The 72,089-nt window shown below is 45.0% G+C and overlaps 1 protein-coding gene across 1 annotated transcript; it reads left to right on the forward strand.

The window, feature by feature from the left end:
- The first annotated feature begins 29,249 nt into the window (after positions 1–29,249).
- Positions 29,250–57,931, forward strand: LOC141147825 (uncharacterized). Its single transcript, XM_073634994.1, has 7 exons — positions 29,250–29,383; positions 35,178–35,240; positions 36,550–36,650; positions 39,775–39,924; positions 42,659–42,813; positions 51,564–51,755; positions 57,603–57,931. The coding sequence occupies exons 1-6, from the start codon at positions 29,381–29,383 to the stop codon at positions 51,707–51,709; spliced, it is 618 nt and encodes a 205-aa protein (XP_073491095.1). The 5' UTR covers positions 29,250–29,380; the 3' UTR covers positions 51,710–51,755; positions 57,603–57,931.
- Positions 57,932–72,089: the final 14,158 nt, after the last annotated feature.

Below are 72,089 nucleotides of genomic sequence, written 5' to 3' on the forward strand. Positions count from 1 at the left end.
CATAAATAAGTCCAATATTAACCAATCAGTGCCAGTTCCATAAACAATCCAGTGTCAACATTGACTTTTAGTCCATAGAAGTGTCCATAAATAATGCTGGGCTCCATTATTACTTATTATTGCTTTCACAAACCACTCCAAACGCGCGATGTGCTCTTCCCACCACCATGCGTCTATACACTCACCAGACCACCAAGACCCCAAGGGGTCTGTATCGCTTAATGGGTTTCCTTCAATGGTGACGGGTTTGAGAATGTATGTTCCTAGGGGGATGCCGTTAGTTCCTCTGCAGAGTATCAAAAAGCCACAAAAGAAACCGTCATTGCGCATTATGTGTAGCAAAGCTAAAATCTTTAGGTTAAAAACAAAATGGTTGGTAGCACTCGCATTTTATGGCGCCCTCAATACCGGCACCTAGTTTATCTAGTGATCAAACACTGCAATGTGCTCCGCCACCCGTTCTCGCAGTCCGGGCCGGCATCAGAACCTGCGTGAGCTATCCCACTGGGAAGCTGTCAAAGGCAACAGCCAATCATAGGGTTGGCAGTATTGCCCACCCTGCAGATACACATATACACACCACTTGCATACGTGCGGCTGAGGGGCAGGAGATGCCTCCGTCACCTATGATTGGCTGTTGGCTTTGACAACTTCCTGGCGGGCATAGGCGTGTGCCATAGGCGTGCGCACAGGGTGTGCCAGGTGTGCCTGGGCACACCCTAATTGCCTTGTGTGGTGCATATTCCCTCCCTGTTTAGACCACTGATATTTCATCCCCCAAAAAAATGTTACAAAAGAAAATAATTTTTTGGAAAAGAAAATAAACAAAATTACACTGTCCACTGCCCTACTGACACCATCAGTACATATACACATGCATATGTATTTGAGCTTTGGGGTGCACACCCTAATGCAGTTTGTACCTGGGCACACCCTAATCCCCCTGTGTGGTGCAGATCCCCCCCCCCCTGTTTAGACCCCTAATATTTCACCAAAGACCCCTAACGGGGCTTCTAAAAAAACTGGAATAAAATAATTAAAACAAAAAAACTACTGACACCATCCACTGCCCTACTGACACTGTCCATTGCTTTACTGACACTGTCAGTATATATTGTATACACTTGCACACACACCCATATGTGTCTGAGCTTTGGGGCGCACACCCTAATGCAATAAGCTGCGTAACTAGGCCGGAAGGATAGCTCAGGCAGGTTCAGATTCGTGTTCAAACACATTTGATCTTATCACTACTCCACCCCCCCGAATAAAAAGCTCCCACTCAACCTGTAATCATTTTCAGTTCATAGATTTCCCCCAGGAGTACTTTTTTAATGCCACTAGATGTCCTCGGTCTTATGATCAGCAACATTAAATCCACTTCCCCAGAACCAGAGCCAGCCTGTGACTGGACAGTGACAGGAGAAGCAGCACAGTGATGAGCTGATCTCCCCGTCGCTCTGATCTCTCCTCCTATCAGCATAGGTGTGCACAGCCTATTGCATTAGGGTGTGCACCTTTAAGCTCAAACACATGCATGTGTATATACATTGACGGTGTCAATAGAGCAGTGGACGGTGTCAGTCGTTTTTAATTTTTTTTATTTTATTACTTTTTAGAATTGTATTTTTTTATTATTTTTTTAGAATTTAGTTTTTTTTTGTTATTTAAAATATATATATATAAGCCCCGTTAGGGGGCTTTGCTGAAATATCAGGGGTTTAAACAGCAGGAATCTGTGCCACACAAGGCGATTAGGGTGTGCCCAGGCACACTTGGCACACCCTGTGCGCACGCCTATGCCTATCAGCATGTTTCTTGTCAGCAGATTAACCACTTCAACCCTGGAAGGTTTTAACCCTCCATTTTTTGCGATACGGCACTGCGTTACTTTAACTGACAAGCGCGTGGTCGTGCGGCGCTGTGCCCAAATAAAATTGATGTTCTTTTTTTCCCCACAAATAGAGCCTTTCTTTTGGTGGTATTTGATCCCCTCGGTGGTTTTTATTTTTTTATTATTATTATTTTTTTTTCACACTCAAAGTTTATTGAAAGCCTATATAGCATGCAAGTGACTTATAACCATCATCAATTTATACATAAAGAAATCTATGTCGGCGCACAGTTTTTTTTTTTTTTGCGCTATAAACAAAAAAAGACCATTTTGAAAAAAAACCAAAAAAAAAATATTTTTTACTTTCTGCTACAAAACATACCCAATAAAAAAAGGTAAAAAATCAAATTTCTTCATCAATTTAGGTCAATATGTATTCTTCTACATATCTTTGGTAAAAAAAAAATCCCAATAAGCGTATATTGATAGGTTTGCGCAAAAGTTATCACGTCTACAAACTATGGGATAGTTTTATGGAATTTGTATTTATCTTTTACTAGTAAAGGCGGCGATCAGCAATTTTGTGGACAAATCAGACGCGAAGTGACAATTTTGACACTTTCTGGGGACCAGTGACACCAATACAGTAATCAGTGCTAAAAAAATATGCACTGTCACTGTACTAATCACACTGACTGGGAAGGGGTTAACATCAGGGGGCAATCAAAGGATTAAATATGTTCCCTATGAGTGCTTTCTAACTGTGGGGAAGGTGCTTTCAATAAAGGAAAACAGGGATTTGTGTTTCTGCTTAGCAGAAACACGAGATCTCCATTTTCCTCTCTGACAGAACGGCGATCTCCCTTGTTTACATAGGCAGACCGGCATTCTGCCTCTCCTCAAAATGATTGTGACCAGAGTTCATTGCGTCCCCCTGACCCACTGATTGGCTTCTGCTGTGTCCAATCACAGCGGAAGCGGGGCTCCGGTGGAGCTCGCGCATGCCCTGGAGCCAAAGAAAATAATCACGTACAGGTACGTGATTTTGCAGTTAAGGGCCACCCTACTGCAGTATATTTACGTGGGTCGGTCCTTAAGCGGTTAACCAATTGACTCCTTGCGCTGCTTCTTCCTCTCACTCTTCAGCTCTGCTGTACAGAGACTGCAAGGGGCCAATACCAGGTCACATTCAGGAACTGCTTGTATTTAAAAAATAAATCTAATGATATATTAACCACTTGCCGACCGCTGCACGCCGATATACGTCGGCACGATGGCAGCGGTGGGCAAATGGGCGTACTTGTACGTCCCCTTTAATTGGTGGGGTTAGCGGGTGCGTGCACCCAGCGCGTACAGCGTGTCCGTGCCCATGGGTCTCGCGGAATCGATGTCCGCCGATCCCCCGGCGATCGCGCCACGGAGCCGCAGAACGGGGAAGTGCCTATGTAAAAACAAGGCATTTCTCTGTTCTGCCTTGTGACATGACACAGATCACTGCTCCCTGTCATCAGGAGCAGTGATCGCTGTCATGTGAGTTGTAGCCCATCCCCCCCCCCCACAGTTAGAATCTCTCCCTAGGACACACTTAACCCCTTGATCGCCCCCTAGTGTTTAACCCCTTCCCTGCCAGTGTCATTTATACAGTAATCAGTGCATTTTTATAGCAATGATCGCTGTATAAATGACAATGGTCCCAAAAATGTGTCAAAAGTGTCCGATGTGTCCGCCATAATGTCGCAGTCACAATAAAAATCACAGATCGCCGCCATTACTAATATAAAAAAAAATAATAATAAAAATGCCATAAAACTATTCCCTATTTTGTAGACGCTATAACTTTTGCGCATTTTATTGCGATTTTTTTTTTTACCAAAAATATGTAGAAGAATACGTATTGGCCGAGACTGAGGCAAAAAAATTTTTTTTATATATTTTTGGGGGATATTTATTATAACAAAAAGTAAAAAATATTAAGATTTTTTCAAAATCGTCGCTCTTGTTTTGTTTATAGCGCAAAAAATAAAAATCACAGAGGTGATCATATACCACCAAAAGAAAGCTCTATTTGTGGGGAAAAAAAGGACGTCAATTTTGTTAGGGTGCAACGTTGCACGACCGCGCAATTGTCAGTTAAAGCGACGCAGTGCCGAATCGCAAAAAGTGCTCTTGTCAGGAAGGGGGTAAAATCTTCCTTCATTAAGTGGTTAATGATTGCAGAGCTGCGTTGGTTTGTGTCCTTTATATCTGCCGTGGAGTTCAGCTGTAAATGTCCTGTCAGTCAAAGCTCATTTTTTACGTAATGTGGACAGGTCACGTCCTGTGATTGTGACCACTAAAGTTCAATTTCAGAGGCTCCTGGTAACCCAAAGCTGTGGGTGCCTCTGACTCAGCGGCGCACTGAGGACACATTACAATGTGTGACTCTGGAGTGGTTGTATTCAGGTACCTGGGCACTCAGATCATAAATCTCCAAACTGCAAACACACAACTGTCCAGTTGCGGATCTGGCCCTGACTCGGAGGACGATTAATGTGTTTACTGAGGGGACTTGTTCATACAAGTAAATAGCGGCCTTAAGTACCAGACTATTTAGAGGTTCCTGCATTACGGGTACACTGCGTACCGCCAGAAGGTCCCTTAGTCATTCTAGACTTCGCCGCAAATCAATTCAGTTAAAGCTAATTTTCTGTGAAATGAAATAAATGGATGGGCAGGCCTTTAAAAAAAAAAAAAAAAAATCTCGACCCATTGATTTGCAACGTGGTTGCAGTTGAACATTTGCACTACATAACCTACCCACCGCTTTTTGGTACAAGGAACGCTATGCTGTCGTGCCAGTGAGCATCTATATGTAATAAAATGCCTTAAGAAAAAGGAAAATTTGGTACATTTCTCAGTTTTAAAATAACTTCCAAACCCAATAATTTTCCCAGGACAATAATAATCACAGGAAATGAGGAACAAAGGGCAAATATTTAAAGTTCGATAGATAGATAGATAGATAGATAGATAGATAGATAGATAGATAGATAGATAGATAGATAGATAGATAGATAGATTGTGGCCCCTACCCTGTCGAGTATCTAAAGAGATAAAATCTATACACTTACCTATTCCGTGACCCATGTGTTGCAGCTCCCTCAATCTCCCTTTGGCATTCAACACTTTCGGGAATGTTGGGTTTCTGTAAGAGAAGTCCGGTTAAAAGACGCGCATGGGCGCATAGGCGCGGGCACACCAGAATGTGCACAAAGAATAACTTGTACTGGCGCATGCCATTTTCACTTAGGGGTGTACTCGAAGAGGTACTGAGATCCTGTACCTCTTCGGTGGCCCATGTGTTGCAGCTCCCTCAGTCTCTCTTTGACATTCAACACTTTCGGAAATGTTGGGTTCCTGTTCTGCCACCATGAGATAGTAAGATAGATAGCTAGATGGATAAATATATAGACTTGATGGCCCGTGTCTTGCAGCTCCTCAATCTCTTTGACATTCAACACTTTTGGCAGTGTTGGGTTTCATCAGCATGAGATAGATAGATAGATAGATAGATAGATAGATAGATAGATAGATAGATAGATAGATAGATAGATAGATAGATAGATAGATAGATTTGTGCCCCCTACCCTGTCAGATATCTAAATAAATCAAACCAGTACATTCACCTCTTAGGTGGAACATTTATTGGAGCCACCCCAATCTTTTTGACATTCAACATTTTGGGTAGTGTTGGGTTCTTGGTCCATCACCATGTGAGATAGATATATAGACAGCTAGATAAATAGATAGATTAATCAATAATAAAAATGACTTGAGGAAGGAACCACGTTCTGTCACAGCGCTTTGGCAAGCTTGTAGGAAGGAGTTAACTTACTCCCAGTGAAGAGTACACCCCTCTATGGAAAACGCATCAGGTGTCCTGGGCTCCCATGTTTCATGGGACCCAGGTGTTTAACTGGACTGACGAAGCCCTAACCCGGAACCATGGAAGAAAGTATTATTAAAAAAAATGTAATTCCAGTATATATACTATAGTTGGTGGACACTATAACTTTTATGCAAATCAATTAATATACACTTATTGGGATTTTGTTTTCTTAAAAACATGTAGAAGAATACATTGTGGCCAAAATATATGAAGAAATGCAATTTATTTTTTTAAATTTTTTTATTGGATATGTTTTATAGCAGAATAGAAGTATAAAATAGTAGTATATAGTAGAAGTAAAAAAATATAGTTTTTTTTTTTCAAAATGTTCTGCCTTTTTCATTTTTTATTGTAAAAAATAAAAAACCCAGTGGTGGTCAAGTACCAGCAAAATAAAGCTCTATTTGTGTGAAAAAAATTATATAAAATTTTTTTTGGGTACATGACCTCACAATCGCTAGTTAAAGTAAAGCAGTGCTGAATAGCAAAAAAAAGACCTAGTCATGAAGGGGGTAAAATCTTCAGGAGCTGAGCTGGTTAATAATAATAATTGGGGTTGCATCGATACCACTTTTTTAAGACCAAGTACAAGTACCGATACGTTTTTCAAGTACTCGCCGATACCGATTACCGATACTTTTTTAATGTCATGTGACAGTGGCATTGATAGGGGGCACCGATGGGGTGTGGACTGTGTCAGTAGTTTTTTTTTTTTTTATGTATTAGATTTTTAGAATTGATATATTTTTTGGCATCACTTTTACAATGCTTTCTTTTTTGGGCGGGGGGGGGGGGGGGGCAGGGAAGTGGATAGTGTCAGTGTTTGTATGTTTTGTTTTTTTTACTATTTTTACAATTTTACTTTTAAATATTTATGACAGTTTTTCCTTTTTTTTTTTTTAATTATTTTTTTCTATCTACCCTGTTGGGGGGGGGGCTTTGGAGAGATATCAGGGGTCTAAACAGACCCCTGATATCTCCCCTTTGAGACAGTGAAAGGGACTGAGGACAGAGATTCCCCAGCCCCTTTCTCAGCAGCCTCAGCTGCACTGAAGGTGAATGGACAGGAGATAGAGTCTCCTCCCCATTCATAAACTGAAGCATCGTAAACACAGATTATGATGCTCAGTTATGAATGGACAGTCAGTCCATATATATTTATCGGCTCCTTCCTCCGCTCTCCATCCTGACAGATCTGGGGCAGGGGGGACCAGAGGAGGACATGGAGGGGGAGCGGAGAAGGAGCTGAGTAGGACTTGGAGGGAATGCGGAGAAGGAGGTAGGGTTTGCCACCATTTTATGGATGCGTGCAATTGTAGGGTTTGACATGTTGGGTATCTATTTACCCGGCACAACCTCAACCTTTTATATTTTACCAAAAAATGGGTAATTTATTGTGTTTGTGTGTCCTAAAATTAGCTTTAGTGTATTTTTTACTTTTTTAAAATTTGCCCTAATATCGTGTAACATAAAAAATTGGAACCACTACCATGGTATTCACTAGGTTGTCCACTTTCAGAAAATATGTGATGTTTTGGGTGTTTTACGCAATCTTCAGGACTAAAATCTTTTAAACAAGTGAGCAAAAAAAGATGCAAAAATAACTCAGCAGCAGCAAAAGGATTAAACTCTATAAACATAAAAAATAAAACCAATGAAATATAAAATGGTTTATACAGAAGTAGGCGTGTGTTTTACATTTGATGAAATATCTAAATTCTTATTCTGGTATTGTATATTGAGAGGTCCGCCTCTGTATGTTCTTCTTATCTTAGGCAGATACTTCCCAGAACACAACGGGACTCCTCCGCAGCTCATGGCCTTCTGCCCTCTCTGACTTGTTTGAAACTTGTTAAGTACTTCCTTTATTTGTTATTTTATTATATTTTGGCCGCGTTGTTTATATTCTGCGGCCTAGTTGGCTCCTTTCCATCTCCTAACTGTCAGGAAAACTCATGGATTTCATGTGGTGGTGGGAGTGCATTGCCCTCACAGCGGCGGACAATTATCTGGTGTAAGAAGAAACAGAGAAAAGGGGCGGCATCGTCGTCGCCTCGGGTGAAAGCGTACAATGACACTTTGTAACCGCCCGCTTTAGTAACACCTGCTTTAGAGAGGGTGAATCTCCCTAACGGGGGGCATAGACAGCAATAAAAACCTGACCAGGTGTTCTAATCCCTCTCTACTCTATTAAAAATGTGTTTTGCCTTTAGTTATACTTTAAAGTTGAAATCGACCTACACAAAAAAATGAAATTGGGTCCCCGGAGCTGTTAGCCACAATGTGCTAGTCATAGGCGTGCGCACAGGGTGTGCCGGGGGTGCCTAGGCACACCCTAATCACCCTGTGTGATGCAGATTCCCCCCTGCCGAACCCCCGTGGCAGCTGAGGCTACAGAGAAAGGGACTGGAGAATCTCTGTCCTCAGTTCCTTTCTCTGCTATTTCACCAAAGTCTCTCAATGGGACTCCTAACAAATCGAGAAAAAATATATATATATATTAAAAATAACAAAAAAAAAATATTGTAAAAAATTTTAAAAAATGATTAAAAATAATATTACTGTATACAAAAATAATTTTTAAAAAATTGTAAAAAAAATAAAAAAAATATTAAAAATAATATTGTACAAAACGAATTTTAAAAAATATTAAAAATAATGTCATACAAAAATAATTTTAACGAATATTGTAAAAAAAAAAAAAAAAATAGTAATTAAAAAAAAAACTGACACCATCCACTGCTCTACTGACACCACCCACTGCTCTACTGTGCATGTGTGTTTGAACTTTGGGGTGCACACCCTAATGCAATAGGCTGCGCACACCTATGGTGCTAGTATGTGCTAGTATGGCTAGGCATCCCCTCCAGCACTGTGCTGTCAATGCTCCTTGGCGGTCACAGGCACTGCCATCTTCTCCCAGCCTTCCTTCCAGGTCCGGACTCTAGTTTGTTTAAATTTAGACTTCCAGCAGACGGCTTTCTTGTAGAAGTGATGCACAGCCGGCCAGTCACTCCTATATGTAATGTAAGGTGTTACCCCACACCCCACATCTGACACCAACCCCACTCCTTAAAAATCCCCACCATGTGCCCCTGGACTTCCTGGGACCTCAATGCCGGGTGTCAAGATGGAAAGTGGTGGTTTAATGAAACGCTAAGCTCTGAACACGCACACGTTCATAGCTGTCAAACCCTGGTGGCTCTGGTAGAGCACAATGGCAAAGTGCAAAGCTGCCATCAGGGGTTCTTAACCACTTCAATACCGGGCATTCCCCCCCCCCCCCTCCTGCCTAGGCCAATTTTTAGTTTTCAGCGCTGTCACACTTTGAATGACAATTGCGCGGTCATGCAACACTGTACCTAAATGCATTTTTTATCATTTTTTCCTCACAAATAGAGCTTTATTTTGGTGGTATTTCATCATCTCTGCGGTTTTTATTTTTTGCGCTATAAACAAAAGAAGAGCGACAAGTTTGAAAAAAAAACACAATATTTTTTACTTTTTGCTATAATAAATATCCCAATTTAAAAAAAAACAATTTTTTTCCTCAGTTTAGGCCGATATGTATTCTTCTACATATTTTTGGTAAAAAAAATCGCAATAAGCGTATATTGATTGGTTTGCGCATGAGTTATAGGGGGTTATTTACGAAAGGCAAATCCACTTTGCACTACAAGTGTACTGCAAGTGCACTTGGAAGTGCAGTCGCTGTAAATATGAGGGGTACATCTAAAACGAGGGGAAGCTCTGCTGATTTTCTCTTTCAATCATTTTTATTGAAAAATGTAAAGAATAACATGTACAAGTTGCACAACACATACATTTTGAAATTAAGTGGGAGAAAAGGAAAAGAATGGGGGGGGGGGGGAAACATATTTCAGCCTATATGGTCTACAGGACTCCTATGAACATTCCATATTATGCATTATTTCTTTTCACTATATGAGGTGGGTGTGTCTATTCGTCTGTACCCACTTGGTCAGACGTCTCCAACTTACATGTGTATCCAGACTAAATACCAAACATAGTACATTTGGATATATGTTTTACTTATTATACTTATTCATCATTTCAAGCATTTATTTCCCACCTCTCTGTATTGTGTGGAGAGGAGGTGTGCCACCGGGACCCGAACGCCCACCCCAATTGGGGTCTTTACTGTGGACAGGGGCTCCACGCCCCCCCCCCCCCTTATCACTCACATTTCAGATTTTTCGTATCTGTCACTATGACAACAATCTTAGGTAGGAGGTCCTGCATAGAGTATTAAAGAATTCGGGCAGTAAAGGGAACGGATAGGAATAATAAAGAGAAAAGTGGAAGAGAGAGAGAAGAGTAAGGGAGAAGTTCGGGTTGAGTGTACCCCTAGGGATCCCTCTAAGGATCCATTAATTTTCAAAACCTGTTGACAAATAGGACAACCATGGTTCCCAAATCCTGTCGAAAGCCCTCTGTTTATCTAAAAGAATTGCCGAGAGGCGTTCATTAATCATGATCCACGTCAATTTTGCTTTAACCATTTCAAAAGGGATCAGGGGCTTTCTCCAGGCTCCCGCCACCGCTATTCTGGATGCTGTAAATATAAAGGATATGAGTTTCCTGGTATGACCAGGTATTACTTCTACTTGATCCCCCAGTAGTGCTTGTTGTGGAGATTTGGTAAGGTTAACTTGGGTCAGTGAGTATATGAAGTTATAAATGCGTATCCAAAATCGTTTGACCTTGGGGCAGGTCCACCAATTGTGGTACATTGTACCTTCTTTGCCACATCCTCTGAAACACAAAGGAGAGGCATCAGCGATATATGTCGCAATTCTCGCCGGGACCATGTACCACCTTAATATAACTTTATAGTTCGCTTCTATCAGGGAGGTGTTAATATAGCCTTTTGAAGCCATCTGTGCCATTTTATACCATTTATCAGTTTCCATCGCTACCTCCAAATCTTGTTCCCACCTTAGCATATAGGGTAATTTCCCCGTTTTGGAAGTCAGAATGCTATAAATTAGTGATATGTGGCCTTTGTGTTTATCATAAGACTTGCATAGGTATTCCATTGGGGTGGAAGACAGAATGTCAGTCTTACGCTGTAGAGTATGCAGGAAGTGAACTATCTGGAGGTAACGATAAGACTCTGTGTTGGGTAGTTGATACCTTTCTATTAGTGCTTGTTTCGGTAATACACCTTTATGGTCACACATGTCAGCTATGTGTATCAGTCCCTTATTAGTCCACCATGATAGGCTTTGGGGATTAAGACCCGGGGTGAAATCTGGGTTTCCCACCAAGGGGGCCATGGGAGAATGGCTCTGCTGATTTTATCATCCAATCATGTGCAATGCAATGCAATGCTATTTTTTATTTTCCTTGCATGTCCCCCTCGGATTTACACTGACTGCACTTCCAAATGCACTTGCAGTGCACTTGTAGTGCAAAGTGGATTTGCCTTCCGTAAATAACCCTCATAGTGTCAATAAAATAGGGGATAGTTTTATGGCATTTTTATTATTTATTTATTTTTTTTACTAGTAATGGCAACGATCTGCGATTTTTATCGTGACTGTGACATTGCGGCGGACACATCGGACACTTTTGACACCATTTTGGGACCATTCACATTTATACAGCGATCAGTGCTATACTGTATAAATGTCACTGGCAGGGAAGGGGTTAACACTAGGAGGCGATCAAGGGGTTAAATGTGTTTCCTAGGGAGTGATTCTAACTGTAGGGGGAGGGGACTCACAAGGGGAGGAGGCCGATCGGTGTTACTCTGTACTGGGAACGCCCTGTTTACACACACAGATCCACGGTCCTGCTCTGTTATCGGGCAATCGCAGATGCCCGGCGGACATCGTGGCCGCCGGGCACGTGCATCGGCTCCCGAGTGACGCGGCGGGCGCGCGCGCACCCCCCCCCAGACGTCCGGGAAGCCCAGGACGTCATATGATGCCCGCCCAGGATTGGAGATCCCTCCTGCGGACGTCATATGAATATGGGCGGGGTGTGAAGTGGTTAAAGAAGGCCTGTCACCTCCACTATACTGTCACTAGGGGGGCTTGCAAGCCCACTTTCGATAGCAATAAAGTTAAAGAGGAGCTCCAGGCTCCTTCAGAAAAAAGTAAAAGTCAGCAGCTACAAATACTGTAGCTGCTGACTTCTTTTAATATTGGGGGACTTACCTGTCCATGAATCCAGTCCTCACCCGAACCAATTCTTCGGTTGGCTATCAGGTGCTGGCGCCACCATCCTGATGGAGGGAAACTGGCAGTGAAGCCTTTTGGCTTCACAGGCGGTTCCCTACTGCACATGCATGAAGTGCGCTGCGCTTTGTGAATGGGCCGCAGTCTTCGGGATCTGTGATGTGTCCCAGAGGGCTGCAGGGGAAGGAGAGGGGGGGGGGGGGGACTTTCGTCTCAGTTAGTAGTGGTAAACTGAGCCAGAAGTGGGAGTGGGTAGCTGTTAAAACCTACTCTCCCCCTCAAAAGGTGCCAAATGTGGCAGTGGAAGGGGGGGAGGCAAACAAGCAGAGCTTCCCCTTTTGGGTGGAGTTCTGCTTTAAGTAAAAAAAAACGTTAAAAAAGTATAATAAAAAAAAAAAAAAATGTAAAGCCCCCCATACACATATATATATACAGTATAAACACAAACATGCACATGTTGGGTGCACACACATACAAAACCAACAATTGCATGATACATATCAGGTATCGCCACACATCCCATTGTGAAAGCCATAGTTTAATTTTAACCTCAGACCTAAGACTTTTAAAGTCATGTCGCCTATGGATAATGATGATGATATTGTGTTTGTGTGCACTAAGATTTCTTTTTTACTTGGGGTTGTAAGTGCGTTTTGATGTTAAAAATGTACATTTTAGTTTGTGTGTACAAAAAAAAAAGAAACAGGCTCTGGCATGATGATGATGATTGCTAAAGTGTAAAAAAATTCCATTACCCTATAATTAGTCCATGACCACAATAATAATTCAAATAATGATTTTGTTATTACGAAAACAAACTCCCATTGGGTCAAAACATCAGATGTCAGCCACAAATCCCACTAATAAATTCTGGTTGTAGTAAAGTAAATAGATATATCAGCTAATCTTAGTAAGTGAATAAATATTCACCCTCCAAGATATTTCAGATCTGGACATGTACTAGTATAATGCTGCAACAAGGGATCATATACAGTGCTTAGCACAATGGACAGATCATCACATATGTTTGTATATTGTTATTATTATTATTATTATTATTATTATTATTATACAGGATTTATATAGCACCAACAGTTTGCGCAGCGCTTTACAACATCGGGGAAGACAGTACAATTACAATACAATACAGGAGGGATCAGAGGGCCCTGCTCGTTAGAGCTTACAGTCTAGAAGTTATATTGTTTATTCCCAATATGTACCCCCTGATTACCAGTGTTCCTATGTTAATGGTGTCTGTAATCCACAGCAACCCTCATTTTTATCAGCGGTAAACGCATCCTGCATATCTCAGTAAAGTGCAAAGATAACTATGGAACACCTCCCTCCAATGGTATGGAGATGAGGAAAGGGGAAACTGTTCTGTAGTCCTACTGACCGAGTCACTGATGTGAGCAATCATAGGAGATTGTATCCTAAGAAGATTGCTGCGTGCGGCTGGACTACAGTGATCAGGACATGCCTAAGGTCACTGGCACAGGCAGCCTATATGTCAGCAATAGGTTCGTAGGGGGAAGTGAATAGCACATGCTTCATTCCTTTCTGCAGGATATGTATAAGGACCAGCAATCTCCACCCTACTTCCTATCCATGGACACACAATGGGCCAGAGATCTACCACCCTACTCCCCATCCATGAACATACATGGGGGGCAGAGATGTACCACCCTACTCCCCATCCATGAACATACATGGGGGGCAGAGATCTACCACCCTACTCCCCATCCATGAACATACATGGAGGGCAGAGATCTACAACCCTACTCCCCATCCATGAACATACATGGAGGGCAGAGATCTACCACCCTACTCCCCATCCATGAACATACATGGGGGGCAGAGATGTACCACCCTACTCCCCATCCATGAACATACATGGGGGGCAGAGATCTACCACCCTACTCCCCATCCATGAACATACATGGAGGGCAGAGATCTACAACCCTACTCCCCATCCATGAACATACATGGAGGGCAGAGATCTACCACCCTACTCCCCATCCATGAACATACATGGAGGGCAGAGATCTACCACCCTACTCCCCATCCATAAACATACATGGGGGGGCAGAGATCTACCACCCTACTCCCCATCCATGAACATACATGGGGGGCAGAGATCTACCACCCTACTCCCCATCCATTAACATACATGGGGGGGCAGAGATCTACCACCCTACTCCCCATCCATGAACATACATGGGGGGCAGAGATCTACCACCCTACTCCCCATCCATGAACATACATGGGGGGCAGAGATGTACCACCCTACTCCCCATCCATGAACATACATGGGGGGCAAAGATGTACCACCCTACTCCCCATCCATGAACATACATAGGGGTCAGAGATCTACTACTCTACTCCCCTTCCATGGATGTACAGTGGGACAGTGATCTCCACCTTACTCTTCATATGTGGACACACATGGGGACAGAGATCCAGCACCCTACTTCCCATCTATTGACACACAAGAAAACAGTAATCTCCACCCTACTCCCTACTCCCTAGCCATGGACACACAAGGGGTTGGGGGGGGGGGGGGCAGTGATCCATCACCCTATTCTCAACCATGGACATACAGGGGAACAGTGATCTCCACCCTACTCCCCATCTGTGGACACAAAAGAACAACCATGTTATTCATCCGTTGAGACAATGGGGTACAGTGATCTCCACTCTACTTCCTATCAGCACAAAGGGCCTCAGATATCTACCACCCTACTTCACATCCAGTGACAAAGAGGAGGGGGGGAAGCAGAGATCTACCACCTTACCCCTCATCTATGGACACACCAAGAGACTGTGATCAAGACACACCTCATTGCTTCCTGCTGGGCATGTATAGGGACCAGTGGTCTACCACCCAAAGACACAATGGGGTACGGTCATCTCCTTCCTACACCCTCCCTATCCAAGGATACACTGGGGGACTGTGATAAGAGGATACTTAATTTCTCCCTGCAGGGTATGTATAGGGGTCCAGTAAGCTACCATCTTGTTCTCCATCCATAGACACAATAAGGTACAGTGATCTCCACCCTACTCCCCATCCATTGACATACAGGGGGGCAGAGATCTACCATCCTACTCCCCATCCATGGGGTATCACTCCGTATATGTGTATTCCACCAACAGAGCACTGTGGTTATCTGTATTGCAATTCCCGTGCGTTATCACTGCAACCGCATCCATTATACTATTTTAGTCATGCACTCACATTTCCTGTTTTAACATTTTCAAATAAAATTATTGATATTTTACTTACTACTATTTACTTTTGTAGTCCATGCCCAGTAAAGTCCCACTAGAGGAGTTCCTTTTGTAGCTTGCCCCATCCATAGACATACAGCAGGACAGTGACCTTCACCCTACTTAACCATCCATGGACAGACATGGGAACAGAGATCCACCACCCTACTTCCCATACATTTGGACAATGGGGTACAGTGATCTCCACTCTACTCCCTATCCAGGGGCACAAGGAGAGGCAGAAATCTACCACCTTACCTCTCATCTATGGACACACCGAGATACAGTGATCAAGACACACCTCATTGCTTCCTGCTGGGTATGTATAGGGGGCCTGTGATCTATCACCCTACTTCCCATTCATAGACACGGTGGGGTACAGCGATCTCCATCCTACTCCCCATCCAGGAACACACTGGGGGACTATGATCAGAAGATCCTTAACTTCTCTCTGCAGGGTAAGCACAGGGGTCCAGTGATCTACCACATTATTCTCCATCAATGGACACAATGACGTACAGTGATCTCCACCCTACTCCCCATCCATTGACATACAGGGACCATCCATCGATAAATGGGGGGGGTGCAGAGATCTACCACTTTACCCACCATCCATGGATGCGCCAGGAGAAAGTTATCAGGACACACTTCATAGCTCCATGCAGGGTATGTAGAGGGAACCAGTGATCTACCACCCTATTCTCCACCCATAGACACACAGGGGGGCAATCATTAGGACCTATCCTTTATACCCCTTCAACTTTTAGTGTAATTTGGACACACCCACCATTCAACACAATAAACTACACTCCCTGCAATTATCCCTGCCCCCACTTCACCCCCTACTTTGCCATCATTTTCAAGAATATTTTTCAAACGTTCCCAGTTATGGTTGTCATCCTTGGCCAGGAAGTGTGTTACTGGCAGGATTACAAGGAGAAAAAAAAAAAGAAAAAAGAAGAAAATAGAAACAAGAAAACGAATGCAGCCACCACGTCCAAGGACACCTTAAAACAGGGGTCTCCAAAATATGGCTGTCCAGTTGTTCAGGAACTACAATTCCCATCATGCCTAATCATGTCTGTGAATGTCAAAGTTTTACAATGCCTCATGTGAAGTGTAGTTCCGCAACAGCTGGAGGGCCATAATTTGGAGATCCCTGCCTTAAAGCAACCTCCTTTTGTTTGTTTCCCAGAAGTGATGCCAGACTGGATTGGTTCCTTGGCTATTACTCTGAATGCCAGGATTGCTGCATGCAAGTGATGAAGCGGTCACGTGACTGCAAAGAAATTTCCCCAACTTTTTTTGCAGAGCAGTCACTTGACTGCTGCTTTGATGCTGGTACTAATGTCAACCCAGCAAAGGACTAAGGGCTAGGGGCAATGGGCGCCATTTTGGGAAAGCCTGTTTGTAATGTAGACACGGGATTCCCGTGGGATTTTAGTGGCCATTTTGGGAGCAGATGTGCTTTAGATAGTAGAATCTGTGCCATAAGGGGGCCTTGTAATTGGAGTGAAGTAAGGGATAGTGTCACTTACTTATTAAGTGTTCTTCCATAGCAAGACCACTTTGTTATCTCACATATATATTATTCTTATTATAACCAAATTTACCACCCTAACTCCTCCCACAGCTTTTACACTACATAGACAGTAATATACCGAAACGTGCGGATTGTTCCCGATTGGTGTGCTATTACTTTGTGGAACGTTTCGCCGTATGGTTCACGAAATATCGTCGTTTTTGCGGCGAAATTGGTCCCATAGGAAATGAATGGCGGAATGTTCAAAACTAGAGTGGGAGGTGACAAAAGCTGACAACCCCATGATCACCCAAAACATTATGACCCCCCCATGATCAGTCAAAACATTATGACCCCCCCCATGATCACCCAAAACATTATGACCCCTCCATGATCACCCAAAACATTATGACCCCCTCCATGATCAGCCAAAACATTATGACCGCCCCATGATCCGCCAAATAATTTATGACCACCCCATGATCAGCCAAAACATTATGACCACCCCATGAAAAAAAAAATAAATCATATTTGAAAAAAATAAAAAAATTTTGGAAAAAAAAATCATTTAAAAAAAAAAATGTAAAAAAAGATCATTTAAAAAAAAATAATTTTTGAAAAAAAAAATCTTTTTTGAAAAAAAATAAATCATTTTTGAAAAAAATGTTCAGCTCTTTCAGCTAATGATGAGACTTCAACTTTTTTACTACTATTTATACTTTTTAAAATATTAAGCTTTTTAACACTTTTCACAGTTACTCCAGCCACTCCAACCACACAACAGTTACTCAAGCCACTCCACCCAGTCACTCCGCCCACTCCAGTTGTAGAGGCAAGAACACTTTCACAATTTCCCCAGAAATTGTAGCTTTTCTAGTTAGTATTGAGGTTACTTTCGCCCCTCTGCTGTGAATGCAATGTTGTACTGCGTTGTGTAACCAGCTACCCCATCCAACGCACGCCTGTCCTGCTCCCATCACTACGAGAAAAATCTAAATCTTGCTGCCGCCTCTTATTCTGATAAACCTGTTATTTTTGGATTCCTATAAGTGGAAATCTGTGACCGAACACCCAAAAAAACAACTGAGATTAACGGAGAACTTTGAGCTGAAGGAAAGCGTTCTCAGACCAATTTGGCTTTGCAGTGAACTCTTGTATCCAAAAACTATTTCGCTCTGCTGTTTTATTTTTGTTAAAGGGGAACTTCACTCAAGAAGTCAAGTCACGCTCATTCTCCCATTCCCAACAGCCTGTAATTGAGTTTCAGGGTTTTTTTTTTTTTAATGGGGGAGCAAGTACCATCTATTATTTTTTTATAAGTTCATATTTTAACCCCTTCCAGATCCAGCATCCCAAAAACAGGGTCTTTACACCAAGGGGGGCAGAATCCTTGTGACCACTGTCATTGGCTGTCACAAGGTTCAAAAGATAAGTCCCGTCGGCTCCCGATCATTAGTAGAGTCTAATGCCGCGTACACCTGGGCGGACTTTTCGACCAGACTGGTCCGTCGGTGACGAATCCATCGGACAATCTGTGTGGGCTTCATCGGACCTGCAGCGGACTTTTTTGGTCGAAGATCAGACGGAATTTAAATTTGGAACATGTTTCAAATCTTTCCGACGGACTCGAGTCCAGTCGAAAAAATCCGCTCCTCTGTATGCTAGTCCGACGGATTAAAACCGACGCTAGGGCAGCTATTGGCTACTGGCTATCAACTTCCTTCTTTTAGTCCGGTCGTACGTCATCACGTACGACTCTGTCAGACTTTGGTGTGATCGCGTGTAGGCAAGTCCGTTCGTTTGAAAGTCCGTCGAAAGTCCATCAAAAGTCCATCGAAAGTCCGTCGGAAGTCCGTCGGAAAGACCGTTGGACCTTTGATGCCGAAAAGTCCGCCCGTGTGTACAGGGCATAGGAGCTGTCTTTGACATCTCGGTCACTGCACGGGGAGCACAGAAACCTCTAACAGCCTCATGAATGCATATGTGCAGCGTGTAGTCCATAGGGTTCAATATTGAGTTGGCCCGCCCTTTGCAGCTTTAACAGCTTCAACTCTTCTGGGAAGGCTGTCCACAAGGTTTAGGAGTGTGTCAATGGGAATGTTTGACCATTCTTCCAGAAGCGCATTTGTGAGGTCAGGCACTGATATAAATGAGAAGGCCTGGCTCGCAGTCTCCGCTCTAATTCATCCCATCTATCGGGTTGAGGTCAGGGCTCTGTGCAGGCCATTCACGTTCCTCCACCCCAAACTCGCTCATCCATGTCTTTATGGACCTTGCTTTGTGCACTGTTGTGCAGTCATGTTGGAAGGCCTGACTCGCAGTCTCTTCTCTAATGCGCCCTCGCCGCAATAAAATGACCTCTAAATAAATAAAGGTTAGTGCTTTTTAGCCGATTTTAGGGATGTCGCCATCGCCGTGGATACACTTGTTCGCTGGTGGTAGCTAGTTTCCCACCGTTCTCGCCTCAACTCCTCTCCCATGCATCAGCTTTTCAAGTATGTCTTGTTTGCAGTAGACAACTGGTATGCTTCTACCTGAACAGGACGCAACAGGAAACCACCAGTTTGAGGGTGGAGGTACTTGACTGGCCTGCACAGAGTCCTGACCTCAACCCAACAGAACACCTTTAGGGTGAATTCGAGTGGAAACTGCAAGCCAGACCTTCTTGCCCAACATCAGTGCTTGGCCATATAAGTGCGCGTCTTGAAGAACGGTCAAACATCCCCATAGACACACCCCAAACTCTTGTGGACAGCCTTCCCAGAAGTCCCGAGGGTAGAAACAACACTCTGTGTTTGAGGTAAATAGATCAAAAAAGCCCTGGAACCGTAGCTCACACATTAACTCCCCCCCCCCTTCCCCCCAGCCTAGGCCAGCCACTAACTGAACTAAAATTTCTGTAGGCAACCTACCTGCATGCTGATGCTACATACAGCTTATACAGTGCTGACTGCGGCCACAGCAATACGTAAAGGAAATAGTTTGTCTGGTCCAGCTTGGCACAAATTAACTGTTTAAAACTGTACAGCACATTGATGATGTCACTGCTACATTTACAAGGTAATATCTGGGTTTTCAAAGACATTTGGTGCACAAAAAGCGGATTGAGGAATATATTTAACCATTTCCCGCCATATAGCAATATTACGTGCGCAAAGAGGTTGTGTTACCCTGACCGGACGTCAAAACGTGATCAGGATAACAAGCTGGCGCGTGCCGATCGGTGGTGCGGCGTGTCAGTCTGACACACCTCAACACTGATCTCGGTAAAGAGCCTCTGACGGAGGCTCTTTACCATGTGATCAGCTGTGTCCAATCACGGCTGATCACGATTTAAATAGGAAAAGCCGTGAATTGGCTTTTCCTCACTTGTGTCTGACAGACGCCAGTAGAGGAGAGCTGATCGGCGGCTCTTCTGACGGGGGGGGGGTCTGCGCTGATTGATTAGCAGTGCAGCCCCCCCTGAGGATGTCCACCCAGGACCACCAGGGATGCCCACCACTGATGACCACCAAGTATGCCACCCATGGCCACAGTTATGCCAATCAGTGGCCACATATGATGCCAATCATTGCCCACATATGATTCCAATCAGTGCCCATCAGCAATGCCTGCCAGTGCCTCCATATCAGTGATGCCCATCAGTGCCATCTATCAGTGTCTATCAGTGACACCCATCAGTGTCCATCAGTGCCACCTATCAGTCAGTGCCCATCAGTGCCACCTATAAGTACCCATCAGTACAGCCCACATATGATGTGCTCACATATGATGCCAATCAGTGCCCATCAGCAATGCCTGCCAGTGCCTCCATATCAGAGATGCCCATAAGTGCCGTCTATCAGTGCCACCCATCAGTGTCCATCAGTGCCACCTATCAGTCACTGCTCATCAGTGCCACCCATAAGTACCCATCAGTACAGCCTTTCAGTGCCCATCAGTGTCGCCTATGAGTGCCCATCTGTGCCGACTATAAGTGCCCATCAGTGCTGCCTATCAGTGCCCATCAGTGCCACCTCATCAGTGCCACCTCATTGGTGCCACATCATCAGTGCAGCCTCATCGGTGCCCATCAGTGAAGGAGAAAACGTACTTTTTTACAAAATTTTGTAACAGAAACAAAGAAAAGTGTTTTTTTTTTACAAAATTTTCGGTCTTTTTTTATTTGTTTAGCAAAAAATAAAAACCACAGAGGCGATCAAATACCACCAAAAGAAAGCTGTATTTGTGGGAACAAAATGATAAAAAAGTTGTTTGGGTGCAGTGTAGCATGACCGCGCAATTGTCATTTAAATAGCGGCAGCGCTGAAAGCTGAAAATTGACTTGGGCAGGAACGGGGGGAACGTGCCAGGTATGGAAATGGTAAAATAAATATAAATATGTAATTCTAATTGAAATTAAAAGTTTTCGGGCCCCAAGTTTGCAACTTTAAAGTAACACAAAAACTAAAAAAAAAAAAAAAAAGTTCAGCTTTAGAGTTGCTGTGTTCCAAAAAAAAAAAAATTTCTGCAGCCATTTTCTTTGTAACACGTTAGCTGACAGACCTACCACACACATCGGGGACGTATAATGGCCCATCAGTGTCCCCCGTGCTTATTATCCATCACTAAACCCCCTCCCCCCCCATACATACTCTATTCCTTTATAAGGCTCTGAATGCCAGAACAGGTCCGGGAAGCACATGCCGTCCCCTCCGATAAGCCGGAGGTCCAGACGGAGGGGGAATGCTATTTTTCTCGATAACAAATGAATCTTTCATCTCAATGTAAATCACGTCCGTCTGACATATCGCAGCGGTCCCCTTCAGATGGACCCAACCGGGCGCCCCCCCCGGCTCTCCCACCGCGCCTCGCCTTCTCAGGGGCCAGACTAAATGATTCTTATTTTTATCTTTGACGGGAACCTCGGTGTTCCGATTAGGTTCAATTTGTACATTAATTGTCTGGAAAAATGTTGAAACGTCAAAATGGTTCATTCCGCGGCCGGTCCTGGCTCAAGTTTTTTGGTAAAATGCCTTTAAACTTCGATCGGTCCCATGTTCTCCCACCGCGCTCGCCTTCTAGAGGGAAAACTCAATTATTCATATTTTTTGCTATTTATAGGAATGAGAACTCGGAGAAATATTTGTATTTTTATCCCTATCATGCAAAGAACAATCTGTAAATGGCGATTTACGACATAACTGCGGCCAAAGAGAAAATGAGTTCACATACTTGACCCGTTCAAGGATAGACGGTCGCACAATGGAGGTGAATGATCGGCAATGGAGGGGAAGGGTGGCTACACCATCATTACCGGCCAATGAGGAGTTCACTGTCTTCCTCTATCTGTAGATTTTATCGTGGCCATACATGTTAGGAATAATCGATCTATAGTTGACAACCTGTTCAATCAATATGCCACACTTCGGGAAGTGAGTTTCAATCGATAGTAAACAGGAACTTCAAACGGTATTAACCACTTGCCTACTGGGCACTTTTACCCCCTTCCTGCCCAGGCCAATTTTTTAACTTTCACACTTTGATAGACAATTGCGCGGTCAAATAGACAAATAGAGATTTCTTTTGGTGGCATTTAATCACCGCTGGGTTTTTCATTTTTTGCTAAACAAACAGAAAAAAGACCGAAAATTTTGAAAAGAAAAACCAAAAAACGTTTTCATAGTTTGTTATAAAATCTTGCAAACAGGTAATTTTTCTCCTTCACTGATGTGCGCTGATGAGGCTGCAATGATGGGCAATGATGGTCATTGATAATTACAGATAGGCTGCACTGATTAGGCGGCACTGGCAGGCACTGGTGAGGAGGCACTGATGGGCATTGATGGGCACTGATGAGGCAGCACTGGTAGGCACTAATGAGGAGACACTGATAGGTGGCACTGATGGGCACTGGCGGGCGGCACTGATAGGTGACACTGATGATGAGGCACTGATGGACTCTGATTGTCAGCACTGATGGGCACTTATTGGCAGCACTGGTGGGCACAGATTGGCAGCATTGGTGGGCACAGATTGGCAGCACTGGTGGGCACTGTTGGGACTGCCCTGATTATCAGTGTACAAGTAAATGTCGCAGAGCTGGAAAGTTATGCGCACCCGTGCCCTGTGGAACTTCCAGTCCCAGCACAACCTCACCTAGGTGAAAGGGACTGCGGCCTACCCCCCCCCCCCCCAAACTGTTAAGGCCCTGAAATCAGAACAGAGGTTCTGACTACCTACAAGACTGCCACTGACACTGGATGCAACAATGACAAAATGCTACGACAGAAACAAAATGGCAGAAACGTTAAGCCCGAAATGCTATGACAGAAAAACACTATGACAGAAATGCTATGACAGAAAAATGCTATGAAAGAAAAAAAAACAAAAAACGCTATGACGGAACACGCTATGACGGAACACGATATGACGGAACACGATATGACAGAACACACTAAGACAAAACACGCTGTGGGAGAACGCTGTGACAGAACACTGTGCAAGAAATGATATGACAGAATCGCATGAATCGCAAACTGACCGTGACAGTGGAGCTAAGACACCAACCAGTCCCCCCTTTCACTGTTCCTCCCAGCCTGAAGACATCTGGCCATCAGATTCATTATTGCAGATACCGCCCCCTCCCCCCCCCCTCGTGATCTATGCTGCAAGGTAACTTTAACTTCCACCATGCGTCTCCCCTCCCTTGGACCTCCAGCAACGGACAACACCCCTCTGAAACCTTATTGTACTGTCACTAATCAAATGTAAATAAGTGTAAATTACAATTCCAGCAGGAAGCATATACCAACATAATCTGACAGCTGTGACTAGGGTTGTCCCGATACCACTTTTTTAGGACCGAGTACAAGTACCGATACTTTTTTTCCAAGTACTCGCCGATACCGATTACCGATACTTTTTTTTTAATGTCACGTGACAGTGTGAGAAGGAGAGGGGGACAGCGGAACGAAGGGGGACAACGGAGGGGGACAGAGGAGAGGAGGGGGACAACGGAGGGGGACAGAGGAACGGAGGGGGAAAGAGGAACAGAGGGGGACAGCGGAGGGGGACAGCGGAACGGAGGGGGAAAGAGGAACGGAGGGGGACAACGGAGGGGGAAAGAGGAACGGAGGGGGACAGAGAAGGAGAGGGGGACAACGGAGGGGGACAGAGGAACCGAGGGGGACAACGGAGGGGGAAAGAGGAACGGAGGGGGACAACGGAGGGGGAAAGAGGAACGGAGGGGGACAACGGAGGGGGAAAGAGGAACGGAGGGGGATAACGGAGGGGGAAAGAGGAACGGAGGGGGACAGCGGAGGGGGACAGCGGAATGGAGGGGGAAAGAGGAACGGAGGGGGACAACAGAGGGGGAAAGAGGAACGGAGGGGGACAGAGAAGGAGAGGGGGACAACGTAGGGGGACAGAGGAACCGAGGGGGACAACGGAGGGGGAAAGAGGAACGGAGGGGGACAGCGGAGGGGGACAGAGGAACGGAGGGGGCATGGAGGATGAGGTGACAGTCAGCGGTGATCGCGTGTGGGGGAGTTACAAGCACCGATCACCGCTGTATGTCACTAAGCAGCTGAAAGCCGCGGGGAGAGAAGCTTGTAACTCCCCCACGCGCCGATCACCGCTGACTATACAGGTATCGGTGGAAGCATCGGGAGCATTTACAAGTACTTGGGCAAATGCTCGATATCTAGTACCTAGATCTAGTATCTAGTACCAATACTAGTATCGGTATCGGGACAACCCTAGCTGTGACCAAAAGGTACTAAGACTTTGTTCAGGTTCATTGTAATAAATAAGTCTTTGACCATTCACCCAGAGAAGAGACGGGACTCTCAGTTCTTCCTTTGTATCATGTGGCTATTGTGCTGGGTGAGCAACCCGGAGTATGAACTCCGATTACTGGAATGTGACACATGCTGTAATGTCATGCTGCTCTGAGATAGACCAAAATAGGGGTCCATTCATGGCCGGTGCTACCACTAGGCAAACTAGGGTGCACTGCTGCCTTGGGACCCCCGGCCACTGGTGTTCCTAATCTCTTCTCTCTGCAGCAAGAAACTAAGTCCCAGCATCAGCAGGCAGCCTCCACTCCGTTCGCACATAGTGTCAGAGGCGCAGCGACGGAGGAGGACTGTGTCCTATCCCAACTCCCGAATGAATGGAAGCAAGCAAACATTTATTGATGGGTACTGGTGAGGCTGCATTGATGGGTATTGGTGAGGCTGCATTTGATGGGCGCTGGTGAGGCTGCATTTGATGGGCGCTGGTGAGGCTGCATTTGATGGGTGCTGGTGAGGCTGCATGTGATGGGCGCTTCATTAAAAAGGTGGGGTATATATGGGCAGGGCAAAGGAGGTGGAGTCAGGGGTGGAGCCAGGGGGGCGGCAAAATGAGGTTTCGCCTAGGATGTCAAAAATCCTTGCACCAGCCCTGGGTCTACTTTTTCTATCTATTTTTTATAACATCTTTAAGTATTGTAAGGTCTTTCATCAACAAAAAAAAAAGGGTAGGCCACATCTTGTTGTGGATGGGAGCCCAGAAATCCTACAGTGCCAGAGTCCCTTCATAGCAATTACATGAATGAGAAGTTCTCAACAGAGGGACCCCCCTGACTCTCCCCCTCCCCCGACCATTACATGACAACCATGTACGAAGCGCCACAAGACTCCTGCAGCTGACCGCGCTACCGCTCTGCAAAAAAAACGGAAGTGACGCGGCCACCCTGTGCACCCCAAAATGACGTCGGCTGGAACCATGAAGACGAGCCGATGCAGGATCTGACAGAGGAGGAGGGATATATACCCCCCAGACTCCTCCTACAAACGCAGGCTAGCCTCCGGCCAGCCTTCTCATATGTGGTATTTATCTCACGTATTTACCGAATGTGCAGTAAATACCTCATATATTTAACAAATTTGCTGTATTTACCTAAGAGTGCTTACACACTGAAAGCGCCGGGCCGTTAGCAGTAAAGCGTCGCTCGTTTTAGTGGCGCTATACCGCTGTTTAAGCAAAAAAGAGGGTGCGGTGCTTCCGAAGCGCTGCGCATTCATTGTAATGGCCAGGGACGTTTTGGGAGCGCTGTTCCCGCCCTGAAGATGCTGCTTGCAGGACTTTTCTGAACATCCCGCAAACACACCGCCCGGGTGTGAAAGCACCCATTGTAATGAATGGGAGGCCGTTTTCTGGCGCTTTACAGGCTCTATTTGTAGCGCTAAAATGCCTGAAAACTGCCTCAATGTGAACAGGGTCTAAAATATTTATGGAATTTGCAGGATTTACCTCACGTATTTCCTGAATTTGTGCTGTTTACCTCATGTATTTACCGAATATGCAGTATATACCGCATATATTTATCAAATTTGATGTATTTACTTAAAGTAGTTTTGGAATTTGCAGGGCTTACCTCACATATTTACTGAATTTGTGCTATTTAACCACTTAAGGACCAAGCCTCTTTTTTAGATGTGTTGTTAAAACAGTTTTTGTTGCTAGAAAATTACTTAGAACCCCCAAACATTATACATTTTTTTTTTCTAACACCCTAGAGAATAAAATGGCGGTCATTGCAATACTTTCTGTCACACCATATTTGCGCAGCGGTCTTACAAGCGCACTTTTTTGGAAAAAATACACTTTTTTAACCGCTTGGCATCCAGAGGACGTCATATGACGTCCTCGACTTTCGGGGCTTATATCTGAATGATGTCTGAGGCTACAGACATCATTCAGATACCGGCATTTTCAGCCGGCAATTCCGTACACCATAGGAACGATCATAGCAGCTGTTCCGCCGCTTGATCGTTCTTACGGGCGGCGGGAGGGGACGTCCCCCCCCTCCCGCCGCCCTCCGGTGCTTCTACCGACTCACCTCAGCGATCGGTGAGTCGGATAGCGGATCCGCCGGCGCCGGATGTTCACCATAGAGATTTCCGGCGGACCAGATGGTCGCCGGAGTCTCTATGATCGTTCGGAGGCCGGGCGTGACGTCATAACATCTGCATTCAAAAAAACGGCGCCGCTTCGATTGTGAAGCGGCGATCGTTTTATTTTTTTTTTTTATTTTAGGCTTCCCAGACTAGAGGTGAGATGTGGGGTCTTATTGACCCCATATTTCACTGTATGGAGGACTGATTGTGTCATATTCCTATTACAAGGGATGTTTACATTCCTTGTAATAGGAATAAAAGTGATCAAAAAAAAAAATTTTTAAAGTGTAAAAATAAAAATTTTTAAGTAAAATTAACAATAAAAAAAAAAAAAAAATGTTTTAAAGCGCCCCTGTCCCCGTGAGCTCGCACGCAGAAGCGAACGCATACGTAAGTCCCGCCCACATATGAAAACGGTGTTCAAACCACACATGTGAGGTATCGCCGCGAACGTTAGAGCGAGAGCAATAATTTTGGCCCTAGACCTCCTCTGTAACTCAAAACATGTAACCAGTAAAAAATTTTAAAGCGTCGCCTATGGGGATTTTTAAGTACCAAAGTTTGGCGCCATTCCACGAGCGTGTGCAATTTTGAAGCGTGACATGTTAGGTATCTATTTACTCGGCGTAACTTCATCTTTCACACAATGCAAAAAAATTTGGCTAACTTTGCTGTTTTGTTTTTTTTTAAAGCATGAAACGCGTTTGAAAAATTGCTGCGCAAATACCGTGCAAGATAAAAAGTTGCAATGACCGCCATTGTATTCTCTAGGGTCTTTGCTAAAAAAAAATATATAATGTTTGGGGGTTCTATGTAATTTTATAGCAAAGAAATGATGATTTTTGACATGTAGGAGCGAAGTGTCAGAAATGGCCCGGATGCGAAGTGGTTAATTAAAAAAATAAGACAACAGTAAAGTTAGCCCAATTTTTTTTATATATTGTGAAAGATAATGTTAAGCTGAGTAAATTGATACCGAATGTGTCACGCTTCAAAATTGCGCCCGCTCGTGGAATGGCGACAAACTTTTACCCATAAAAATCTCCATAGGCGACGTTTAAAAAAATTCTTCAGGTTGAATGTTTTGAGTTACAGAGGAGGTCTAGGGCTAGAATTATTGCTCTCGCTCTACCGATCGCGGCGATACCTCACATGTGTGGTTTGAACACCGTTTTCATATGCGGCCGCTATTCACGTATGCGTTCGCTTTTGTACGCGAGCTTGGCGGGACAGGGGTGTTTAAAAAATTTGTTTTTCTTATTTATTTTACCTTTTATTTTTTATTTTTACACTGTTTAAGAAGAAAATAAAAATTGTGACACTTTTATTCATATTACAAGGGATGTAAACATCCCTTGTAATAGAAAAAAAGCATGACAGGACCTCCTAAATATGAGATCTGGAGGGTCAAAAAGACCTCAGATCTCATTTACACTAAAATGCAAAAAAAAAAAAAAAAATGTCATTTAAAAAAAGAATTAAAAAAAATGTCCCTTTAAGAGCTATGGGCGGAAGTGACGGTTTGACGTTGCTTCCTCCCTGCAATGTCATGGAGACGGGTGGGGGGCCATCTTCCCTTCACTCGTCTCCATGCCCAGCTAGTGAAAGCATCCCATCGCCTCCGCCGCTGCCAACGGCTCCGGCAAGCAGCGGAGGTGGGGGCCCTCTCCCGCCGCCGATAAAAGTGATCTTGCGGCGAATCTGCCGCAGAGACCACTTTTATCTTGAAACGGACCGCCCGCCGAACAAGAGCAGCTAGCTGCTGCCATAACAACGATAGACTCCTTCAAAGTCAGGACGTATATCGGCGTGCGGCGGTCCGGAAGTGGTTAACTCAAATATTTACTGAATTGGTAGTATTTACCTCACGTATTTACTGAATTTGTAGTATTTACCTCACGTATTTACTGAATTTGTGCTATTTAACTCACGTATTTACTGAATTTGTAGTATTTACCTCACGTATTTACTGAATTTGTAGTATTTACCTCACGTATTTACTGAATTTGTAGTATTTACCTCAAGTATTTACTGAATTTGTAGTATTTACCTCACGTATTTACTGAATTTGTAGTATTTACCTCACGTATTTACTGAATTTGTAGTATTTACCTCACGTATTTACTGAATTTGTAGTATTTACCTCAAGTATTTACTGAATTTGTAGGATTTACTTCACGTATTTACCAAATGTGCGACATATACCTTATGTATTTACCAAATTTGCGCTAAAATGCCTGAAAACTGCCTCAGTGTGAAAGGGGTCTAAAGTATTTATGAAATTTGCAGGATTTAGCTCACATATTTGCTGAATTTGTAGCATTTCCCTCACATATCATGTGCACATAAAAATGCTGTTTTTTTTTTTTTTTTTCCCTTGCACGTGATTGGCTATTCTTTGCAAAATGAAGCTTCATCTCATTTACTTAGCTCTGGATCAACTGCACTTGCAACGTGCGCAGTCTGTTTGCATTAAAATATCACAAAACCCCCGTCTTTCATGCTCCCTGTGCACTCTGACATCACTTCCTGTCCTCCATGTCTCCTCTGCCCTTACTGCGGTGTTAAAGTGTGGGCGGAAGTGACACTGGAGTGTTTCCGGGGGAGGAGGGGGGTGTGTTCGGCGCTCTATTTGACTTTCTGTATGGGATGTGTTGTGTCTCCGGTCTGTCCTGATCACATCTCCTCCTGTGTATGGTGAGTGCTCTGTCGTCTTTTCATCTCCTCCGGATGTTCTCCATTGGGAGTCGTCTTTATAGTGTTCAGATGATCGCTGTTTTTTTTTTTGTTCTCCCTGTTTATCCACACCGTCACTTTTTGTTTTGGTTTTTCTTTCCTCTGAGCTCATTTAGGCCCCTTTCACACTTGTGCAGCTTGCCCTGCAAAGTCGCATGACAAGTCGTGTACCCCGTGATTTCCAATGAGTACCGTTCATATCTGTGCGACTTCAAAGTAGTCCCTGCACTATTTTTTTGCGATTATTTTCTTTTCTTTTTTTCCAGGTGCGACTTGCATAGACATCTGTGTATAAAGTCGCAACGTTACATCGCATCACAACAATGCAGGTGCTGCAAAAGGACAAAAACCACCAGGCATGCAAAAATGCTTGTCCGCTGCCTTTGCAGCTTGGAGGGGGGGGGGGGGGGTGCTAAAAACGCGGCGCAACCGCTTGTTTTTAATGCCCTCCAACTACAAGCCTAAGCCCCGTTCACACCAAATCCGACTTTGAAATCGTGCGACCTGGGATTTCAGGTGGGAAGTCGCACGATTTCAAAGTCGGATTCGGTGTGAACAGGGCTTAGGCTTGTAGTTGGAGGGCATTAAAAACAAGCGGTTGCGCCGCGTTTTTAGCACCCCCCCCCCCTCCTCCAAGCTGCAAAGGCAGCGGACAAGCATTTTTGCATGCCTGGTGGTTTTGGTCCTTCTGCAGCACCTGCATTGTTGTGATGTGATGTAACATTGCAGCATGCTGAAGGTGCACACCGCAGTGTACAGCAACACGCCATGCGAAAGTGGGAGCAATGGTGCCCCATCATTGGTGTCAGTGGGAGGAATAGTGCCTCATCATTGGTGTCAGTGGGAGGAATAGTGCCCCATCATTGGTGTTAGTGGGAGGAATGGTGCCCCATCATTGGTGTCAGTGGGAGGAATGGTGCCCCATCATTGGTGTCAGTGGGAGGAATAGTGCCCCATCATTGGTGTCAGTGGGAGGAATAGTGTCCCATCATTGGTGTCAGTGGGAGGAATAGTGCCCCATCATTGGTGTTAGTGGGAGGAATGGTGCCCCATCATTGGTATCAGTGGGAGGAATAGTGCCCCATCATTGGTGTCAGTGGGAGGAATAGTGCCCCATCATTGGTGTCAGTGGGAGGAATAGTGCCCCATCATTGGTATCAGTGGGAGGAATAGTGCCCCATCATTGGTGTCAGTGGGAGCAATGGTGCCCCATCATTGTTGTCAGTGGGAGGAATAGTGCCCCATCATTGTTGTCAGTGGGAGGAATAGTGCCCCATCATTGGTATTAGTGGGAGGAATAGTTAGAAGAACACTTTCACCTTGTTCTGGTGACAACTGTAACATTTTAGATTTAAAATGTTCTGTTTTGGATGCGGGTCCATTGAAGTCTATAACATGCAAAACGCTGCATATTGCAGGGAAAAGAGTCCCCGACCCTTTCCAAAAACGCAGAGACACAAAAATGCATTGATGTGAACATGTTCCATAGGAACCCATATTTTCAAAAATTTCCTGCATTTCTGCAAAATGCATCAAAAAATGCATTAGTGTCAATAGAGCCTTAAGGATGGTATTGATAAATCTGTCATATATATATAATGAAATCAGGTGTGTAAATCTCGGTTCACACTAATATATCTCCCAGTGCGACTTTTATGTGACTTATTACACTCTACGGCACTCATGTCACAACAAAGTTGCATCAAAGTAGTGCAGGGGCACTTTTTTTTTTATATAGATGCTGCAACATTAGGCCCATAGATTGGGATGGGCGCCATTGAAATAAATGGGTTTCGGCTTGTCAACCAACCTGTTCCAATCTATGCGACCAATGTCACAGCATCTGTACAAAAATATAAGTCCCTGCGCTACTTTGTTGTGACTTTCTTGCAGCAAGTCGCACTAATGTGAACCAAGTCTAAAGGTTAGGATTACAGAGTGTCCATAACATGAGAAGGTTGGCTCTATTGTAACACAGCGGATACAAACTATGCGATGATTATAGCGGGTATAGAAAAGAATCCCCCTCCCCCTTTAAAATAATAACGTTGTTGCTTTGTAGCCTGAAATGAGGACAGACACATTTTTTGTTTTGTCCAGCTGTCTTTATGTATAACATCCAAGTGAAAGATATAACACCAACATGTCAGAAAAACAAAATACAAAAATAATAATAATTCAAAAACAGAATCACTGAGTTGGAAAAAGGATCACCCCCCCTGTGTCAGTATTTTGTTGAACCACCTTTTGCTTTAATTCCGGCCTATAGTCTGTTGGGATTTGTCTCTACTAACTTTTACACATCTAGACTTTGTGATATTTGCCCGCTCTTATATGCAGAACTGCTCAAGTTCAGCTACATTTGATGGTGACCGTTTGTGGACTGCAGTCTTCAAGTCATTCCACAGATTTTCAATGGGGTTTAAGTCTGGGCTCTGACTAGACCATGTAAGGACATTCTCCTTTTTACCCTCCAACCCCTGTGTGCTCATTGTTGCTGTGTGCTTTGGGTCATTCTCATGTTGGAAGGTAATCCTTCTTCCCATTGACAACTTTCTGGCAGGGGGCAGCAGATTTTCCTCAAGAATTTGATGGTATTTTGCCCCACCCATTTTTCCTTCTATCCTGACAAGTGCTCCAGTCCCTGCTGCAAAGGAAACCCCATAGCAGGATATTACCCCCCCATGACAGAATATTACCCCCCCATGACAGAATATTATCCCCCCATAACAGGATATTATTACCACCCCCATAACAGGATATTACCCCCACCCCCCATAACAGGATATTACCCCCACCCCCCATAAAAGGATATTACCCCCACCCCCCATAAAAGGATATTACCCCCACCCCCCATAAAAGGATATTACCCCCACCCCCCATAAAAGGATATTACCCCCACCCCCCATAAAAGGATATTACCCCCACCCCCCATAAAAGGATATTACCCCCACCCCCCATAAAAGGATATTACCCCCTCCATGCTTTACTGTAGGAATGGTGTTATTTTGATGGTGAGCTGTATTGGATTTCCGCCAGACATATCGTTTGGTGTTGAGGCCAAATAATTAAATTTTAGTCTGATCCGACCACAACACCTTTTTCCACGTGACCTCAGAATCTTCAAGGTGAGTTTTAAAGTGGTCAGATGAGACAAAAATGTCATTATTTGCACGTAATTGACAGTGTCAGTAGGTCAGAGGTCGATGTCAGTAGCAGGGGCAGCCCGTCTATTAGGGGCGCCCGGGCGCTGCCCCCTCTATCCACGTCACCCCCTTAATGAATAATGGATAGATTCATGCATAGCTTGAGTCTATCCATGGCCGCCACAGCCACCCCCTATTCATGCGTCCGGCCCCTTGCCGGACACCTGAATTACAGCAGCGGGTATATTTTTTTTGAAGCACCTGATTTAGAGCCAGAGGCTCCAATAAGTTTCAAAATGGGGTGGGCTCAGGACGCAGAGCATTGCGCCATGAGCCCACCCAGGTGTTACAACAGCGAATGAATATTTGCTGTTGTAACACACTGATCCTCAATCCGGCCAATCAGGAGCAGGTCTGAGACCCGTTTTTCCGATTGGCCGAAAAGAGAAGACTCCTGATTGGCCTCCGAGAAGGAGGAAGGAAACGGAAGCCGCCGTGATGCCCGTGGAGAGCAGAGGAAGGGAAAGCTGTCTCCTCCGCCGAGCAATTGAAGCCCTGCAAAGATGGGGTGAGTGCACCAGATCCGCCGACCGATGGACGGGGGTGTTACTGTTTGCCGCCCCCCCCCCACAAAAAATCACCACGTGCCGCCACTGGTCAGTAGGGAAGTGGGCAATGTCAGTAGGGCAGAGTTTGATGTCAGTAGAGAAGTGGGCAGTGTCAGTGGTTTTATTTTTTTTAATATCACTTTTTTACAATTATTACTTTTTACATATTTTTTTTTTCCTTTTTAATTATTACTTTTTTACAGAATTTTTTTTTTTTTTTTTACAATTTTTTTTTTTTTTTTAAGGAGCCTCATTGGGGAGGGCTGAAATATCAGTGGTCTAAACAGACCCCTGATGTCTTATTGTTCAGATAAAGGGACTGAGGCCAGAGATTCGCAGTCTCTCTGCAGCCTAGCCCATGCTGTGTGCAGGCCTATGCTCACTGGTTTCCTCCCACACTCCTAAGACCTACTGGTAGGTAATTGGCTCCAGTCTGCATTGGCCCCCATTATGTGTATCTATAAATGTGACCTTAGATTGTAAGCTCCTTTTGGGTAAGGACTGATGACTACAATATACACTCCTGGCCACTTTATTAGGTACACCTGTTCAATTGCTTGGTAACACAAATTGCTAATCAGCCAATCGCATGGCAGCAGCTCAATGCATTTAAGCATCTAGACGTGGTGAAGACGACTTGCTGAAGTTCAAACAGAGCATCAGAATGGGGAAGAAAGGGAATTTAAGTGACTTTGAACGTGGCATGGTTTTTTGGCGTCAGACGGGCTGCTCTGAGTATTTCAAAAACTGCCGATCTACTGGGATTTCCACACACAACCATCTCTCGGGGTTTACAGAGAATGGTGGGAAAAAGAGAAAATATCCAGTGAGCGGCAGTTGTGTGGAGGAAAATGCCTTGTTGATGTCAGAAGAATGGGCAGACTGGTTCCAGATGATAGAAAGGCAACAGTAACTCAAATAACCTCTCGTTACACCCAAGGTATACAGAATATCATCTCTGAACGCACAACACTTCAAACTTTGAAGCAGATGGGCTACAGCAGCAGAAGACCACACCGGGTGCCACTCCTGTCAGCTAAGAACAGGAAACTGAGGCTACAATTGGCACAGGATCACCAAAATTTGGACAATAGAAGATTGGAAAAACGTTGCCTGGTCTGATGAGTCTCGATTTCAGCTGCGACATTCACATGGTGGGGTCGGAATTTGGCGTAAACAACATGAAAGCATGGATCCATCCCGCCTTGTATCACCGGTTCAGGCTGGTGGTGGTGTAATGGTGGGGGGGATATTTTCTTGGCACACTTTGGGCCCCTTAGTACCAATTGTTTAAACCCCACGGCCTACCTGAGTATTGTTGCTGACCATGTCCATCCCTTTATGACTACAGTGTCCCCATCTTCTGATGGCTCCTTCCAGCAGGATAATGCACCATGTCACAAAGATCCAATCATCTCACCACTGGACAATGAGGTCCCTGTCCTCCAATGGCCTCCACACTCACCACATCTCATCCAATAGAGCACCTTTGGGATGAGGTGGAACGGGAGATTCGCATCATGGATGTGCAGCTGACAAATCTGCAGCAACTGTGTGATGTTATCAGGTCACTATGGAGAAAAATCTCTGAGGAATGTTTCCAACACCTTGTTGTATTTAGTCCACCAAGAATGAAGGCAAAAGGGGGTCCAACCCGGTGCTAGGAAGGTGTACCTAATAAAGTGGCCGGTGAGTGTATACGCTCGCCGGTTTCCTGCCACACTCCAAAGACCTGCTGGTAGGTAACTAGCTCCTGTCTAAATTGGCCCCTAGTATGTGTATGCTCTGAAAGATTTACCCCCCTTCGTGAGCAGGCCATTTTTTGAGATACGGCACTGCGTTACTTTAACTGACAATTGCGCGGTCGTGCGAGGCTGTACCAAAATTAAAATTTTTATAATATTTATGTAAAAGCACTGCGTAAATTGAAAGCGCTTTTATAAGTACCTGTAATATATAAATAAATAAAATACCCCCCCCCCCCCGTCTCTTCTATTACAGATGGATCCAGCAGAGCAGCTTTTGCCAACCAATGAAGACAATCTCAGTGTGGGAGATCTGGAGGTATTTATTTCACGTCTCTCTGGAGTTCAGCTTTGAAGAGGAGCTCCGGGCTCCTTCCGAAAACAAAAATAAATACAAGTCAGCAGCTACAAATACTGTACCTGCTGACTTTTTTTTTTTACCATTTCAGCTCCGAAAGATTTACTTCCCTTCAGGCCATTTTTTTGCGATACGGCGCTACGTTTCTTTAACTGACAATTGCGCAGTCATGTGACGCTGTACCCAAATACAATTTTTGTCCCCCCCCCCCCCTCCCCCACAAATAGAGCTTTCTTTTGGTGGTGTTTTGATGCGCTTTTTATTTTTTGCGCTATAAACAAAAGAAAAAAACTACAATTTTGAAAATAAACATCTTTTTTAATTTCTGCTATAAAACACATTAAATTAATAAAATACATTTCTTCATCAATTTAGGCCAATATGTATTCTGCTACATGTTTTGGTTAAAAAAAAAAAAAAAAATCCCAATAAATGTATATTAATTGGTTTGTGCAAAAGTTATAGCGTCTACAAACTATGAGATATTTTTTAATATAATTTTTTTTTGTTTGTTTTTACTAGTAATGGCGACAATCAGAGATTTTATAGCGGGACCTGCGATATTGCGGAGGACAAATCGGACACTGACACTTTTGACACTTTTTTTGGGGGTGACCAGTGACACTAATACAGTGATCAGTGCTAAAAATATACACTGTCACTGTACTAATGACACTGGCTGGGAAGGGGTTAACAGGGGCGATCAAATGGTTAACTGTGTGCCTATGTTGTGCTTACTAGCTGTGGGGGAGGTGCTTTGAATAGGGCAAGGCAAAGATCTGTGTTCCTGCTTAGCAGAACTACAGGATCAATGCCTTACCTTCTGACAGAACGACAATCTGCCTTGTTTACATAGGCAGATCGCCGTTTGGCTTGCGCCCTGTGTAAGTGGCGGGTGCCAGTGGATGTCGAGTCCGCGGTATTAGCTGCTGGGCTCCCGCTGTGTAGAATCACAGCGGGAGTGTATCGCCGGCGACACGCGCCCCCCCCCCCCAGACCCGGAAGTGTCAGGTCACGTACTAGGTACGTGATCTGGCGCAGAGGAAAGGCCCTGCCGCAGCAAATGTGCGGTGGGCGGCCATTAACTGGTTAATATAATTACACTTGCCTGTCCAGGGATCCAGAGATGTCTTCCCTCGAGCTGATTCTTCAATCCGCTTCGGGTGCAGGCGCCGGCATCTCTAGTAAGGGAAACAGGAAGTGAAATACAAATATCAATTTTATCATTTTAAAACGTCTCGTGAAACATTTTTTGATTTGCTCTCTGCAGAAAATTGTTCGCCGATTGACAGAGGAGGTAGAGCGGCACAGAGAGGAGCTAACCAAACAAAAGGGAGAACTTCAGGACCTCCACACAGAAGAGACTGAGAGGTATCCTATAGGACAATGTCTAAATAAAATGGTGATCGTTGCAATATTTTATGTCACACGGTATTTGCGCAGCGGTCTTTCAAACGCAATTTTTGGGGAAAAAAAAAGACACTTTCGTGAATTAAAAAAAACAAAATTAAACCGTAAAGTTAGCCCAATTTTTTTGTATAATGTGAAAGATGATGTTACGCCGAGTAAAGAGATACCCAACATGTCATGCTTTTGAGATTGCGCACACTCGTGGAATGGCGACAAACTACGGTATCTAAAAATCTCCATAGGCGGCACTTTAAAAAAAAATGTAACGGTTACCAGGTTAGAGTAATGCCCCGTACACACGATCGGACTTTCCGACAGATGTTGGCTCAAACTTGTCTTGCATACACGCAGTCACAAAAATCTTGTCGGAAATTCCGAACGTCAAGAACGCGGTGACGTACAACACGTACGACGAACCCGAGAAAAAGGAAGTTCAATAAGCCAGTGCGGCACTTCTGCTTGATTCCGAGCATGCGTGGAGCTTTGTGCGTCGGAATTGTGTACACACGATCGGAATTTACGGATTTTGTTGTCGGAAAATTTGAGATCCAGATCTCAAATTTTGTGTGGCGGAAATTCCGATGGAAAATGTCCGATGGAGCTTACACACGGTCGGAATTTCCGACGACAAGCTCCCATCGAACATTTTCCCTCGGAAAGTCCGACCGTGTGTACGGGGCATAACAGAGGAGGTGCTAGAATTATTGTTCTCGCTTTAACGATCGTGGCGATACCTCACATGTGTAATTTGAAAACCGTTTACATATGCGGGCGATACTTACGCATGCGGTTTCTTTGCTGCGCGAGCTCGCGGGGACGGGAGCGCTTTAAAAAAAATATATATATATATATATAAAAAATTTTTACATTGTCACTTTTAAAAATAGAAATTCTGATCACTTTTTTAGCTGTCAAAAGGAATGTAAACATCCCTTGTGACAGTAATAATAATTCCCTCCTTTGCACTTCAAAGTTTTCAGATTGGCAAAAACGGTGATTTTTTTTATTTTTTATTTTTTTTATTATTATTATTATTTTTTTTTTTTTTAATTAAATTTTTTTTTTTTTTTTAAATCGGCGCCATTGGCAGCCAAGTAAACCGGAAGTGACGTCGCTTCCATGCAGGTCCTGTAGGTGGGGTGCAGCGCGATGCGGCAGCAATAACGCACACAGTCCAAATGCCATGAAAGAACTTGTATTGAAATAATGCAAAGACAGTTCACAATAAACCCGGTGGGAAGACAACCCAATTGGGAACACTCACAGGTCCAACCGCGTGTAGAGAGTGCAGGTTTCAGCCGAACTGGCAGCGCCTGCTGAGGGGCAGAATGCAGCCTGACCGTCTCACGTTCAAGTGGGAAGATGCCCAGAGAAGTTGTGAGCCTTAAGCCTCGTACACACGATCGGATTTTCCGATGGGAAATGTTGGACGTCAGGCTGTTGGCGGACAATCCGACCGCGTGTACGCTCCATCGGACAATTGTTGTTGGATTTTCTGCAGACAAATGTTGGCTAGCAGGTTTTCAAATTTTTCCACGGACAACGGTGTGTTGTTGGATTTTCCGAGCGTGTGTACACAAGTCCGTCGGACAAAAGACCAAAGTACAAACACGCATGCTCGGAAGCAAGGACGAGCCGGAAGTGGCTGGTCTTGTAAACTTGCGTTCATAATGGAGATTAACATTCGTGACGCGGCAAATTTCGAAATGCAGCACACAATTCTCTTCTTCTTTAATGGGATAATAATGAAGCTGCTTTGCTGGTGATACTGATGGAGTTTATTGCAAACAAATTTTCAAAGGCTTTTTTTTCTAGCGATATCAAGAATAATATTATTATGCTTTTTTTTTTTTTTTTTTTGGGCAAGTTACCACAACACCATTATCCCGTAGTTTTTAAGATCAAAGATACAACTATGTTGGTGTCCCTTGTCAATTTTACATTGTATTTTATAAAATGTAACTGCCGACTCCCAAACTGTCATTTGAAGTAAAACACATAGCCAAGTATTATTCTACACAATTGTTTTATTGTGCATTAAAAAAAGAAAACAAATAAAATTAGACATGCTATCTGCCAATAGAACTTAACCAAAAAGTGCATTCTATGCATCCAAAATACATATAGGCTGTAATAGCGGAAACATGTTAGCATTGATTCTATGTATTTGATGTAGCCAAATAAAGGATAATACCAAAGAGTTATCGAGTTGCTGGCCTAATTTCTGCCTTGAGCACTAAAATAGGCTCTGCCTGACCCAAGATGACTGCTAGAGTCACATGGGGCAGCAGCATCCAAACGGATTACTTCCTTAGTGACCCAGGAAACCATAGATGAGCCATGTTCCTCTTGACTTCCTCTCCAACGGCAATGCCGCTACAGAAAAGCGCCACCTACAGAGGATAAAGTAGACTGCACCTGCCTACCAATACATACACCCCAATGCACAGCCCTGGAGAGAGAAGAGCTTGGTGATTTTCTCCCAAAAAAAAAATCTGCGTTCCTTTTTTTTTTTTTTATTTAAAAAAAAACTCGATTCACGATTCAAATGGAGTTGTGTTGTGTGTTTTTTTTTTTTTTTTTTTTTTTAGGAGCTGCAGGCAGGAGTTTTTAGGCGAGGCTTCGGCCTAGTCCGCGGCATCTGGCCTCGCGACCTAAAAACTCCTGCCCGCAGCTCCTCAGGACCGGCGAGGTGTCAGCGTCGGTCCTGGTGAGAAAAAAAAAAAATTCTAAAATCGATTTGCTGAAAATTTGAATCGATTTGACCTCTCAACTCGATTCAAGATTCAAATCGGATTTTTTCCCCAGCCCTGGAGAGAGCACCTCCAAACTGAGATCAGAGGGGTACACAGAGGAAGGCTTTTTGGCTGCTGAAGGTTAAAGCTGACCTGTTCCTACAGATGATCCTAGGTGGAACATTTTAGTTTTAAATGTGTGTAAAAAGATGACACTTTAAGACAGAAGCAGATTTTCTCCTTTAGAAGATATCAGGCTGTAGATGCTTCTGGAGTCTGGCAGTGTGTGGGGTGGGGGGGGGAGACACAACGGTGTGTTTTGTATTGGTTATAAATCTCTCTTCCTGTAGGAACCGGACCCGGGAACGTTATGCCGCCCACTTCGTTCAGATACTGGATCTACAAGAAGCTCTGGAGGAGGAAGAGAAGACTCGGCAGCAGCTGCGGGAGGTGAACCAGGAGATGGAGAGGCTTAGTGAGCCATCAGAGCCGGAGTCCAGGTAACGGCTTCCTTCTGGAGGACTGGAGGAGGAGGACTGGAGCTTCTGGAGTGGCCAAAAGAAGCTTTTCAATGTACCCAACATTGGCGCTGTCAGGGTGGACCCATGGAGGCCATTCTGCTTAAAGCAGAACTAAAGTTCACAATTTTCCACTCCTGTGGTCTGACGTCCATGAGGTCCTTTGCTGACATCTTCTCCTCAGCTTTTTCTGGATGTCAGGTCTTCGGCCATTTTGATTGGCCAGCACAGGATGACATAACGCTTGCACCATGCACAGGAGTTCATTCAACATCCAAGCACACAGGCCTTGTGCCAAGAATGTACCCTGAGCTGCACATGCACACTTTACTGGCTGCAATACATACACTGTGGAGGGGCAGTTCATAGAGGCACCATAACTTGCCTGTACTTCGGGGCTTTCTTCTGGGTCCGTTCGCGCATCCAGAAACTCGAACTGTCATACTGATCAGTGGGTCCCGGCCAACGATTTATGGCTGACGAATGACAGAAGAGAGCCCTGTGTTGGTAAACAACACAAGGCTCTCTTCAGATGGCAGCAATGTGCCTGTTTTTTTTCAGTAACTCTGAAGTGATGTAACGTCATCTCTTCTAGTTCCCCATATCCTAGAGACGAACAAAGCGGTTCCGGCCTTTGTTCGTCTCTACGATCAGTCGGTGGAAGCACCCACTGTTCGTTCAGGTATCCCGGTGGGGCGGGACAGCTGGCCGATTAAGGCGGGAGGTTGTCCTCTCCCGCTGCTTGTAAAAGCAATCCAGTGGCTAGTTAGCCGATAGGATTGCTTTTCCAAGAAAGCTGACTATCGGCTCTAAAAAAACGTCAGCTGCAGGCCTCATCCCGGTATAACCACTTAAAGACTAGCGACGTACGGGTATGTCACTGGTCGGCAAGCGGTTAATAATTTTTATTTTTTTTATGCTATTTCCTGTGCTATTTGCCTTGCCTTGTAATGATTGGCTCACATGATATGGCTACAGGTAGGGGTGCAGAACAAAAATTTTCGGAATTCATTTTGTTTATTCGTATGCGGTTAGATTATTTTCGAATCAATTCGAAATAGTTTTCGATTTTGTTTTCCAATTTCCAAAGAGAATAAAATAGAATAGAAAATAAAGGAATATAATAGGAAAAATGTATAATAGAATAGAAAATAAAATAAAAGAATATGACATAATAGAGTAAAACGGAACAAAATAGAATAGAAAATAAAAGAATAAAATAGACTATAACCTTCCGAAATTCGAATAGAATTAAAAAAACAATAGAATAGCAAGAATATAACCATTACCCAAAATTCAAATAGAATCAGTTTTGAATATGAATGGAATAGAAAAGAATAGATTTAGAATAGAAAATAACAGAATAGTATAGAAAAAAACCCAAAATAGAACGAGTATAACCATCTTCCTATTCTAATCTATTCAAATTGATTAGTTTTGAATTGTGGGAAATGGTTATATTCTTTCTATTCTTTTTCTATTTGTTTATTCTATTCTCTTCTCTTCAAATTAATTCTGTCCGAAATTCGAATTTCGGAAGATGGTTATATTCTTTCTATTCTATTGTTTGTTTTTCTATACTATTCTGTATTCTATTCTTTTCTATTCAATTTCTATGTTGTGATTGGCCCACAGCTAACACGTAGTACCAGGGCAAATCACAGCACCCTGTACCATGTGATTAGCTGTACCCAATCACAGATCACTAGTGATCACAGCAGTCATGAATTCGGTCACCAGTCAGTGCCCCTGATCACTGTCGGTCAAATGTTGTATGTAAAAAAAACATAAATTGTGAAAAAAAAAAAAAAAACCCAACTAAATTTCTTAATTTTCCCAAAAATAGTGACAAAAAAAATTACAACTTCAAAAAACTCGCTATGCCTCTTGATAAACACCTCAGACTGTCTACCTTCCAAAAAGGGGTCATATGGGGGATATTTGTACTGTCCTGGCATTTTTGGGCCCCAAGAAATGAGATGGGGGCGTCAGTACATCAGGATTGATCAATTTTCAAATACATAAAGTTTTTTGCCTTTTAGTTCTACTTAAACTCACCTGTCACACTGCCTCCCCCACCTGTCACACAACCCCCCCCATCATACTGCCCCCCTCTTGTTACACTGCACCCCTCCTTTTATAGTGCCCCCTCACCCGTCGCACTACCACCCCTGTCATACTCCCCCCCCCCCCCCCCCCCCCGTCACACTGCCCCCATCTTACTACCCCCTTCTTGTTACACTTCCCACATCCTTTCATAGTGCCCAACCCCCCCCCCCCCACTGGACCCTTTCTTTTCTGAATGGACATAGTGAGTGATCGGTAGCACACTCGCTGTGTCCATTCATAACTGAAGCATAGTACCTGCGTTTACCATGCTTCAGTTTGTGAAGGAATGGGAAGCTCTGTACGGAGCTATTCCTGTTCATTCATTCTGTGCAGCTGAGGCTGCAGAGATTGAGATTTGAGGGCCCCGTACTTGAAGGAAAGGACCCCTGCCAGGGTCCAGGGGCCGTTCATGGTTTCTTGCACCGAGGTCCTGAAGGTTCTAGTTACGCCTCTGGGTTCCAGGTCTGTGAGAGAAGAGAAGGGAGGGGAAAATGTTTTTCTCTAGGATGGGGGTCCACTTTTATGTTATAATGTTTTGAAGTAGAAGGTGCCAAACAGCGTTTCCATCCAGTGCCCACCTTCTCAGTGCTTCCACTTCTCTCTGTAGTGAAGTCTTGGAGTCCAGAGTGAAGGAGATGGAAAATCTCATCACTGCCTACCAAGAGAAGGAGAAGAAACTCCAAGAGGAAGCCGAACATCTGAAGAGTTTACTAGAAAAATCAGAGGAAGAGCTGGTCCAATCAGAATCGGAGCATCGGAGAGGTGAGGGGAATGTCATAGCTCCTAACTGTCCCTGATTTGGAATAAAGTCCTTCTGTTCCTCTGTCCCTCTTTTCTCCTCCTTTGTTCGTCATTTTGGTCTACAAGAAGAACAGAAATGGAAGGCGCGCACACCTAGTGCATTACCAGAGATAATTAAATAAGAAGACATTTTTGTATAAAAAGTGGGTTCTCCAAAGGCCATAAACACAAGTGCATGGACATTCACAGAACATTTCTGTTTTTCTTGTAGTTCCTTTCGGATTACCCCATCTGAGGAAGGCAGCATCCACCCAGTTTTGGGATACCCTATATTCCTTTCACACCACCATTTTATCTGACATCTGTTACTCCCCACCTTGGAAGACCTATTAGCGCTGGAAGTGACTGTGTTTTTTGTCCCTCATTTTGGTCTGATCTATATATTTGTATATAAAATGCACTTTTTATCTTTAAGAAAGTGTTTCCCAGCGCTAAACCTTTCATCCAAATTCTAAATTGCATTTGTAAACTTCAAGAGCCAGTATAAATGAAATCACTATCCTGATAAGAATGACACAACAGGGAGTTTTGGTGAAGGAAAAATCCCCTCCAAATGTTGGCTGTTCAACAAAGTAACTGAAGCTTAAAGTACACCCTGATGTTGGTGCACATTGTGAAACTCCACATGTTAAAGTATAACTAAAGGCAAAACTTTTTTTTTTTTTTTTTTTCTCTTAGTTTTGGATAGACTGGAGAAGGATTAGAACCCCTGTCAGTCTTTTATTGCTGTCTGTCCTCCGGATTCCTCCTCTCTATTTGTCCTAGTAACCATTACCGCCAAGAATGAAAGTGAAAGAAAATCCTAATTTCTGATTTGTCACCAGAACAGGAATAAAGGGGAAAATCTTCCAATGGGGACACTAGTTCTGGTCACAACCAGGGGATTTCCTCACTTTGTTGGGATTTCCTTTCACTTCCAATTTTGGCTATAGAACAGGAAGTGAATAGAAATCTCCATGTGACACAAAAAAAGCTGACAGGAGTCATAACCATCCCTTACTCTATCCAAAATGGGGGGGGGGGGGGGAGTTTGCCTTCGTTCTACTGCATACAAACTTATAAGCACCAGGGGGCGCTTTTGTAAGGTCTGTCCCTATAGCATACAATAAAACAGGGATTTTGCATTTTTTTTCCCCCTTTTTTCTTTTCCTTTCCTTCTACCTTTTTCCTTTCTCCTCCTTCCTTTTTTTCCCCTCTTTCTTTCTTTCTTTCTTTCTTTCTTTCTTTCTTTCTTTCTTTCTTTCTTTCTTTCTTTCTTTCTTTCTTTCTTTCTTTCTAAAAAAAGTTTGCCTTCGTTCTACTGCATACAAACTTATAGACACCAGGGGGCACTGTTGTAATTTCTGCCCCTATAGCATACATAGCATACTTCTTTCCCTATAGCATACATAAAACGGAAAATTGTATCATACTTACCGTAATTTTCCTTTCCTGGTGCCTATCCATGGCAGCATACTAGTGATAGAGCTCCGCCTCGACTCCTCCCTCAGGACCAGTGAATAGCATAAACTAAAGACGTAGTCCCTCCCCCAACATTCTCCGTAAAATAGAATACCGAGGGTGGGAGCGTATGCTGCCATGGATAGGCACCAGGAAAGGAAAATTACGGTAAGTATGATACAATTTTCCGTTTTCCTGGTGCCTCCATGGCAGCATACTAGTGATAAATAACTAGCTGACACGGGTGGGATAATGCTTAACAATAAATGTTTAATTAGAATGAGACATTGCAGCCTGAACTGCCCTTCTCCCAAACTCAACCGTTGTGAGAGCTCCTGGGTCGATACGGTAGTGTCTGAGGAAAGTATTGCGAGAAGACCAGGTGGCGGCCCTGCACACCGTCTCTAATGACACGTTAGCCCTTGCTGCCCAGGAGGTTGAGACTGCCCTTGTAGAATGAGCACTCACTCGGGATGGAGGTTCCATATTCTTTATCCTGTAGGCCTTCTGGATTAGCTTTACCACCCAAGATGCCAGAGTTCTGATGGAAGCTTCTTTGCCCCTGTATTTACCGAATGGAACAATCAAGAGTCTTTCCGAGTTCCTGAAGGATCTAGTGGCCTCTAGGTAGGCTCTGAGCACTCTGTATATGTCCAGCTCGTGACATGCTCCTGAATCTGCTTCAGCAAATACTGGTAGTGCCCAGGGCTCCAAAAGGTGGCTTGGAGTAGTGACCTTAGGTGTGAACCCCCGAAGGGGACGAAGTTCTACTCTATCGTGAAAAAAAGAGATGTGGTCATCACCTATTCCCAACGAGTGGAGTTCTGAGATCCTTCTACCAGATGTAATGGCTAACAGAAAAACCGTTTTCAGTGTTATGTTCCATATTGTCAGTTGTTCCACTGGGGTAAATGGATGGTCAGAGAGGACTTCAAGGACCAGGGATAAATCCCACTTGGGAAAAGACCGTCTGGCAGGTGGCCGGATCTTCAGCACTCCTCTGAGGAAAGTGACCACTAAGGGCTCTTCCGCCCATCTTTTATTTGTTGCGGCAGAAATTGCTGCTACTTGCACTTTGAGAGAACTTAGGCCAAGACCCAGATCAAGTCCTGATTGGAGGAAGCCGAGAACACCTGATGTAGAAGGAGAGATTGGATTAAACTCATTTGAGGCAGCAAATGACAAGAACTTGTCCCATATTCTTGAATATATAGCATTGGTTGCTGGTTTCCTGGCTCCTAGGAGGGTTGTTATGACCCTTGGGGAGCATCCTAGGGACTCGAACCTTCGCCTCTCAACCTCCAGATTCGAAGGTTTAGCTTCTGAGGGTCTGGATGAACTAAACTGCCCTGCGTCAGAAGTTGAGGGAAAGGATGGATCCTGATTGGAGAGCTCACACTGAGACGCATAGCTAGAGGAAACCAAGGTCTCTTCGGCCAATATGGGAGTACTGCCAGTACCTGGACTGTTTCTCTGAGAAGTCTCAGGAGGAACTTGAATATTAATGGCCGGGGGGGAAGGCATATGTGGTGGTGAACCTCCAGGGGCATGACAGGGCATCTACTTCCTCCGCTTGCGTATACGGAAGGCGAGAGACGAACCTGGTCAGTTTGGCATTCCCCGGGGTGGAAAATAGGTCTACTTGAGGGGGATCCCAGAGGCTGGCAATCTGATGGAAGACCTGGGGATGAAGAGCCCACTCGTTGTTCAAGAATTTCCTCGACAACGTGTCTGCTTCCGTGTTCAACCTTCCCGGGAGATACATCGCCCTGAGGTCTAGGACGTTCTTCTCTGCCCAGAGCATAATCGGCTCCACTTCCCTGAGGAGTGATGTGCTGCGAGTGCCCCCCTGCCTCTGCAGGTATGCGACAGCTGCCCTGTTGTCCAGGCGTAAAAGTACTCTCTGGCCCCTGATCTGAGAAGCCAATGAAGTTATTGCCAAGAACGCTGCTCTCATCTCCAGTATGTTGGATACTGCTCCCTGGGTGGAGCAGGACCATCTCCCCTGTATCCTGGTTTCCCCGCAATGGGCTCCCCAGCCCTGTCCACTTGCGTCGGACGTAACTGTGATCCAGAAGAGGGAACCCAGATAGCGAGGTTTTGAGAGGTTTTCCGGCAGAGTCCACCAATGAAGGCTCCTGCGCATTGCTCCCGTCAGCAGAATTGTCTGAGAGAGTTGCTGTTTCTTCCACTGCGCCAAGAAACCCGTCTGAAAATACCTCAAATGCCAATGGGCCCAAGGAATCATCGGTATACAGGCAGACATTGTGCCAATGAGGCTCAGGCATTGCGATGCCGTTAGATACCGGCTCGCAATGGTTTTGACCGTCTTCTGGATAATAATCCTCATCTTCAGGGATGGTAATGACACTGTCCCCTCCCGGGTGTTGAACATCGCACCTAGATAGATCATCCGCTGTGTAGGTGCCAGCTGACTCTTCTCTGAGTTTATCAACCATCCTAGTTCTCTCAGGGACTGGAGAAGAATGTCTCGGTGATACACCAACTGACCCGGACTGCTTGCTAGGAGGATGTCGTCCAAATAGTGGTATATCCTCAAACCCCTCTCCCGCAGGGGAACCAAAGCGGATATTAGAATTTTGGTGAACACCCTGGGGGAGGTGCACAGGCCGAAGGGCAGGGCTTGGAACTGCAGGTGGATCCGACCTACTGCAAATCTGAGATACTTCTGAAAGGCAGGTAGAATTGGCACGTGTAAGTACGCATCCTGCAGATCGATTGATATCATCCAATCTGTTGGCTGTACTGCCTGAATGATTGTTTGTAGAGACTCCATCTTGAAGCTTTCTGGGTGTATGTGCCTGTTGAGTCTTTTTAGATCGATCACAGGCCTCCATCCACCCGTTCTCTTTGGAACCAGAAATAGAGTGGAATAGAAGCCTGCGAAGCGCTCCGCCAAAGGAACCGGCACAGCTGCTCCCTGAAGTTGGAGTGACGATACGAATTGTCTTTGGGCTTGAGCCTTCAGCAGAGAGGATGGAATTTCCGTTCGTGTGAACGAATTTTGAGGTGGAGGATGAGAGAAACTCCAAAAGTGTCCCCATTGGATTGTTGAGAGAACCCAGGGATCCTGACATTTGCTGGCCCAGACTGGAAGAAAGAATTTTAGTCTGGCTCCCACCGGGAGTGTCTGGGCTAATCTGGCGTCAAAAGGACTGCTTCTGCTCATGTGGAGTCTGAGGGGCCTTCGACTTTCTGCCCAAAAAAGATGCCTGAGTGCCCCTCCAGGGTCTTCTGCCGTCTCTGAACTGCCTTGCTTGTCTGAAATCTCTAGGGTTTGACTGGCGGAACCTGGAAGAACCCCCTCTGGGTCTTCGCATCCTTCTGTCTTGGGGAAGCATACCTGACTTTCCTCCTGACAGCCTAGATATGGCTTTATCCATTTTGTCTCCGAATAATGCCTTCCCGTCGAATGGGATTTTGCACCAATTTTGTTTGGACGCCAAATCCGCCGTCCAGGGTTTTAACCACAAGGCCCTTTTTGCCATTACTGAGTGCAGCATAGATCTTGCTGAACACCTAATCGTGTCAATAGCTGCTACTCCAACGAAGTCTGCTGACAATCTAATTTCTTCCAGAGCTTTAATTATGTCTTCCTTGGGGACATCCTAGCGTAGAGCTGTTTCAATGTTATCCGACCAAGCTCTAATGGCATTAGATACGGAGGTGAGGGCGATCGCTGGCTTACATGCCGCTCCTGCAGCTAAATAGCTCCTCTTGAGATCTAGATCGATTCTTCTGTCAAGAGGATCCTTGAAAGAAGCGGAATCTTCCATAGGCAGGGTAATATTCTTTGCGAGTCGCATCACTGATGCGTCTACCACTGGCATGGAGTTCAGTGACTGTGTTCCCGACTCCGGTAGGGGATACAATTTATTGAAACGGCCCAATGACAGTTTTTTTATCAGTTCTTGACCATTCGTTTTGAATGATTTGCGTAATTTCTCCCATCAAAGGGAAGAAAGCCTGTTTCCTTTTAAAGAATGGGAAGTAGCTTTTTGCTTCCTGGGGAGGTTCTTCAGTATCCTCCCAAGCTATTGCGGCTCTTACTGCCTGGATGAATGGCTTTACCAATGAATGGCTGAAGCCGGAAGGATCTGACTCATCTGACGAATCGCCCGAAAGGTCTTCAGGTGGGGAATCTCTGGCCAGTCGGCCTGATGGAGGTAGAGGCGTACTGGCTGCGGAGGGACCAGGAAGAACAAGTTCAACTTCCTGCGCCTGGGACATCTGCGGAACTGGCTGGGCAGGAACCAAGGCCGCAAGCTCAGAGAAGGAGTCCTTCATAGTTCTTTTGAGCAGGTCCACCACCTGTTGGTTTTCTAACTCGCGGCTGGACGCATAGTCCGCGAAACAGTCCTTGCAGACTACTTTATTCGGTAGCGGACTAGCCCCACAGGTCCAGCACTTCTTCTTCTTGTAGGATCTAGGAGAGGAGGACCGGTCCCGTCTTCTGGATCTTGATCTATGTCACGAAGAATGGGACTCACGTCTTGACGAGCGGGACCAGTGGCGTGAGGAGCGAGATCTGCGACTTGGGCTGTCGTCATCGTGGTGCCTTGAGGATTTTTCGGTCCTCTTGGAGTGGGCAGGGCTATGATTTTAAGAAAAATCATGTCAGGCCAGCGAGCGCACTTTTTTTTTTTTTTTTTTTTATACTCACGTATAGGTGGTCCCATACCTAACGGAGGTGTGAGGATCTTTGCTACAAGATGAGTGGCTCATTTCGGAGTTGGGCACAAGGATCAGCTGCCGAAACACAAACAAAAAAAAAAAGGAAAGAAAAAGAATGTTTTTTTTTTTTTTTTTTTTTTTAAACTTACCACAGCGCAGCTCAGAGAGACCTTTAGCAGGGCAGCCGAGGAAACTCTGACCACCCGTCCCCAAAGCCGATCTTAAATAGCCTAAGGGTGGGTGGGGTAGTTCCCATAAACACCCAGACTATCTGCCCCCTCTTTTTTTTTTTTTAAGAAAAGGGCAAAATTGGCCCTTTTTCCCATATCCAAGATGGGCGCCGCGGCGTCGAGACCGCGCACGCGCCCGCGCATGTGCAGTAGAACCGCCGCCGAGAAGACGCCGGGAGGCCGAGAGCGACGGCTGTTTAGCATGCGCGGCACCACGAAGGGGACGCCGAACCACGCTGCCTGCAAGGGGGAACGAACAACAACACTGCCCCCACAGCAACAGGAAACCTTATTGTTACCAGAAAAATCACCAGGTAACAAAAGCAATATAAAACAGCCTACTATCTCTAAACTTCATTCAAGGGAAGGCAAAGAAATAACATAAAGGGGAGGGGGGGGAGAAGAGAAAATGCAACTTTCTTTCTTTTCCTTCTTTTTTTTTTTTTAAAAGAGATTGAAAGAAAATGAAAAATCACAGGCCTGGCAGCTGATCCTTTTGCGACTCCTCCGCCATCATCATAGGATATGGTGGCAGACTGCGTTCCGGTAAGGAAACTCTGCAAGAAGACCCCAACAGATCAACAGAGGGGTTCCCAGTCTTATTAGCGCTGTGAGCGGCCCAAGAACAGGGACTGCGCACGGGAAAGGCTAAACCCGGCGGACGCTGCCGAATGCAGAGGTATGGACATACTGCTACTCTTCACCAGCACAAGAGGTATGAGGAAAAAAAGGAGAATGTTGGGGGAGGGACTACGTCTTTAATTTATGCTATTCACTGGTCCTGAGGGAGGAGTCGAGGCGGAGCTCTATCACTAGTATGCTGCCATGGATAGGCACCAGGAAAAGGGATTTTGTGTATGCTTTTCCTTTCCTTCTTTTTTTTCTTCTTTTTCTTTGCCTCTTTCTCAATTTTCCTATCATTTTTTTTTTTTTTTTTCGTTTTGTTTTTTTTTTTTTCTTTCTTTCTATTTTTTTTAGTTCTTTCTTTCTTTCTTTCTTTCTTTCTTTCTTTCTTTCTTTCTTTCTTTCAAAAGTTTGCCTTCGTTCTACTGCATACAAACTTATAGACACCAGGGGGCGCTGTTGTAACTTCTGTCCCTATAGCATACAATATAAAAGGGATTTTGTTTTTTTTTTTCTTCTCCTTTTTCTTTTCCTCTTTCTCATTTTCCTTTCTCCTTTTTCCTATCTTTTTGTTTTTTTCTTCAGTTCTCTCTCTCTCTCTCTCTCTCTCTCTCTCTCTCTCTCTCTCTCTCTCTCTTGGTCTTAGTCTTAGTGCTTTACAGCTCACTCATCTATATAGCTAGCATGCAGCAAGTGAATGGAAAACTGCATCAGAACTCCTTAAAGTGGAAGCCGGTCACCTGAAAGCTAATCTTCTCTTCCCTTTTTCCTCTTTCAATTGGAATATTTTTTTCCATGCTTTATTTTTTACACATTTATTGTGCTGGAATACAGCACATCCCACATTTCTTGCCTAGGAAAGAATTACGTCTTGGGCCCCACCCTACCCGCCCACCTCCCAGATTCTGAGCGTGTGCAGATGTGCTGCAGGGGTTCGGGCCCCGTGGTACATCTGCGCACGCGTTGTTTTTTTTCCGTACATGCGCAAAGATGGGTAGTACGGAAGTAACAGAACTTCCATGTTTTGGTGCATGCATGGGAAATATCCTGACTGTGTCCAGATGTGCCAAAGGGCTCTGTCAGGACCCGATGTCCAGGTAGACCCTTTCGGCATAACTGTGCATGCGCTATAATGGTGGTAGGGGTGGGGGGGGGGGGGGCGCGGGGGGCAGATCCACAGAGAACAGGGGCTAAAGCTCCTCTTTAAAGGGGACCTGTGCTAGGTCCATGCAGGGCAGAGCAACAGATGCATAACTCCCCTCACCCCAGCAACACATTTCACTCACAGTTGCTGGAAGTGAAGTAAGTTCTGGGGACTCTGCCTGTTCCCATGTGCCTGAGTGAGCAACCAAGCACCAGTGTTGTCACATGGGAGGAAAGGAAGTGAGTCTCATGTGCCCCATACATAGAAGTACTATTGGTACTACTCTCGGTTCCTTGTGGTCGAACAGAGCTAGGGTGTGGGGGAGTTGGGGAGCAAAGTGGTTGGGGGGGGGGGGGGGCCTGTTTTTTGTGCTTCGTTTTCATATCCTCATATTCAGCTTATGGACGGTTTCCTTTTAATTACACCAGGCCTCTCTGCACACTCATCAGTAGCGCCTGGACATCTGCAGCCAATAAGGTACAAGCCCTGCCAATCCCACGCTGAGACTTGTAGTTCCCCTGCAGGTAGTCCCTGTCCCCATACAGTATGGATATAACTCATTCCTTTTTGTTTCTTAGTGGAAGAAGAACTTCATGCTGCACAGACGTCCCTCCCTGATCATGGCGGCCTGGGACGTAGCGAGATGGAGCTGCTCGTGGACTCCTGCATTAGAGAGGTCAGACAGCTTAACATCTTACCCGGCACAAAGCGGAACAAGAAGTGACGTCGGCCCCTTGGAGTCCCCCCCGTGGACAGGTTTTACTGGCCAGGTAAAAGAAATATTGTGCCCATTGTGAAAACAAAATCTGAAACTACCACTGATAACATTATCTATGTTTACACAGAAAATAAGAGCAGTAACATTTTGTTTCAATTTGCTATGGATAGGTGAAGCGAGCCGGCAACTCGCACATCCATACTACAGTCTTTATGTCTTAAAGGCGAGAAAGGCCCCCCCAGACCTAGGGGACCCCTCATGGGCCACCGACGGCCTCTTCAGCACTTCATCCTCCACCCGACTCCTCTACTGACATGTCTTCACCATATTTAAAGGGGTTGTAAAGGTTCATGTTTTTTTCAAACAACACCTGTCAGTGACCGGCCCCCCCCAGCCTCCTGTTTTACTTACCTGAACCCTGGAACTTGTCCCACGGGGATGTGCTGTCTCTCTGCCCGGGGTTCTCAGCTTTTGATTAGATAGATTGATAGCAGCGCAGCCATTGGCTCCCGCCGCTGTCAATCAAATACAATGACGCGATCGCCGGGGGGACGCTGAATACTGGACTCGGGAGCACGCCCGCAAGGTAATCCCCCGGGATAGCGCTTCTCCTAGGGGGGTTATTTGATGTGTAGAGGAGCCGAAAGACCTGCTGAGGGCCCCTAGAAGACGGTGTTCGGGGCCACTCTGTGCAAAACGAGCTGCACAGTGTGGAGGTAAGTATGATATGTTTGTTGGTTTTTAAAAAAAAAAAAAACAAAAAAAAAAAACGCAGAAGTGATCAAATACCACCAAAAGAAAGCTCTATTTGTAGGGAAAAAAAGGACATACATTTTATTTATGTACAGCACCGCATAATCACGCAATTGTCAGTTAAAGTAACACAGTGCCGTATCGCAAAAAAATGGCCTGGTCATGAAGGGGGGTAAATCTTCCAGAGGTCAAGTGGTTAAAGTGACACTAAAGGTTCGGTCTTTAAAAAAAAAAAAAAAACGATTGTGCGGTGCTGTACACAAATAAAATGTATGTCCTTTTTTTCCCTACAAATAGAGCTTTCTTTTGGTGGTATTTGATCACTTCTGCGTTTTTTTTTATTTTTTTTATTTTTTTGCGCTATAAACAAAAAAGATGGAACAATTTTGAAAAAAAACAAAATACTTTTCTGCTATAAAACATATTCAATAAATAAATTTAAAAAATCTAATTTCTTCATCAATTTAGGCCAATTTGTATTCTGCTACATATTTTTGGTAAAAGAAATCGCAATAAGCGTATATAGCTTTGTTTGTGCAAAAGTTATAGTGTCTACAGACTATGGGATATTTTTATTTATGTCTACTGGTAATAGGCGATCAGCGACTTATAGCGGGACTGCGATATCGCGGCAGACAAATCGAACACTTAACTGACACTTTTTGGGGACCTGTGACACTAATACAGCGATCAATGCTAAAAAAAAATGCAGGCGGACTGAAACCCGGATTATTCAGACCAGGCTGTGGCTCCCAAAGTAACCCAGATAGTCGCACACAAATCTGTTGCCGCCAGGCAGCTGCGGACAGCTGTCTGGGGGCAGGTCCGGCATCACGGGGAGGGGGCAGGGGGATGATGTAGGCAAGAATAATTTGGCCACACCCACTGTTCGCTGCGGCACGCTATCCGCATTACTACTCTCCTTGGGGCACCCATAGGTGTCCCAGTCCGCTAAAGTGTTTGGGTTTGGCTTGAAGAAAAGGTGGCAACCCTACATGAGACCCAGTTTGCAAAAGGGAGGGACTCTGATGTGAAGAGTGGCCTTTGATGTTAATTTCATCAAGATGGTTGTATAAATTGTCCCAGGCTCGGGTTTCCCATGTCTGCACCAGACACCCCCCAGAATATATACACCTATGAACCAAGAAGTGACTGCTTCTGGCGAAATCCAGAGATTTCCCCTGTAGTACTTTTGTTCTGTCACTAGATGTCCCCAGTCTGTTGGTCAAAATCCTTTAAAGAACAAGTTTATCTCTAAGAAAAAACAAAAGTGCATTTTATTAATTTTTTTTACGTATGTGTGTTTGTTTTTTTTTACAGGCCTGTAAAGCTTTGTGCCAGCGATCAGCTGTGCAGTTGTCTGCCCATACCTCAAATGGGCAGGCAGTTAATGACAGGAAGGATCAATGAACTACCTAGGGCACTCAGCAGTAGTGATGGGCTCGGGCGTGTTCGTAATTGAACCCACCAGGAAGCAGTCACTGCTCACCGCCATTCATAAGCAGTGAGGCATTTCCCGACCGTCAGCTTGCACATACACACGCTGCCTATGACTGGAGGTGTGCAGTAGCGGCTTCGATCCGAAACACGCCCGAGACCATTCTTACTCACCAGCACCCTGGTAGTTCATTGAGCACAACAAGCCGTCAGCCGTAAAGACTGTTGGTACTTTTGGTTCATTCATTCACAGAACTCTGAGAATGAATGGCCCAGCTGCGCTCTTTTTGAATGGTGAAAGCGGGTGCAGGGAGAAGATCCCTGGCCCACTGTCACGGGGGGGGGGGTCACTGAACGTGTCGCACCCTAAATGTGTGTGTAACATGTTCACACATTTTTCTTTCCATTGTTTTATTATTAAAGTTTTCACAGAAACAAATAGAAAGTACACTTAGACATAACTGTCATACATTATAACACGTTTCCCAGAGTTCTTTGAAGGAAAATGTATGACCTAGTAAACAAAGATACCCAGGTAAAGAGTACATATTAATTATCAATCGTAGGGTGGAGAGTGATGTCCCCTCATATCCAGGCACCCCATCTGGGAACAAACTGTGCCTGGGAGGAGGACAACGCAACCCATCCTATAGTTCACCTATGCACATGTAACAACAGGATAGTTACCCATCATCGATCATTGTTTTGTCATTTATGCAGTTCTTACATTTTTATTATTATTATTTTTTTTTTTTTTTTCATACAAATAGAGCTTTAGTCTGGTGGTATTTAATCAACACTGGGTTTTTTTTATTTTTTTCCAAATAACCGAAAAAAAGACCAAAGTTTGTTTTTTAAAAAAAATGCATTTTCTTAGTTTTCTGTTAGGTATTTATTTTCAAAATGTTATATCTTCATAAATGTGTGTGGTGTTTTTTTGTTTTTTTTTGTTTTTGTTTTATTTTTGTTTTTTTAAATTATTTATTTTTTGTTATATGATCTGCTGTGATTGGCCACAGCGATCATATGGTACCAGCAGCGGGCCGGTACAGTGATCTGTCATCAGGTGACAGATCGCGCCGCAGCGTGGCCTGTTCCAGGAGGACGTCCTATATTATCCACCCAGAATGTTGAGTGTCCCTATAGACCAGGGTTGCTCAACCCTTTCAGGAGCGAGGGCCACTTTAGCAACTTGGTAACTCCTCGCGGGCCACAATGAGCGTAGCGGGCAGATGACCGGTCCGTTTCCGCTCTGCATATGTAGAGCAGACATGAACACGGTCCGCTCTCCTCTATGGGCCATCCGATCCTCCCAGACAGAAGGGGACAGATCACCTTCTGTTTTTTTTTTTTTTTTAAGTGGATTGGATTGGACATAGGCGGGTGTAAACGGACACAAGTCCATTTTGACATCTGCCGCTCTATAGAGGTGAATGGAGGGTCAGATTGGGTCCACCTGAAAAACAGACAGGTGGACCTGATCGGACCAATCGTGTATGGCTGTTGGCTGCTGCTGGCTGTCCTCCAGGGTGGGTACTGTTGGTGGGTACTGCTGGCTGGTTCCCAACCCACCATCCCCGAGCATCAGTGTGACATTAGCCGGTGCTAGAGGAAGCATGCGGATGCAGAAGAGCGCAGAGTGGATGCTTCCCGTATCGCTCCTGTCACAGGAGTACATTTGGTGTCACTTGGCCTGTGACAGGAGGCAGCGCTATACAGGAAGCATCGACTCTGCTTCCTCTAGCGCCGGCTCTGTTCTTCACACTGATGCTCGGGGATGGCGCCACCTGAGCTTGCCGACCTGCCATCCTAGAGCAGGAGGTGGCGGGCCACATCAGAGGGCCAGCTGGTGGGCACCCCTGCTGTAGATAGATGGTGGCCAGGCAGGAACTGGGTAAACCCAGGCCATCTAGACCCACCCTTAGATTGTGACTGGACAGTGAAAGAAGAAGCAGCACAGGGATGAGATTATCTCTGCTCTCCTCCTATCGGCATGCTTCATGACATATATGAGCTGATATATGGCTCCTTGTGCTACTTCTTCCTCCCAAACTGCAACTCTGCTTTACAGGAACAGCAAAAGGCTGATACCAGGTCAAATTCAAGTACTAAAAAAAAAAAAAAAAAGTAAATTTATGAATATACAGTTGGAATATTTTGTGTCATTTTATTTTGCCTAGAGCGCCCTTTTAAACAAATATTACCTAAGCAGGTCAATTGGTGACACATAAAGTGGAGTTCCACTCGTTTTTAAGTTTATTAAAAGTCACCTACAAAAAGTGTAGCTGCTGACTTTTAATAAACAGACACTCAGCTGTCCCACGGTCCAGTGATGCGGCCGCCCGAAGCCTCGCTCCTCTCTGCAGCGCCGGCATTGGAAGTGTGGGCTTCTGGCTGGGACAGCTTGCGGCATCACAGCCAGGTGCGCATTGTGCATTTGCGAGTCGCGCTGCGCCTTCTCAGAGGCTGGGCAATCTTCTGGGACCTGTGACGTGTCCCAGAAGATTGCAGGGAGGGAAGGGGACAGGATGAGTTGCCTAGGCGGTGAGAGCGGAAGTGGGGGCTGGGTACCTGTCAAAACTAGGTACCCGCTCCCCCCCACCCCCTCAAAAAAAAAAAAAAATTACATGTCAAATGTGGCATGTAAGGGGGCAAGGAGTGCTTAAAGCAGAAGTTCCACTTAAGTTTCACACTGGCAACATTTTACTGAAATGGCTCCGCTCATCTCTTACACTTGCTTAAAACAAGGCTTCAGACAGGCATTTTTTAAAAGCTCTCTGAACGCCAGTCAAAGCTCCTGTCACTAAATAAAATGGTTACCTTACAGTCCTGTTTACAACTTGCTTTTGCTTGATGCTTCGGTGGTGCTTGGATGAGCCTTTGGTGGGGCTTTGTAGGGCTTCAATGAGGCTTTGGTGGTGCTTCAAGCGAGCTTTGCCATTGACTTCTATGGAGGCTTTGAAGATGCTTTGAAGCACAACGAAAGCGACATTGGGGGATAATTTTTGAAGCGAAGCCGAAGCAAAAGCATTGTGTAAGCTAACTATTTTATTAAGTGATGGGAGCTTTGACTAGCGCTCGGAGAGCTTTAAGAAAGCGTGTCCGAAGCCTTGTTTTGAAGCAAGTGTAAACTAGCCCTTTAGGGTTCATTTACACTTTCTTTGGCTTCAACACACAATAAAGCAGCTACCGCTTCAAAGACGCTTTAGTGGTGCTTCGATGATGCTTTAGTGGTGCTTCGATGACGCTTTAGTGGTGCTTTGATGACGCTTTAGTGGTGCTTTGATGACGCTTTAGTGGTGCTTTGATGACGCTTTAGTGGTGCTTTGATGACGCTTTAGTGGTGCTTCGATGATGCTTTAGTGGTGCTTCGATGATGCTTTAGTGGTGCTTCGATGACGCTTTAGTGGTGCTTCGATGACGCTTTAGTGGTACTTCAAGCGAGCTTTGTCATAGACTTCTGTGGAGGCTTTGAAGCACCACTAAAGCGACATGGGGTATAATTTGTGAAGCGAAGCCAAAGCAAAAGCAATGTGTGAACAGGACTGTAAGCTAACCATTTTGTTTTGTGACAGGGGCTTTGACTGGCTTTCACTGAGCTTTAACAAAGCCTGTCCGAAGCCTTGTTTTGAAGGAAGTGTAGAGTAGCCCTCATATATGTACAAGAAAATAAGTGATAATAATATTTGTTTTATCTCTTTGCTTCCAGCTGTACAGATATCTTCTGCTTCCTCTCTGGGTTCTCCACCTTGGTCGTTCTGTCCAGGAATACTTGCAGAAAGTGACCGGCCCGGACTTTTCATCGTGCAATGTGGCTGTTGACAGTCGGAGCAGCACTGTGTGCTTCAGGGCGTGTCCAGCAGGGGGCATAGAATGTCCATTGAATAGATGGAAATGATTTTACGAAGGAATGTTAGTGATCTGTACATGTATGAATTTCTTTTTATCAGTCGTGATTTTTATGAATTGCTATTTATATTAAAGTGTTTTGCTACCCTATGTATAAACTCCTACAATAAAGGAGAATGCTCTATACAGAAACTTTTTTTTTATAGTATCTACTGGTAAAAACGGGTTAGATGAAGATAACGATGGGTCTCCTGAGCCCATTCACACCTTTCCAGTGTGGTGCGCTGCAGTAGTGAACGCATAAATGTTGCAGCAACGCACATTAACCACTTGAGCTCTGCAAGGTTTTACCCCCTTCAAGACCAGGCCATTTTTTTTGCTATTTAGCACTGCTCTAATTTACTGGTAATTGCGCGGTCATGCAACACTGTACCCAAATTAAATTTATATCATTTTTTTTCACACAAATAGAACTTTCTTTTTGGCGGTATTCGATCACCGCTGGGTTTTTCAATTTTTGCTATATATTCGAAAAAAGACGGAAAAAAACGTGAAAAAAAAATATTTTATTTTCTGCTACAAAACATCCAATTTAAAAAAAAAAAAAAAAAAAAAAAGAAATCAAATCACTTCATACATTTTAGCCAAAATGTACTCTGCTACATGTCGTTGATAAAAAAAAAATAAAATAAAATAAATCCCAATAAGTGCATAAAAGTTGTAACGCCTACAAACTATGGTGTATACTGGAATTTTTTTAATTTAATTTTTCTATACTAGTAATGACGGCAATCAGCGACTTATAATGGGACTGCAATAGTGTCAGATTGCCCGCCGCACTAACTGATGCTGGAGGGGAACTGATTAACTGCTACTGTTACATACAGTAATCAGTGCTAACATTATACACTGTCACTGTACTAATGACACTGGCTAGGAAGGGGTTAACACCTAGGGAGATTAAGGGGTTAAATGTGTAATGCGTGCTGCTTTTTACTACAGATCTTTGTTTCTTATCCCTGCAAAGCAGGGATAAGAAACCGAGATTGTTCCCTCTGTACAGAGCTCTGTGTTAATTGTCAACATAGAGCTCTGGGCTGTGATTGGACACAGCCAGTCAGGTTCTGGCCATAAATCATTGGTCGGGATTTTCTGACAGGCTCCCTCTGTGTACAGTCACACCGGGTGCTGGCATGGCGGCGCACATAGGCACATGACATACAGGTGCGTTGCTTTGCCTGTGTGGGTGGTCCGCAAGTAGTTAACACATGCTATTTAGTGCCAAAGCACCCCAACATATTAACTGAACGCACCTCCGAACCTCCGATGCACATGCATTGCGGTGCACCACAACCCGTGGTAACACACGACCAGGCATTGTACTGCACGGCATTGATTGACAGAACAAGCACGCATTAACCTCTTGCCGCCCAGGTAACATCTTTGCGGTGGGAAGAAGTGGCCTACAGGGGGCAGAGGTTTCTGTTCTAAAAGCATGCTCAATGTCCACTCCCAAACACAGAGACCAAGCTGTCAAAGTCTGTAATAGTCAGGAACTAGGGGAACCAGCTCCTGGTCCTGTAACCACCTGACAGCCAGTCACAGTGGTCACATTGCTAGGCAGACCTTCCTGCCACCTTAGCGTACCAGCGTAGTTAAAGGGACACCGGGATAGGTGGGAAGGAGTTCATGCAACACACCGGAATGGACGGGTGTGACCAAAGCTGCAGGAGGAGATGATAATATGCAGATTAGCTGATCGCCTATATCTGTGGTCTCCAAACTGGATGCGGCCGGATGTGACCTTACTCTTGCTTTTATCCGGCCCTTAGAGCATTATCCCCCCCCCCTGTCAGCAATAGTGGGGCATGGTTCTTGCCACTGACCCCAGCGTCAGGCCATTATTCCCATCACTGACACCAATGATGAGGCACTATTCCCTCACTGACACCAATGACGGGGCACTATTCCCCCCCACTGACACCAATGAGGGGGCACTATTCCTCCCACTGACACCAATGAGGGGTCACCATTCCTCCCACTGACACCAATGATGGGGCACCATTCCTCCCACTGACACCAATGATGGAGCACTATTCCTCCCACTGACACCAATGATGGGGCACTATTCCTCCCACTGACACCAATGATGGGGCACTATTCCTCCCACTGACACCAATGATGGGGCACTATTTCCCTCACTGCCACCAATGATGAGACACTATTTTTCTCACTGACACCAACGACGAGACACTATTTTTCCTACTGACACCAATGATGGGGCACCATTCCTCCCACTGACACCAATGATGGGGCACCATTCCTCCCACTGACACCAATGATGGGGCACCATTCCTCCCACTGACACCAATGATGGGGCACAATTCCTCCCACTGACACCAATGATGGGGCACTATTCCCCCTCACTGACACCAATGACAAGACACTATTTTTTCCCACTGACACAAACGAGGAGACACTATTTTTCCCACTGACACCAATGATGGGGCACTATTTCTACCCCCCATTGATACCAACAATGGGACATTGTTTACTTCCACTGACACCAGGACATGTTCTTCTCCCACTGGCCACTGTCCGACCCCCTTAGAGCCCTTGCACACTGGGGCGGTTTGCAGGCGCTATTGCGCTAATAATAGCGCCTGCAAACCGCCCCGAAAGTGCCGCTGCTGTGTATCCAGTGTGAAAGCCCCGAGGGCTTGCACACTGGAGCGATGCGCTGGCAGTAAAAAAAGTCCTGCCAGCAGCATCTTCGGAGCGGTCTGTATACCGCTCCCTTACCGCTCCTGCCCATTGAAATCAATGGGACGGCGCGGCTATACCGCCGGCAAAGCGCCTCTGCAGAGGCGCTTTGCGGTGGTATTTAACCCTTTCTCGGCCGCTAGCGGGGGGTAAAACCGCCCCGCTAGCGGCCGCATACCGACGGTAAAACGCCGCTAATAATAGCGGCGTTTTACCGCCAACGCCGCCCCAGTGTGCAAGGGCTCTTAAAGTATGAAGGATTGTAAACTGGTCCTTTTTATCTAGAAAGTTTGGAGACCCCTGTCCTATATATAGATGTTTGTGTCCACCTTAGTAGGAAGGTATTGTGTCCTTACCACTCCCGTGACTTGTGAATGAGGCATAAGGAACGGTCCTGTTGGTTCGCTGAGGTAAGGTTTTTTCTGTGTTCCTGTTTCGCCCATTGTACAATAACTATACGGATTGGAGATAACTAGAACTAGATAAATTATTACGCCAACATCCTTATATCCAGCAAATTTTCATACTATCTCCATTGGGACTAGTTTTAGACAACTATTGTACACAATGGGGTTGATTTACCAAACTGGAGAGTGCAGCTGTGATAGCCAATTGGTTTCTAACTTCAGCTTCTTCAATTAAGCTTTCACAATAAAACCTGGAAGCTGACTGGTTACTATGTAGAGCTGAACCAGATTTTGCACTCTCCACTGTTAGTAAATCAACCCCCTTGTATCCTAAGATCTATACTTTTATTTTTATCGTGGGTGATACAACTTTCTACATCGTAACATTTTCATTTGTTTTTACACTATACAGTTTACCCAAATGAGACCTGGAGGGGATCCTGCATAAACTGGTTTATACTTGATGTTTCTGCTTAAAGGGGTTGTAAAGGTAAATTTTTTTTTTAAAAAAAAATAACAAACATGTTATACTTACCTTCACTGTGCAGCTCGTTCTGCACAGAGTGGCTCCGAACCTGCTCTTCTGGGGTCCCTCGGCGGCTGTTTCAGCTCCTCCCCGCAAGCATTAACCACCTTAATGCGAGCTCCCTCACATGGTGGTGAGTGCTTGCGGGCGCGCTCCCGTGATACAGCGAGCGGCTATAGCCGCTCGCTGTATCACTCAGCCCCGCCCCCCGGCGCGCCGCGTCATCGGATGTGATTGACAGCAGCGCGAGCCAATGGCTGCGCTGCTTTCAATCCATCCACTGCAGCCAATCAGCGACCAGGCTGAGCTGCAATGAAGATGACGAGAACGAGCAGCGAAGATTCGAGGCGTCAGGTAAGTAAAACGGGGGGGCTGGGGGCGGCGGTATTGTCAAAAGTTTTTTCACCTTAATGCATAGAATGCATTAAGGTGAAAAAATTTTTACCTTTACAACCACTTTAAGTTCCAAAACCAGGGAACCCCAACGCGTTTCAAACAATGTTTTCTTTAGGGGTAAAGGTTTGCAATATAATTGTATACTGATGTGTTCTTGTTATCACGTACCTGGTGCTAGAGGCCAATAGAGAGAGAGAGGGCTTCCCTTGCGGCTAAGTTCCAGACCCCCCTGAGGGTGAAAACAGTAGTGGTCAGGCCCAAAGTAGCACGGGCCACCTGCTGGACTGTGTGCAGGAGGTTCCAGAGTACAGCTGGTTTGCTGGCGTAGAATCAGCAGACAGGTGGAGCCCGTGAGGTGTTGCAGAACTTGGATGATGCTGAGACTGGAGCGTGGTCAGAAGGAAGCCTAGGTCAGGAGCCAGGTGGGTATCAGATCAGACATGGTCAGGTGGATAGCTGAGGTTGGGAGCCAGGTGGGTATCAGAGCAGATGTGGATAGCTGGGGTTGGGAGCCATGTGGGTTTCAGAGCAGACAAGGTCAGGTGGATAGCCGAGGTCGGGAGCCAGGTGGGTATCAGAGCAGACAAGGTCAGGTGGATAGCCGAGTTTGGGAGCCAGGTGGGTATCAGAGCAGACGTGGTCAGGTGGATAGCCGAGGTCGGGAGCCAGGTGGGTATTAGAGCAGACGTGGTCAGGTGGATAGCTGAGGTCACGAGCCAGGTGGGTATCAGAGCAGACCTGGACAGGTGGATAGCCGAGGTCGGGAGCCAGGTGGGTATTGGAGCACGTGTAAAAATAACCCCCGGCCACTGTAATTCATGAGCCCTTGACGTATACTATGCATGAATCTATCCATTGCATATAGTCGGTGTCGTGGAGAGAGGGGGCGGTGCAAAGGGACCCTTAATGGACAGGCCGCCACTGGTGATGGGGCACTATTCCTTCAATTAATACCAATGATGAGGCACTATTCCTCCAACTAAAACCAATGATGGGGCATTATTGCTAAAACTAATACCTATGATGGGGCACTATTTAGCCTCTACTGACCACAAGCGCTAGCTAATTGTTTTACTCCCACTGACCACCAAGACTGAGGCATTATTTACTTCCATCGATGCCGGGACACTCCTATCGGCCACAATATGGCCCCCCTAAAGTCTGAAGGACAGTAAACTGACCCTTTGTTTAGAAAGTTTGGGGACCCCTGGCCTAGCAGAAACCGCTCTGCTTTATGGGTTTAATGCTGCCCCTCATTAGTTTGGCATGTTTGCATTCCAGGTTTTTTATCTCCCTGTATTTTATTGAAATCTTCCACATTTCTACGGTATATAAAATGGAATTTGAGTTATAATAAAATTCAATCTTAGAACAGCTCTATGTGGCATATATAGGTGTACATAATAATATCATTTCAGATATCTATGCAGAACATGCCAACCGCAAGGAATCTGTATCTAAGAGAAATATTTGGAGCTGTTGCTATGTGTGACAGAGAGAAGAGTACGTGGTGCCCGCAGGCCGTGAGCAGCAGGTCGGAGAGACAACCAAATGTCACTTCCATTATCATCTTCCTGGTGAAGGAATCTACAGACGTTCCCCTCCCCCCCGACACTCTCACATGGAAATTTACATTTGTTTTTTACGGAACGTGATGGAGTATAAACATAACTGGAGACGAGTCTTGCAAAATATCCGATCCCACACCCCCAACCCCACCACACACTCTTTATTATAGACATCTAACCCAAGCAGAGACTTTTGCGCTGGCATCTTTTCCATTGGTGTTTATCTTCCATCTAAATGGGACCTCGGATGATATTCTGCTGGTGGCCTCCCAATAACTCAATGATGTGTATTATATTATGTCTTTCCAAACTGAATGATGAGAATGGGTGCATAGGACAATGTATATAAATCAATATACGCTATGTTACCAAAAGTATTGGGACGCCTGCCTTTACACGCACATGAAATTTAATGGCATCCCAGTCTTAGTCTGTAGGGTTCAATATTGAGTTGGCCCACCCTTTGCAGCTATAACAGCTTCAACTCTTCTGGGAAGGCTGTCCACAAGGTTTAGCAGTGTGTCTATGGGAATGTTTGACCATTCTTCAAAAAGCATATTTGTGAGGTCAGGCACTGATGTTGGACGAGAAGGCCTGGCCTCGCAGTTTCCACTCTAATTCATCCCAAAGGTGTTCTGTCGGGTTGAGGTCAGGACTCTGTGCAGTCCAGTCAAGTTCCTCCACCCTAAACTCACTCATTCATGTCTTTATAGACCTTGCGTTGTGCACTGGTCCAAATCATTTGGTGGAGGGGGGATTATGGTGTGGGGTTGTTTTTCAGGGGTTGGACTTGGCCCCTTAGTTCCAGTGAAGGGAACTCTTAAGGTGTCAGCATACCAAGACATTTTGGACAATTTCATGCTCCCAATTTTGTGGGAACAGTTTGAGGATGGCCCCTTCCTGTTAAAACATGACTGCGCACCAGTGCACAAAGCAAGGTCCATAAAGACATGGATGGGCGAGTTTGGGGTGGAGGAACTTGACTGGCCTGCACAGAGTCCTGACCTCAACCCGATAAATCACCTCTGGGATGAATTAGAGTGGAGACTGCGAGCCAGGCCTTCTCATCCAACATCAGTGCCTGACCTCACAAATGCGCTCCCACTGCTGTCAATCAAATCCAGTGACACGGGAGTCGGGGGGCGGGGCTGAGTCCCGCTGTCTGTGTCAATAGAGGCAGCAGCAGGACTCGGGAGTGCGCCCACACGAGTGCCCCCTTCGAATGCGGCTCTCAGTGGGGGCACTCGATGAGGAGGAGGAGCCAGGAGTGCCCCCGGGGGACCCCTGAAGAGGAGGATCAGGGGCTGCTCTGTGCAAAACCCTTGCACAGAGCAGGTAAGTATAACATATTTGTGATTTAAAAAAGAAAAAACAAACCTTTACAATCACTTTAATTACCACTGGTGTTTTTTTTTTGTTTTTTTTTTTTTTTTTTTTTGCTAAACAAAAACATGCATTTCCAGACACACAGAGTCAAGAAGCAATCCTTGCACTTTGTTTTTATTTTTTTTTATTTATGGGAATAGAACTTGGATGGGGATAGGGTGCATATGGAATGCCCACTTGATTGAAGAAACTTGGTAGGGACTTAACTATATACACTCCAATATATACAATCTCTTCTTCTCAACCTCCAGCACATACACTTGCTTGCAGAATATCACTCCCAGGACCAGCTAGCACAGATGTGGGGACCTGACACTGGCTCTGTCAGGCCCAAAGCAAATGCCCTTTGCAGGCCCCTATAGTGTAGAAAAAAAAATGGTAGTCCATAGTGCTAGCTGTCCTCCATGTGGCTACTGCTCCCAATACCACCTCTTCAGGCACTGCCAGCCCTCCTGGCTGCAGCTGCCCCTTTCCACTGCCCGTGCCACCACATTCCTCCTGACTGGCTCTGTACCCATCCCAGACTGCTCCATCCCAGTCCTCTCAGGTGTGCCTCCCAGTCCTCCTGACTGTGTGTCACTCACCAGCCCTTTTGGCTGTTCCTGTTGCTCCTGAAGACTTGCCCGGCAGTATTTTCCCGCTGTCCTCCTTACTCCCAGTGCCTCTTGTCCAGGACACCTCCGTGGTTTTAGGAAGGTCCTGTCCGCACCCGAGCCCAGGCCCAAGGTCACTACCCTCCCCCCCCCAAACTGGGGAGCTCCCTCAAAGGCCACGACAGCCTAACAGTCCATCTCCAGCTTCAACCCGAACAACTCCTCCCCGGCTGGGCTGACCCAGAGTATTTGAGGGGGCCCGCCCCCTGCCACCCCAAATTGGGGATTGGTCAGGGCCATCAGAATACTCTGGGCAGCTCCACCTTACTTCCCCTCCCATCTTTTTAGAATGTTCCAGCACATTTTAGAAATAGGGGGATGGGGGGGTCTCAGTGATGCTGCCTGTGAGTCATCCAGCTCTCCCTGGATCTCTGACCAACCCAGGAAAAATACACAGGCAGGCTTGGCTACCAGCCAAGCGTGCACAAATTTGCCTACACTATACAATAAAAAGAAACCTTTCTACAATTCTAGCACTAGAGGGTGCTACATCGATAGTGGGGCGGGCCTGGAGTCACATCAGTGGGGGGCCTGCTAGCTGAATCCTGAAGAGCCAGCAGGTTTTCTGATGACGTCACACACAACCATGGCAGCGTGGGACCCGAGCGACGGCTGCTAAGAAAAGGATCTTGACAGGACAACACTGGGTGGGTGAGTGTACTGTGGCGGCTGTGCCTCCTGGCATATGTACCTCACATATCCCAGGAGGCCTTAGTGTTTTATTCACAGCGGACGAGGGGAAACCCTAGGACCTGGAAAAACCAGCGGGCTTTCCGATGACGTCATAAACAAACATGACAGTGTGTGACCCGAGTGGCAGATGCTGAGAAGAGGATCTCAGCAGGACAATGCTGAATCCGTTGGGTGGGCAAGTATGTGAACTGTAAAGAACCGATGTAGCACCCTGGTTTTTAGTCAGGGAGCTCCTCACAAATTTACTTGCCAAGAGCAGTCATCTTGGTCGATTGATAGAGATCTATTGATTTCTTGCTAAGTTTGGCCTTGTTGCACTTTTCTCTTCTACCACTAGGTGGCTGGGAACTTGGTGGTGCTAGATATGAGGACGGCAACCCAAGGTCAGATTATAGATATATTGGATATCTCAGCCAATGGGCAGGGGTTTTCTTGAATCCTTTGGCCTGCTGGGAGAACCTATATATTCGGGTGAGGTCAGGTAATCTATGTTCTGTGCCGCCTGGACGGCTGTCTGGGTGGACATGTTTCATACGCCCCGGGCTGCTAGTAGATTAGGCCTATCCCGGGGGCATTTGGCTGCCAGGCTGTGTGAGGGCCTATCCAGAAGTAAGAGGACAGCACAGGGTTGGCACTGTGGCTTGCAGTCCAACCAGAAGTGATGATTCTGTCCACCGGAGAACCTGTCAGTGGTCGGAGGTAGAAGGGAAGCTGTCACCTCAAAGGGACCATCCACCTTATTACCAGTGACCACAGTGAGTAACTGAAGAAAGTACTGGAATCATATCCTCACCGAACAGGCACGGTGGTGAATCAGGAAACTTAAAGCGGTGATCAAGCCAGGGTCCCAACCAGTGGAGGAGACGCTTGCAGGGCAGCCTTGTGAGTCAAGCCAGGGACCTCGCCGGTCAGCAGGGGTGAAGTTCGAGAAGTATCTGGAGTGCCAAGCTAGGAACCCAGCAGGGAAGCTTGGGTGATGCTTGAGGGAGATACCACCGCCAACTCTGGAGGAGCTCAACGGATTCAGACTCAGTGAATCAGAGGGTCTAGTGAGAGACTGGGAGCTCAGTGTTGAAGAACTACAAGAGACAGTTGTAGTGGAGCTGAAAGAACTGTTACGTTTGAGTTAGGAACTGTTAAAGGACTGTTGCCATAGGAGACAGCATTCCAGCATGTGCAGAAGTGGTGCCTTGCTGGGGGGCCTTTCCCTGCACGGCTGTCCTCCAATTAAAGTCTCGGAGTCTGCCAATTGAATCTATAACTACTTAATGGTGTCCTGGCCCTAACCCTCTTTTCCCCCCAAAAATACAAAAAGGACTGTCAAAAGAAATAAAACTTCTTTTCCTTTCAAGAAGTGTCTGGCAACCCAATGACTTTCACCACCTTTGCACCCACTATGCCTCACAGCCCACCACATATTGAAGGATGTCAGCTATCTTTGGCCTTGGAGGCCCTCATTAGACTGGACAAGGCCGGAGACCTTGCTACACCAGCAACAGGGTAAGCGGGGGTTAAAAAAAAAAGGGTGGTGAGAAGGTGAAAATCTGCTTTAAAGTGTTAGTAAATCTTGCCCCCCCCCCCTTGCGGGTTTATGCTACTGCCGCCAAGGCCATCTTCATCCAGTCTTCCTTTTAGGTTTTGCAGGCTGAATATTGGCAATCAGACCCAGCTGGCCTTCAGAGCAGTGTTAATTTCGTAGACTAAAAGGACTAAAACATTTTAGCCGACTAAGTGAATACTATTTTAGTCGACTAAAATACAACTAAAACTAAAACAATTGAGGTGACTAAAATACAACTCAAACTAAAATGGCATTTTAGTCAAAAGACTAAAATGGGACTAAAACTAAAATGCCATTTTAGTCAAAAGACTAAGACTAAAACTAAATTGAAATTTGACTTCAAAATTAACACTGGTCTGTAGTGCATGTTCATACCTCAATGCCATAAATAATAACATATTAGATTTTTCACTCATAATGAGTTTGGAAATTGTAGAGAAATGTTTAACTAATGCATCACAATTTAATTACACCCATTAGACCCATTAGATTTTAGACGACTAAAATGAGTTTTAGTCGACTAAAATGTACTGGAGATTTAGTCGTCTAAATACGACTAAAACTAAAACAATTGCCGAAGACTAAAATGGGACTAAAACTAAAATGCCATTTTAGTCCCAAGACTAATGCCCCATACACACGATCGTAATTTCCGTCAGAAAAACCTTGGATGGTTTTTCTGACGGAATTCCGCTCAAGCTCGCCTTGCATACACATGGTCACACAAAAGTTCTCTGAACTTACGACCGTCAAGAACGTGGTGATGTACAACACTACGACGAGCCGAGAAAATGAAGGTCAATGCTTCCGAGCATGCGTCAAATTGGTTCCGAGCATGCGTAGGAATTTTGCGCGTCAGAAGTGCTACAGACGATCGGAATTTCTGATAGGAACTTTTTCCATCGGAAAAATAGAGAACATGCTCTCAATCTTTTGCTGGTGGAAATTCCTTCAGCAAAAGTCCGATGGAGCGTACACACGGTCGGAATTTCCGACCAAAAGCTCACATCGGACTTTTGCTGGCGGAATTTCCGATCGTGTGTACGGGGCATAAGACTAAAACTAATTCGAAATTTGCTGTCAAAATTAACCACTTCAGCCCCGGAAGATTTGGCTGCTCAATGACCAGGCCATTTTTTGCGATTCGGCACTACGTCGCTTTAACTGTGCGGTCGTACGACGTTGCACCCAAACAAAATTGAAGTCCTTTTTTTCCCCACAAATAGAGCTTTCTATTGGTGGTATTTGATCACCTCTGCGGTTTTTATTTTTTGCGCTATAAACAAAAGAAGAGAGACGATTTTGAAAAAAAAAACACAATATCTTACTTCTTGCTATAATAACCCTTTCATGACTAAGTCTATTTTTGAAATGTGGTGTTTACAAGTTAAAATCCGTATTTTTTGATAGAAAATTACTTAGAGTTCCCAAACATTATATATATTTTTTTAGCAGAGAATCTAGAGAATAAAATGGAGATTGTTGCAATATTTTATGTCACACGGTATTTGTGTAGCGGTGTTTTAAACGCAAACTTTTGGAAAAGGGACACTTTCATGAATTTTAAAAAATCCAAACAGTAAAGTTACCCCAATTTTTTTGTAGAATGTGAAAGATGATGTTACGCCGAGTAAATAGATACCAAACATGTCACCCTTTATAATTGCACGCACTTGTGGAATGGCGACAAACTACGGTACCTATGAATTTCCATAGCCGACGCTTTACATTTTTTTTACGGTTACCAGGTTAGAGTTACAGAGGAGGTCTAGGGCTAGAATTATTGCTCTTGCTCTGATGATCGCGGCGATACCTCACATGTGTGACTTGAACACCGTTTACATGTGCGGGCGCGACTTCCGTATGTGTTTTCTTCGCTGTGCGAGCTCGCGGGGACGGGGGCGCTTTTAAAATTTTTTTTTTATTTTTTTTTATACTTGTAAATCGTGTTTAAAAAAAAAAACATTTTTTTTTAAATTTTATTGCTGTCACAAGGAATGTAAACATCCCTTGTGACAGTAATAGGTGGTGACAGGTACTTTGCACTTCACAGTATTCAGATCGCCGAAAACGGCGATTCTGAACACTGTATATTTTTTTAAAACCGGCGCCATTGGCAGCCGAGTAAATGGGAAGTGACGTCATGACGTCGCTTCCGCGTTTACATTGAGAAGGCTGGAACGAAGCTGCCCACAGCTTTGTTCAAGCCCGCCGCCAGCCGCCAAAGGCGGCCGATTGGACACCGGGCTTCCCGATCGCACGGGAGGCCCGGTAAGAGCGGCGGGAGGCGGCGGGAGGGGGGGACGTCCCCTCCCGCTCCTCCAGTATAACAGCCGAGCGGCTTTTAGCCGCATCGGTTGTTATACTCAGATAGCCGATCGCCCGCTCTAACAACGGTACCGGGATGATGCCTGCAGCTGCAGGCATCATCCCGGTATAACCCCGGAAAGCCGAGTACGCAGATGTGCGTATGGTTGGCGGGAAGGGGATAAATATCCAAATTTTTTAAAAAATAAATACATTTTTTTTCTCAGTTTAGACCAATATGTATTCTTCTACATGTTTTTGGTAAAAAAAAAAAAAAAAAAAATCGCAATAAGCGTATATTGATTGGTTTGCGCAAAAGTTATAGCGCCTACAAAATAGGGGATAGATTTATGTCATTTCTATTATTATTTTTTTTTTTTTTACTAGTAATGGCAGTGATCAGCGATTTTTATCGGGGCTGCAATATTGCGGCGGACACATCGGACACTTTTGGCACATTTTTTGGGACCATTGACAATTATACAGCGATTAGTGATATAAAAATACACTGATTACTGTATAAATGTCACTGGCAGGGAAGGGGTAAACACTAGGGGGCGATCAAGGGGTTAACTGTGTTCCCTCACTGTGTTCTAACTGTGGGGGGATGGGACTAACTAGGAGAGATGACAGATCGGTGTTCATAATCAGTATGAACACACGATCAGTCTCTTCTCCCCTGAGAGAACCGGGATCTGTGTGTTTACACACACACACAGATCCTGGTTCTCGCTCTGTCACGAACGATCGCGGGTGCATGGCGGTCATCGCGCCCCCGCCGGGCACTCGCATCGGCTCCGGCGGCCCCCTAGTGGCCAAAAGGCAAAGCGACGTGAAACTGCGGTGGCTGGTCCGGAAGTGGTTAACACCGCTTCAGAGTTGGTTCGATATCATGGAACTACGGATGGAAAAAAAAAAAACTGTTTTGTTGATAGGCAGAATTGAAGGGCTGGGGCGGAAAAGACGTGAGATTCCAGTGCCCACCCAAAACATGGCAACGGCAAATGGAAAAGGCCAAGGAAGATACAAAGGATCTGAAAGTGGTTTCGACAAGAAGATTCGAGATCCTGGCGTCTCTCAGCCGCGTATTCAGGGCTACTCCTGCATTAAGCGAACGTTTGGCAGACAGAGCTGCTAGGAGTGAACTTATTTGCACAAATTGTTGTAAAATATTCATTATCATGTATATTTTTTTTTACTCCGTCTGTGAAACATGAAGACTTTTTCTTTTTTCAAATTCACATTTGGATGTTTTAAAAGTTGCTGCCAACCAAGCATGGATGCCAGCCTGGGAAGACTCACAATGAGTAATGAGGCTCAATGGAAGGAAACTTTGAAAATCCAGGACCATGGATGGAACATTGATGGGTAGAGGTCATCTAAGCTCTCCAAATACTTTACTTAAATTATAACTAAACCATAGCTCCCAACTGTCCCTGATTTGGAGGGACTGTCCCTGATTTGGTGGGACTGTCCTTGATTTGAAGGGACTGTCCCTGATTTGGAGCAATGTCCCCTCTGTCCCTCATTCCTCCTCATTTGTCCCTCATTTTGGTCTGATCTATATCGTTTATTAGTGTATAAAATGCACTTTTTATCTTGCAAAAAGTGTATCCCAGCGCTAAATCTTTCATACAATTTCTAAATTGCTGCATTTTTAAATTTTAAAAGCCAATATAAAGGAATGGTAGTGGTAAAAAAAAAAAAAGCCCTTGTGGATTTAACCCTTTCATGACTAAGCCTATTTCTGACATTTGGTGTTTACAAGTTAAAATCTGTATTTTTTGCTAGACAATTACTTAGAACCCCCAAACATTATATATATATATTTTTTAGCAGAGAATCTAGATAATAAAATGGCGATTGTTGCAATATTTTATGTCACACGGTATTTGTGCAGCGGTCTTTCAAGTGCAACTTTTTGGGGAAAAAGACACTTTCATGAATTTTAAAAAAACGAAACTTACAATTTTTTTTGTATACTGTGAAAGATGATGTTACGCCGAGTAAATAGATACCAAACATGTCACCCTTTATAATTGCACGCACCCGTGGAATGGCGACAAACTACGGTACCTAAAAATAGG

This window comes from Aquarana catesbeiana, linkage group LG06, assembly GCF_042186555.1.
Source record: "Aquarana catesbeiana isolate 2022-GZ linkage group LG06, ASM4218655v1, whole genome shotgun sequence".
Lineage (NCBI taxonomy): Eukaryota > Metazoa > Chordata > Amphibia > Anura > Ranidae > Aquarana > Aquarana catesbeiana.

What these genes read in the sequence shown, in the direction of transcription:
- LOC141147825 (XM_073634994.1), top strand. An exon ending in CCATCAGAGCCGGAGTCCAG is followed by an intron (nt 39,925 to 42,658) that starts GTAACGGCTTCC and finishes TTCTCTCTGTAG; the next exon opens with TGAAGTCTTGGAGTCCAGAG. An exon ending in AGAATCGGAGCATCGGAGAG is followed by an intron (nt 42,814 to 51,563) that starts GTGAGGGGAATG and finishes TTTGTTTCTTAG; the next exon opens with TGGAAGAAGAACTTCATGCT.